We start from the raw sequence: 72089 nt of genomic DNA, 5'->3' as shown, positions 1-72089 counted from the left end.
AGGAGCCTTGTAGCTTAGGCACCGATTAAACTGTTTCACACTCAGACCCTCTGAGGAGGCCAAATCCAAACTAGTACAGGCTCACCAGGGTCCTGGTGGTAAAGATTAAGGGACAGGATTCTCAGGAGGAGTTGGTGAGCTGAGCTGTGTAAGAATTTCAGGGGGCCTCTCAGACTGTGCTCTGACAAAGTACAGGAGTCATTCTCAAGGTCAAGTGAATAGGCAGGTGCTCAGGAAGCAAAATGAAACTGGTCTCCCTTTGCTAACTTAGTCCTATGAACCTGATTCTTCTGTCTTCATTGACAGTCTGCAAGGCTGAAATACGAGAAGAGAACTGAGGCCTTAGAAAGTTTGTCTGTATTCTCTCTGTATGCTGCATGAAGCACTAAAATTCACCCTGAAACAAAGTATCAAGAGGAATGGAGGTAGTGTCCAGGGTACATCAGTCCTGTGTGTGAAGATGAACTCACCCCACCTGACACCAAGAGGTCAGAGAGTAATCACTCACTGTATACAGTAAGCTGTCCACATGCTATCATTTTTTGGCAGCGTTGTAGTAGGACCATTAAGGTGTAGGTTCCTGAGTCTTCCATGGTGACATTCTTTAACAACAAGGACCCATCATCCTCTACTCTCGCTTGTCCACCTGGAGGACCTCTTATAAGGCTTCCTGGCTTTACTGTAAGATGTGCAATATTACTATTGCTGTCAATGGTTTTTCCCCTGAACCACAGGAAGTATTCTGCATTCGGAGGCCTGTGGTGGATATGCAGAATCACATCTGTCCCCTCGAGAGCATTGTTCGACTCAACTGCCACTTGTGCTGTGGTGGGCTGGCTCCAGTAGTTGAGGAGTGAGACTAGGAAATAAAAAAAAATGCGTAATTATTACTATCTATGTTTTGGGATGGAAAGATGGGGCCCTAAATCCTGAGCAGGTCTCTTCATGTCTCAGCCTTGGTGTGCCTGTGAGTTTGTTTCTCTCAGGCCAAGGTCAGAGACAAGGCATCTTTACTTCAGAACCTCTGAAGCTTTTATTAGTTTGGTTTCAAATACATTTCTCCAGCTGTTTCTCTTGCTTACCCCTTCACTGTGCTCTGACCTCTCCTGATACTCATACGCATTTTTGAAAGGAATCTTAGCTGACCATCTTATCGAAAGATTCTCTGACTTCTTTTTTTTACCTATCCCTACTCTTTTTTTTTTTCATGGCTGTTGTGGATACCTGACATAACATCTACATCCTTCCTTGTCCCTCTCTCCTACATAGAACATGGGCTCCATGAGAACAGGGCTTGTGTCATCTTCTACCTCCAGTGACTGCAACAGCCTGGAAATACATGGGGTTGAGTGAATGCGTGATCCCAGTGGCCTGTACATCCTGGAATCCATTGGCCCATTGCAAAGGTTTGTGATAAAAACAATGTCTAACACTTTTTAAAATTATTCTGGTGCTTCCTGATAAATAAGCACCTCAGCATGACAAACAACAGCAAATGCACAGCAAATGAGGGCTTTCTGCCTCTCACCATTTCCAGATTATGAGATTCTCCCCTAGCTGAGACCCCTTCCTCACCTTACTCTGCTCTTTTCTCATTTAGCTTCAGGTTCATTCAGAAGACTCCCACTTTTCCCAGAGCACTGGTGTCTTCAGCAGATCCCAGACAGTCTCTGTGTCAGATCCTTAGTCAACCCCAAGGAATTGTGTCCTACTTACCAACTAGCACAAGCCCTTGCCAGTGGACAAGTCCTCTGTGGGTAGAGATTGAAAGAGACCACATGGTATATACTGTCTCTTCTGTGGCTGCCTCTTTGAGAGAAGCTTGAGGTTGTGAAAGGCTAACAGGAACCTCTGACCTGATTGGTGCAATGTGCTGTGTGTCCTACCTGTGTACTGAGCTTTATTCTGTGGTATGTTTACTATCTGTGTCATGTGGGCTGGGGGCGGGGTCTGTGCACATTACCCTCCCTCTCCCAGCCCTCATGTTTCCCACCCTTGTACCTTGTAACCAGTACTACACCATTGTATTTTTGTTCCCTGAGAACTTCTAAGGCCTCTCAATACCACACATACACAAACACAGACTCCCAAATTGTATTATGAAAAGCAAAAGCCTGGGGTGTCTGGCTTTCAGGCATTTCCCACAGCTCCCTGTGAGGTATACAATAGCCTCCCCCACATACCTCTTTCTTTCACATTTGACTTTTCCCTTCAGAACAGGATTTCTAGAGCTAACTCTGAAAAAGCTATCAAAATTATGTCACCCATTCTGTTCAGTAGATCCTCTTTGAAACTTTGTCAACATCTCTTATTCCAGGAGAAATTGTGATTGCTTGATATGAAGTTAGAACCACTTCTCTTGCTCTCCTGTACAAAGGAACCATCTTCATATCCTGTTATACTACAGATTCTGAGGTGCAGTGGGTCAATGACTCTGAATCTGACAAGCTGGATGGAGAGGTTGATCCAACTGACCTGTAGGGTACACATGCAATAGCAATGCTGTTAGGGTTACATGTGTCCCTGAGAGTATGATACACTAAGGCCAACACTGACCACTGCTGAGACTTGGTCTTGGGACTGTCAACACCACTCAAAGAGTTGCAGATGTCCTACAAACCTGGTTTATTTCTGTTTGTGACACAGAAACCCAACTGGACACTGGGTCCTCTCCATGTTCTCTAATGCTCTGAGGTGTTTTTTTCCTCCAAGCAAGAAGATCTCAGATATAACTCTGGGTATGAATATGTGTCACACTTGTTGGTAATCAAAGAGGGGACTATTCTTTTTTCTCAAATTGTCACAGTCTGGCTTTTGCTTCCCAGGACAAATATCCAAAACAAGTAGTCTCAGAAGTACCTGCAGTTTTGTGGTGTAAAGTGGGACATGTCCTGCATGTCGCAGGAAGAAAGGAATGTAGGGAAAGTCAGTGCCTATGGGCCTTCTATTTTCTAGGAGACAACTTCATGTTCACCACCCCTACCCATGTCTGTTTCTTGGATTTGTGCTTGTGCTGCCTGGCTGCTGGGAAAACCTGTGATTTCTACTTGGATGGCTTAGTTGTTATCACCTCCAGTTTCATGATTGATAGCATCGTTGAGGTACAGAACAGCACAGAAATCCATGAGGGAGGAGGTGCTCCAAGGCCCTGTCAAACTATAAAAAAGTTCAAACCTATAGATCAATTTAATGAGTTTATCTGAGCCAGACTGACATAATATGTGTGGGAGTAAGGTCTCAAATCCTGTGAAGACAGTTTTGTAGCTTATCTTATACATTTTAATCAAACAGGTTGGCAAACAAACTTGCATAAAACCTCTTAGAAAGTGAGAGAAAACATAGCATGGAAATCTCTAGAATTGATTAACTGTGCAAATGGAGATATATGTATATGTTTTGTATGTTGTGGGTACAGGCTAATTCATATTTATGGAACACAGACAAGGTGTGCAAGGGATCAAATAACATAAAGAGCCTGTGGTCTCACACACTTGTCCCAGACTCTGTGATTTTGAAGGGCCCAGAAAAAAAAATCCCTCGGATGTGACAAAATTATGCTATCCAAGAAGAAAAGAAAAAGAAAAAAAAGATTTCAGTTCTCACTGAAGGTAAAGACTGACCTTTGCTAAGGAAAATGTAGGTCTGCTATGTAGCAACCTGCCATCACCTGCCCAGTTAGAAAGTTCAGATCAGATTATAATGTGATGAATGGCAGGCCTACCATGTGGCCCCCTGAGATAGTGAGGGATGCTACATAGCCTCCTTTTGGTAATGGTCTCTAGAAGTAGCAGGTGGGACAGAGCAGTCAAGATAGAAGGGAAAAGAAATGCTTATTGAAACAGGGGATAAAAATCAGCCCCTTCCACCTTCTTAGCCAAAGGCAGGTTCCTGTGTCTCTTTCATGTGTGTCTCAATGTTCGTCCCCAGAGGACAGAGGCAGACTTGCAGCCAATGTCAGGTGATGCACAGGTTGTTGACGAGTGTAGGGTGAGCCCTGTGAAAAGGCAGGCATTGTCCCGAATATTATATACCCAGTGGCAGGAGAACTGCCCTTCCAGGGGGATACAATGTTTCAGATAGAGCTCTGTGCTTTCAAGTGTTCAAAGGAAGGGCCTGGTGAAGACTCTTCTGGGGCTTTTGAATGAGGGTGCTGGTCTAGAAGGCTCATCCCTAAAATGCCCTGTGGGTCCACCATTACTACTTTGGGATGTTGCATATAAGTAATGCCTGTGTCCCTCTCTGCCCACAAGGCCCAGGAGCTGGAAAATCTCCAGGTAAATACTCAACCAGGGGCCCTGTGCATTCTGTTAAGGGATTAAAGGCTCTTGTAGAAACCTCAGCCCCTCTGTGATGGAAGCAGCCACAAATTCTGGGTTTTCATCTTCCTTTCGTCACAGGAAGTTTCCCTTGTTCCCCAGAGCATCATGACCAGACAGATGGCTGCAGAAACCACACACAGGATTTCCCCAGACCATGAACTCTGTGAAAGAAAAGTCACTCCTTATTCTTCTTAGTTCCAGGATAAGACTGAAACTGAAGCTCAGTTGTAGTACATCTAGCCATTAATTAATGTTATTGAGTACCTAATTTATTAAGAAACATTCCTCTGATGGCTAGTGATGCTGAGTATTCTTTCATATCTTTCTGGGACCCTCTGTATGTCCTCCTTGGAGAAGTGGCTGTTCAGATCCTTTGCCCACTTTTAGCTGGGTCACTTGTCCTCCTGGAGTGTAGTCCTGTGAGCTCTTTTTATATTCTGGAGAAAAAACAATATCCGAGATGTCATTGGCGAATATGTTTTCCCATACAGTTGGTTCCGTTTTCATTTTGCTAATGTTTTCTATAGCCATGCAGAAGCTTTTTATATTGGTAAGATACAATTTGTTTATTCTTTCCTTTGTGTCCCATACTCGAGGGGACATATCAGTGAATACATTGCTGTGTGGAGTTTATGAGATTTTGCTGTTTTTTTTTTTCTCCTCTATGACTCTTACGGTATGATATATATTGAAGTCTCTTATCCATCTTCAGTTTACTCAAAAAACTGTGGTACATTAAATCAATAGAATACTATGCAGGAGAAAGAGAGATTCCCTTCACAAGTAGCAGATGGAATGCTAAGTGAAACAAGCCAGTGTGCGAAAGACAAATACCATATGATCTCACCTATAAGGGGAACCTAATCAACAAAACAAACGGGCAACCAAAATATCACCAGAGACTTTGAAATAAAGAACAAACTGACAGTAACCAGAGGGAAGGGAACAGAGAGGTAATGTAGGAGTGGGACTGGGGAAGAAGTGAAATGGTCTTCAAGGAACATAAATAAAGGACCCCTGGACAAAGCCAAAGGGGACAGGATTGAGGGTGGGAGGAGGGGGCAGGTGGAGTGAGGGAAAGTGGTGGTGGCAAAATGGAGACAACTGTATTTGAACAATAAAAAAATGATAAGTAATAAATAAAATATTACCAAACCAGTTAAAACATTGACATTGGTTTTTCAACCTAAGTTTATCAAATGTGGACTTGTTATTACAGAAAATTTTAAAGATACTTTTGAATTTGTTAATAAAAGTGTTTTATTCTATGGTGTTCCCAGCTTCCCTGTACTTGGGAACCTAATTACTGGGAAGTAACTGAACACATGTGTTATGATCATAACCACGACCCTTGAGGTAAAAGTAGAAACCCTGTGACCTGGATTCATGTGTCAGATTAGGGTTTATGCTATCAGTACTTAGTGTTTAATCTGATATTTTGTTGTATTTTTACATGTCCCTAATTTTACTTAGCATTTGCTGAAGTTCTTGCTGCCTGAAAGACTCTACTTCCATTTCAATTGTTGAGACACTGGCACCAGGAAGTCTCCCAGAGGGGGGCCAGGTCAGTTTCATTATCATTCAAATACCCTTACATTTAACTTAAATAAGATCCAAAACTGCCTGCAGCAGAAATACTCCAGAGAGGTCCTGATGTGACTACAACAACAATGGGTTTATGAGGGCCTCTGCAGTGATGGTGACTTTGTGCTAATGCTGTATTTTCCTAGTCAATAAGAAATATTCCGTATGGGTGCCCAGGAGGCATTTTGATTCTTCATTGCTTGTTCATTTGTAGATTCTATAACTGTGTGATGAACACGCACTGGAAAACTACCAGGCACTATCTGAGGCGCTGGGGACAGAGTTGTGGATGAAAGAAACATACTGGACATGATTGCTGATGCCCAACTATTTTCTTGAAAACTTATGTTTAAAAGGCACTTCAGGATGTCTTAAGATGTCTAATCCCAGACAAATTTTTGATATCAATTTCCTCCTTCAGGATTTTTCCTAAGCTCTGTATTTTCACAGCTCTTCTGTTTTCTTACAGCACACATGGAATGCTTCAGGCAATTATTTGATTCTAGATGATCAGAGCAAATCCAGAAACTGACACTTTTTTCGTGCTGGGCCAACCATACTCACTGGTCGCATACATAATGCACTTGTCTTCACACTGAACTCCCTCATTGTAACCCAGCAGCTTCACAAATCCTAGCTAATGTGAAAGCTAAATAATAGTAGTACTGTCCTGCCCACCTTCTAAATATTTTTTGAATTGGCTAATCATCACAATAAGAGAGACAGATTGGCAGAAAGGAATACAGTTTTTAATCTATGGTCATACAGAATTCACATAAACCTAAAACTTCCAATTTATGTGAGCCAACATTGGATATAGAACACATTTTGGGCAAATAGAAACAAGGGTTAATGATGTCTTTTATTATTTCATAAATCACAGTGATTGCTTTACAGGTAGTTGAGAAGATTAAATCCAACAAGGCAAGAGGATTTTTCTGGGCAACTGAGAATTATTGAGACACAGGGGGTTTCCAGCCAACAGGTGCCTTCCTGAAGACCTTTCATTTACGATGGCACCCTCACTTCACCACAGGTGCTCCAGTGGCTCCTCCTGCAACAGGCAGGAGAGACCCTCACTCATATTACTCAGCTTCATGCTGAGCCTCCAAAATCAACCCTCCTGTATGGCACCTTGAGCTCCCCTTGTAAGTAAAATGCTTAACACCCTAACATGCACCAGGCTTCACAATTTCTCATCTAATTCTGAGCACACTCCACTCTTCCATGACTTCCCTCTGTGTTCACCTCTGCTCACACACAGTCCACCTGTGGAAAGGTCCCCAAGGATCTCAGCCAAATCCAGCAGAGGTCACAGAGATCAGGAAAGGAATAGAAACAGAGAAGAATTTAATTTTCAATTTGCTAACTCTGCTAGCAATATTTGAGGACAGGCATGTGGAATTGGTAAAAAGAACAAAAAACAACCCACATAAAATGAATACTATGATGTCTTTCTTGAGATGCAGGTCAACGAAGGCTTGAGAGAGGCTCATTCAGTACATGCCTGTAGGTGGCTGACATCACAGAGACCTGCATGTTCAGTAGAGAAGTTGAGGTTAATGGCAGAATATCTTCTCAAATCTCTGTGATCTTGTTTCTTGAAGATATACGTGGAATGAGTGCACTGTTGATAGTAAGGGCACTGTGGAAACGTGCCCTTTCATGCTGGCAAGTCCTCCTGGATTCTGAGGAAAGGTTGCTTAGATGCAACCTGGGTCTCCAGAAGAACCTGAAAAGTCAGCTCATCTCCTGCTGTGAACCTCAAGTCAGAAGAGAGGGAGACAATTACAAACCTTTTTAAAAAATATTAACGAGATAAGGAAAATATTGGAAGATTTGAAAATATGTTAAGTTTGACACTTTTATTAAGATATCCTGATCAGCTGGGATAGGGAGGTTATTTTAAAGAGAAACTTGCATGGAACCAGTTAAAAATAAAAATAAGACTTTATTAAAGACAAGGCAAGAGGGCAGTGAAAGAGACCTCAACAGTCCTGATACAAAGCCTGGAAGGTTTTACCAGAGAAGGAAGCATGGGAATGTGTGTTTGCTAATTGACTATAGACAAAGAAAAGCAAAACTTTACATAAAATCTTAACAGGAGCTCCTTTTACATTTTGACTGCAAAGTTCTTGAAGTAAGGGAGGTTTCTGCTCTTAACTCAGAGACTGTCACACCAGGAAGATTAAAAATCAAATTACTGGGCCAGGTGTTGGATACAGATATTCTTTGATTCTTAACACTGGTAAGAAGATTCCAAAACCACTTAGGTATGTTTCAAAAGACTAGATAAAAAATTGTGAATAACCAAATTGCAATTACATTTGTAGTGCAAAGGTCTTAAACAAGACAGATTTCAGAGGCCTACAGTTAGAAAGAAACTGTGTTAAGAATCTAGACTCTGAGGGAACATTAGGGCCTCTAAGTCATAACACAAAGGCCTTCTTCACAGTGGAAAGACCCAAAACTGAATCTCTTTCACCCAATAGCCAGTTTGCATCTCCATCATTGCCTGATATTTATAAACAGGTGCCAGTTCCAAGCTATGCAGGCAGGGGGACAAAATAGCTGAGAGTCCTTCAACAGAGCCTGGATTGCATCTCCCAGAATGCTGAATTTTTACATATCTCTGCACTCACCTTTAATTAATTAATTATTATTATTTTGGGGGAGGTTCACACATCATTCAAACAAACAAGGTATTCTATATCTTATGACATGGCTACTGTAATTTGCATTATTCTGATCATTTAGTGAAATGAAGAGGAATTAGAATTCACCACATAGTTCAATCTGAAGTAAGTTTTTCCGTAAAACATTACATGGGAGTTTTAATAGCTTCTTGATGTTAGGAAGCTTCATCCTCACACCTCACCTGCAGTAACCCTACTTTTGGGTGATGCCCTGTTCTCTAAGAAATACCTATATAAACACCAGGTCCAAATTAGCTTCACAAAGACTGAGGTTACTTTTAGTTCTATGGGCTTAAGGCTGAAGAGGGACGTTTGAAACAAAGCTTTGTTAGTGTAAGAAATGGTTTCACTTATATTCTAGTAATAAAAGGAACAGAGTCATGCTAAACTTTTGCACATAAACCCACTGCCATGTAAATAAGAAGACTCAAGAAGACATTAGAATTTATGGACAGAAATCTAACACAGAGAAAGAGACCAGTGTTACTACCCACATAGGTGTCTTCTAGCTTATTCTTGATGTCCACAATGGTGTCCTGGGGCCCTCCACATGACCCCTGGTAAAGGACAGAACTTGATTTTCTCAAGCTGGTTCCATGCTTCCAAAGGCCATCACATGACAACTGCCCCTCCCCTGAGGGTCTAAGTGACTCCTGCACTGTAGAGATGGTGCATCTGAGACCAACTAAGGGTGGGATCTGCTGTAACATGTAAACTTAAGACAACAAAAATGAAAATGTCAGCTTTTATCATTGAGCATTTCTTGGCTCAATGCAAGTCTAAAAATTTTTCCACTTTTACAACTAATTTAGATTAAAAGTGCAAAATATTTATTCCCAGGTTAATAACAGGTGAGGAAAGAAGTATCATTTTTATTTAACACCAAGTATGAGGGGCTCACTTTCAAGAAACTCTTGGGTTGGTGGCATTACACTCATAATTCCCACATTCTTTCCCCTGACAAGGTCTCTATGAAGGTTCTGTAGGCACAGGACAGTTTCATGCTCTTAAAGAGCCTCAGGCTCTCACTGTTAAAAACCCTGAGTGGAGCTCACAACTGTGTAGCAGTCAGCAGCACAGTGTCCTTAGGCTCTGTGACAGCAGGATTGTAGGCTAGAATGTTGGCACCCTCATAGGCTTTGTGGAGAAACAGGGTGTGACAGAGAGTGGGCTTGGACCTGGGGCCACCATGCAACTTCTGACATCTCAGCCACTCACAGTCCACAGTTAAGTTTATGAAGGTCACCTAATGATGGTGCTTACATCTGCAGAAAAGTGAATGACTTTATCGAGGTGAAAACATGTAAAGAGTGGGTTGGACCTTACCTCTGACCACAGTATTTGCACATTATATGATATCGTAAACAGAAAGCCTTAAGGATCCTTCAACAGTAATCTAGATGAAATAAAAGATTTCAGCAAAGTAGCAGAACACAAAATTAACATTCTGAAATTGGTAATGACTCTATGAACAATAATAAACTATCAGTACAGACACTATAAAACACCCCATTTACTATTGTAACAACAGGTACAACACCAGGAAAAATCTAAGGTACCTAGAAAAAATGAACCAAGGAGGTAAAGACCTGTACTGTGAAAACTGAGGAACATTGAGAAAGAAAGGGACATTACATCAGGAAATATATGAATACCTGCAAGAATATACCATGTTCATGTAATGGGAGAATTAACATGATGTAAGTGTTCAGGCTACCTAGAGAAATCTGGTATAGGTTCAATGCAGTTCTTGTTAGAACAACAATGACATCTTTCACACCTGTAGACCATATGTTCTAAAAAGGTATATCGAACCAAAAGTGAAAGAACCCAAATGGCTTTAGAAAGCCTGCGGAAAAGAGAACAAAGTTGGACAAATTAAATACCTGAAATGAAACTATACTAAAAGGCCATTTTAATCAAAACAAAAATGCACTGTCATAGGAGAGGACAGACAAATTGATGGAACAGAAGACAGAGCCCAGAAATTAACCCACACCTATGTGAAAGACTAATATTTAATAAAGGAGACAAAAACATACAATGGAGTTAAGAAAAAACCTTTTAAAAAATGGAATAATATTGGGAAAACTGAACAGCTACATGCAACCAACTGCGTCCCCAATTTATACCACAGAAAATAAAGTCAAAATGGATAAAAAACTTTAATGCAAGTTGCAAAACCATAAAAATTCCAGAAGAAAACATAGGCAGTACAATGTCAGATATCTCTGTAGCAATGCTTTCTCTGATATGGCTCATAGGGCAAGGAAAAGAAAGAAAAAATCAACAGATGAAAGTACATCAAATAAAAACCCTCGTGCTAAGCAAAAAAAAAAAAAAATCAACAAAATGAAAAGAGAACCTACTGTATGAATAAACATAGTTGGTAGTGATATATTGCATAAGGGCTCAAATTTGAAACTACATAAAGAACTTATTCACCTCAACACCAGGAAGATAAACAATGAATTTAAAAATCGACAAAGTGCTGACAAGACACTTCTCCAAAGTGGACATACTGATGGCTGATAGACATATAAACGAAGGCTCAGTGTGAGTATGCAGATGCATGTGACTACTGTTGGAAACATCTGGGGTTTCCTACAAAAAAAATAAAAATAAAAATGAACTGTCTTTTTGACCACTTCAAAAAATAAAAATGAACTGTCTTTTGACCAGAAACCACACTTCTGAGAATACCTAATTTTTGGATACAAGTTTGAAAATTTGTAGAATAAACTCATGTTATTGTATGTGCAATGAGAGAGTCAGAAAAAAACAAATAGCATATGATCTCATTTATTTGTGAAAGCTAATGAACAAAATAGAAACAAAGGCACAAGTACAAGGAAAACACTGACAGCTGTCAGAAGGGAAGGGAGGAGGAACTGAAGAAAAGAAGGTGATAGCATTAACCTAAGAGTATGTATACATAACCCATACACCCAGACAACAGTGCAGTGATGGCCACAGGAAAGAGGTGGGGACTGTGTAGAGGAGGGACCAAAAGGAAAAAATGAAGGCACCAGTAATGGAGTTGACAATAAAACAAGTAAACAAATAAAATAAAAACAATATCATTTTCAGGTGAGGTGTTGCCAATGAGCAGCAATGATGTCTCCACTACTGTGTTCTAATTACAAATTGAGTAAAATATCTGAAAATTCCAGATTGTCCTGAAATGCTTAAGTGACAAAATCATATTGGAAATAAATAGTGTTTATGGAGACACAACATTATAAATGGACTTAACTGCAAAAATATTGCCTGCAAAAATGATCACAAGGAAAAATTACATTCATGTGTGTTTTACCCCAATACAAATAAAGATAAAAAAGAATGACTCTAATTTCAATGAACTTGACACAACTTAACAGAGAGTGGCAGATAGAGGATAAGTTGGCATTTGGTGTGGGATATGCATTACTGGGAGTTTGAGAAGACAAACTCTAATTTGCAATCCCTCAATTTAGTGTAATTGAAAAAAACTGAAGTAAGTAAAAAATAAAAAAGAACATCAATTCAGAAAATTTTCACTTTAAGTTTAAGAAGGTAGATTGTGGCCAAGACTGCACAGACAGGTGCTTCTGAATGCTGGCAATGAGCTGGTTTTTGATTTGGTGCTTAGTTGTTAGTTTGACTCTGTTTTGGTAATTCATGGGTATGCGGTATCAACTTTTTCATTCTTTATAAGTGAATGAGCTTAGAAATTGATGCTCTTGGTTTTGTTTCATAATCATTTTGGCTTTGAATATAATTGCTTTGTATTTAATGTAAACAACATTTTCACAAAAATATAATGACTCCCTTTCAATATATAAAAATTGCCCTTAAGAAAGCCATTTATTAAAATAATATTATGTTTTTTTCAAATAAGAATATAATAATGTTTATTTAAATTTTCCATACTCATTTTTTTCAAAATAATGACCTTGTGATTAAAGAGCATGAATTGACCACAGCATCTTATTAATTGTAAAGACATTGCCCTTTGAAAAATGTAACATGCTCTTAAAACTGTAATGGCCTTTCAAAATATCTAGATCATGTCTTGTAGACAGCCAAAGATCATGTCTTTAATAAATGTGCCCTTTTTAGAGGAAGTGTAAAAGTCTAGCAAAGATGTCAGAGTGGAAAAAGACTACTCCTGTAAACTAGGATGTGTCTCAAAGTCTCAATATTCAGTAAAAAGTAGAAACACTGATCCATGGGTCTCATCCCTGTAGCATTTGTAGGCAGGTACAGAGGACAACAGAGGTGCTCAGCGGGTTCTTGTGCCTTGTTATAGGACAAGTCCACTGTGAGCCCTTTATCTCTGAAACACAGAGGGAGAAGAATGCAGATTTCTCAGTGCCATTCCAGAGACTGAATAGAGTCATAACAACCCAGGAGGACAGACCTTTAAAAGCATACCAGTATTCCTTCTTCAGACAACTTCTCCCAGTAATGTGTGTCTTTAGTACCTTGTGAAAAAAAATAATTTCTTATTGTAATTGAATTTGTTTTCAGGTTATTCACTGTGTCAATCATGCAACATTTTAAGTTTGGTGTCTTTTGTTACGTCCCCAATGATATCAGGAAGGGTACCCTTCCTTACATGATTTCTAGAGTTTAACAGGACTGGAATCATTCACATTTTACAGGCACTAAAACTGAAGAGATTTTACTTATGTTACCATGTGTGAATATTAACAGGTGAGTCAAATGCTTTTTTAAATTATTAGCTCACAATCTGCCTAGAATTATAAAGGATTTAAGGATTTAGGTTGGTTGGTACAGGAAAGTTAGCAGTTAACAGCAACCACAGTAACTACAGTAATGAGAAGGTAAGTTTTCTCCATTATGGTGCAGTCAGGGTTTTGGAAATGAATCCAGTACCCTGACATTTTAAGATGTGATATGGTAGAGGCTAAAAGAAACCCTCAGTTAAGGTAAAGGTTGACCTTTGTTAAGACAGATACTGGCCTAGGACATGACTCTGCAGCATGACTTGCTTTTGGTAAAAAGTTTTAATTTCGAACCCTCCTATTTGGTTACCTTAGGTTTCTGAGTTGGACATGCCACCTTTCAGGCCTCCCTTGAGATTGTCAGGTTTAGTATGCATCCACTTTTGTGTCCACATTGCCCCTTTCTATAATAAATCAACCTAAAGGATGCATTGGTGAGCCATCTTATATTTGGAATATATTGTCTCACAGTGCTAGGAAGGAATATTTACAAAGTCTAAGCATCAGTGTTTGTCCTGCTGAACCATAAATTGTTAGTGATGCAGGAAGAACTTAACCTTGGATGGAAGTCAAAGCCAAATGTTCTCAAAAGTAAAAAATAAGTAAATGGGACAGAGTTGGTCCCACAGGCCTTGATTTGAAAAATACTCTGGATCACTTCTAACCTATAAACTATTATGATCTAAGTTTTCCTATCTCACATCTCTATTTTGCATTTTTCTTACATTTACAGATACTTTGAGGCCACACTATACACCAATGCAGTTTTAATCATCAGTCTGTGTAATGGGTTCTTATTCACTATGGCCCAACTGTTATTCATTATTAATCAGATTTCTGCTAGTGGTACACTTGAAATATGCAACCTTAAGACTTATTTGGGGACCATGCTGTAAGAACACAATGTTGTAAAGTACAATTACCATCTAAAAGTTCCACAGGTGAGGAGGGCACTAAGTGTTTTATCAATACATTTCCTCTTCTTCAGAAGCAGGTAGGAAGTGTCCTGTTTTGTACACACTTCACCTTTCCTTTAAATTATATAGTTAGTAGTCCTTGTTGAGTTTTGGGATAAGGACATTCACATAATTAGATTCTAGCATTTATTCATAAAATACCTTTCTCAACATTTTTCCCGGTAACCTTCTACAACCTCCCTTGATCATAGCTTGTCTCTTTTTACACATTCAGAAAGCACCAACTTATAAGGATAAACTACACTCTTTTAATCTCTCTTAAAACACACACATCCCTCTTCTTCCTTTTGCAGTTTCATTTCTTCAAAACTTCAAAAATTACCAGAAAGGGAACCTGACTCAGGGCAGGTTTGTGGAAGGGTGGACAGTAGTGCATGGATTCTTGACTCTGTGCAGGAAGAATTTCCTAAAGTAAGCCCAGGTGATTTTGAGCATCCATGTATTTAAGCTGGGGAGAGTGAACCAAGGGTGGGCCTAGAATAAAAAGGGTAGCAGAAGAGAGAGTAGGTGGGGCTGCTGTGGTTCTCTTACAACTTTAAGGAACAGATGTGACAGTTGGAGGGGTTGTTGTCTGCTTATTGCAGAATCACACAAAAGGGGCTCTGAGGAAAGTTTTAGGGGGTTTTCTGAAACAATTTAGCACAGCTCATTGTTCCCATGGTTGCAAGTCTTGTGGGGACCCCTCAGAAATTAGAAGAAAACAATTTTCCAAACAAAAAAGATTTCAGTATGTATAAGTAAGGAAGGCTGCATACTAGTTTCTTTGTCTTGAGGAGGTTCATTGCTTTCAAAAGGTAAAAGTTTTACATAAGTTCTGGCAGGATCTCAAAAAATATTCATCAGCTTTTTCAGGTGTGCCATTTCAGGGTCGTGGTCTCCACTTATTGGTTAGTATCAGACCAGAAGATATAAATTACAAGACAAAATACATGCAGAGGAAGGGCCACCCATATGTCAAGTGGACCTGAAGTCGGAATTGTGTTTAGACTCCATGTCATAATTGGACAAATAGAACATCTGCCACACACTTTATGAGCTATAACAAGTGATTTCCAGGACTATTATTTACTGCATTAAATTGCATTTTTAGTGAGATTTTATTTATTTTATTTTTAGACTGAGGGGAAGCGAGGGAGAAAGAGAGGGAGACAAACATTAATGTGTGATTTTTCTCTCCTACACCCCCTACTGTAGACCTGGCCTGCATCCCAGGCATGTGCCCTGACTAGGGAATCAAACTACTAACCTTTACGTTCACAGGCCCAAGCTCAGGCCACTGAGCCACACTAGCCAGAGCTAAAATCACAATTTCAAACAGCAAATGTGTTAGCTTATGTATATGTTAAAATATTCGTAATTGAGTCCACCACATAAATAAGATTGGTTTCTGTTTGACATCATGTATGTTTCTGTGATTCAAAGTTCCCCCACTCTTTTGTTTTCCTACCCCCTTTTCCTTTTCTGCGGTGGTCCACTAGAACTGTAAAAGACAGCCTTTAACTGATTTAACAGGAAGCAACAAGCATTCTCTGTGTGAACTAATTTGGCTATTTAACACTACCCACCTAGCTGCAACATTAACTGAATGAATTCCTTTTGCATTCATGGTAGCAGATTCAGAAGTCTCCAAATTCTCATAATTGCCAATTGTTTCAATATCTGTATAACATCTAATAATTCTGCAATCTATTTTCTGTCTTTAGTGCACTTCTCTGAAAAAGTTCAGAAGGATTACTGTTTCCACAACATCTATAGTTGTGAGCTGCACCAAAGGCATAGTTAGTATTAGTGCAAATATGGGAAATTTGATTTTTTGAATATTCACAAGCCCAAGTTAGAACAATTAATCCATATTGTTGGGAGTTTGTTACTCAGGTAAATAAAAACCTCATTTGTGTCCATCAAACAAGTTATTGACTATCAAATTTGGTAATATTACTGGTCATTTTTCATGGATTCATATGTAAACCACATTAAGTCAGCATCAGCAAGGAGTTTCCTTTGAACCATCCCTGGAAACAAAGAGATGGTCAGTGGGGAAAATACAGTCATGGATGTCTTTATTCTGCAAGGAAGGCAGCAAGCTTGCTGTGATAAGACTGTTACATCAAGTTTAAAAGAGTAGGTGCAGAAACTTACAGAAATGTTGAGTATGATGGGAATTCCATGGAGATTCAAAAGAATGAAAACAAAACCAAAAAAAATGGAGAGCCCATCAATCTCTTTTCTGTTTGTTTGCACAAGATGTCTACAACACAGATGATGTCATGCAGGGAGGGAGCCCTTTGGCTTCTGAGTCTCATTGCTGATGATAATATCATATTAGGTCTATGATAAACTATGTTTTCAGTTAGAACTTCCAAAATATTTTGATATAAAAAGTTAGAGAGTTTATACTTAAATGTATGTCATAATCTGAGCTTCATATAATTTTTTAAAGATTTTACATCTTACTATTTATTTGGGGGATGGTGGTAGGGCAGTTCCATGAACTAGATCAGGTCAATTTGGCTACATTAGGACAAATAAAAATTGGAAAGATTCTAAATACAGTTGTGACTATATCCACTGAAACCGAGCATTCTCTAAGTTTCTTTTGCTATTTTAAAAGAGGAAAAAATAACATCCTTTTGAGTCTTTCAAGATTCATTAGTATCCATCTTCAGATACAATATTGCCAATCTGTTTTCCTTGAAGTAAGGAAAATTGAAGCTTATCCTTTGAGACCTGATGTCTTTTTGTTGCTAGTTGTTGTAAATGTTAAATTGTGTCCTCTTGTAAGTCTATTAATGTCCTAGAGCATAAAAGTATATCATCCACATATTGGATTAAAGTGGAAACTTTAAGAAGTTGAACATTGTTTAAATCAGCTTTTATTATCTGGGAAAAATAGGTGAAGCTCTCTATATATGCCTGGGTTATTGTAGTGTAAGTAAATTATCAGTCTTCCCAGTCGCTAATTTTTTAGAAATACCAACTGTGCATTTTTTTCTGAAATGCTCAAAAAGGCACTAAATCTATTTATTACTGAAAAATATTTACAGTCCACAGAAATGGCTGATAATAAGGGGTTTGGATTTGGAATCCCAGAATATCTGGAAAGAACTATTGTATTTATAGCTCTGTGAGTATGGACAAATCTTGATTTTTTACTAGGTTTCTTTATTGGCAAGAGTAGAATTACAGAAGCTTCCATATAAATTATGTCTCCCTTTAACATAATTTTGCATAATGGGCTTAATTCCAGCTGTGCATCAGGTATTAAAGTAAAATGGAAAATGTTAGGCACAGGAAAAATATTATTAGCAGTTATTTTAAAGGGAGTGACTGATTGATCTGCAGGGTATTCATACAGGAATTGTACTCAAAGTTGTATTCACACATCCTGCAAGAAACATTCAATCTCAAGATGTGCTTTTTCTTCTTGTGAAAGTTCTTTTATAATTATTATATTCCTCATTTTTTCAGTATTAAAATAAAGTCTACACTTCCAGCAAAAGAATATGTGGGTGCCATGAGTTTAAACAAAATCTCTCCCTGTCAGGTAAACTGAGACTGATCAAACCAGTAAAAAAAAAAAAATGTTACTTGGTCATTCTGTTCCTTTGCTTCCAGGATCCACTAGGTACTAATTGGAGTAGGTCAGAATGACTGTGTTTTTATATTTTGACAATTAAGATAAATATTTCTGCAAACCCAAGAGGATCCTGAAGAAAATCTTTGAAATTTCTAGATAGATTTTTATATTCTTTTTGGTTTTGAGCATATGTTTGTAATCCTGGTTCTCTTCTGCCTAAAACTGGCTTTTTGTTTCCTGAAGGAAGTTGGTAGCATTCTGGATTATTTTTGTCTCAATTTCTATTTTCTTTTTCTTAAAGTTTATTTGAGAATTATAGTGGAGGAGATATAAAGGAGATAAAAAAAGGGAAAAAGAAGGAAGAAAGAGGACAATTATGGGCAAAAAAATAAAATAAAAAAACCTTCCAAGAGCACAGGAAATAGTGAAGGAACTGTAGAAGGAGGAGGAATGAGGTGCTGGCAGTTATTAGCTATAGAGAACTTCTTTAGTTCAGAGACAGTCCCTAAAAGTTTTTATTTTTTTTTGAAGAGAGTTTATCTGTTCTCCTCCTGAAAGCTTCCAATTTCCTATAAAAATATGTTTGCCATTTATTCAGTTAAATTTTAGAAATATGTTTTTAAATTTGGCATGAAAAACTTAATTAGATGCCAACAGAGGTCTTTTCTGGCCATCATAAATGGACATCTACTACATTAAACTGTTTACATTTCTTTAGAGATTTACTCTTTACTTTACTTGCAAGTAAAGTCTTTTTATTTATTGTCTATGCCAGTGTAGTAATGAGGGGACTGGGGCTGAGAGTATACACCCTTAATGTGAGAAATGTTTGATTTCTCACATCAATTTATTTTACATTTCTTTGGATATTTGCAGAGTGTGAGTAAATTTCCAGGGATTCTTAAAGCATGGTAGCTTTAAGAGGGCTGCTTATGGGCTGAACTCCAAGGAGCTGTCACCTCCTGAGTCTCATCAAAATGTCCTTCGTATCTCAGTTTTCTTCCCAGGAAGTAGGTAACTAACCTTTATGTGCACATCCTCATAGGATCATTTACTTAATTACTTTCAAGTTCTAATTCTCTATGAGGTCTTGCACATTTTGAGGGATTTCCTCAGACACATGTACAGAGATTTTTAGTCACCCAAGAACACCAGGGACTGGGCCTTCAGGGAGGAAGTGCCTTTTGTCTTCAGAGCCAAAAAGGTGTAGTCTCTCATTTACCCAACAAAATGTTTTGTTCAGACTCTCAAAGAGCAATTCTACTTGAAAGCCATAGTAAAAAAGCAGCCATCAGTGTTTTTTGTTTGTTTGTTTGTTTGTTTCATCTGAGTTTTCAACTCTCCTTGTTCACCTGGTTTCTTTCAACTCTTAACTTTTAGGTTCACATTGAGGACTTTCAAAAATGCTCCAATAAATTTAGAGCTTTTACTTTAAATCAGGGAGGTCCAGAATTCTGAGAAAAAACTCCCACAAACTCACTTGATACAATTCCGAGAATTAGTGAGCCAGAATGGGTCCCCAGCTGATGTCTAGCAAGGTGGTTCTAGGTGGGCTTCTCTGGAATCCTGCCACAATGTGCCACATAAATGTTAAAGTAAGAAATGTTTAAGTATGCAGAGAAATTTTAGCAGTTTACTTTAAAAAAAGAAGCAATATATCAACAAATCAATAAAGTGCTCCAGAGAATGGCAGTTTTGTACCTCATTTTATACATTAAAGTCAAAGGGAAAATCATAAGTGTTACATAAAATTATTGGTGATGGATTAGGGAGTCTGGAAAAAGCAAAAGAAATGGAACACCTGGGATTGGATAAAAATGAAAACAATAGACATAAGCTTTTTACATTATGGGTATAGTAGAGTTAGCCGTGAATCTGTAACAGGTTGCAGCCGAGAGGGGGACCCCAAATAGGGATTCGGAATGAGGCCCAGAACTCAAGGTGTCTAGTAAATATTAAGATGTCTTCACCACTTCCCCCACAGTTGTGAACTGGGAGAAGGGACAAATAGAGCAGGGTCATTCAGAGCTGTTTTGCATAGCAACTAACTTTTGCAGCTAACCTCTGGTGTGGTCATTTAACATATCTGACCTGGCTGGCATAGCTCAGTGGATTGAGCTCGGGCTGTGAACCAAAGTGTTGAAGGTTCAATTCCCAGTCAGGCCACATACCTGGGTTGCAGGCCATGGCCCCCAGCAACCACATTGATGTTTCTCTCTCTCTCCTTCTCCCTCCTTCTTTCTCCCTCCCTTCCATCTCTAAAAATAAATGGATAAAATCTTTAAAAAAAAAAACAAAATATATCTATAACCTTTAACTGGTTGCACAGATATGTTAAATAGCTTGGCCCTGCTCTGAGCCAGGGGAATGGAAGTAACTTCCCTACCAAGATGTAACTGGGGGGCAGGTCCCTGGAGTTACAGTGCCTGTGTGGGAGCTTGGAGATGATTGGCTCCATGACATGAGGCCATGCCTGCACAGACCCATGATGGCAGCCCAGTGAAGCTGGAAGGATATGGGAGTGTTGGCAAGTGTGGTCAATTGTGGAAGAAGACAGAAATGGAGCTGCAGAGTAGGATTGGTGTGGGGATTTGAACCCAGATGTGGCAGCCGTTGGAGGGAGAACCATGTGGTTTTGGCTGAATGGAGACTCCCGCAGCCACTGTGCAGAGAGGACCACGAGGCTGGGGCAGTGGAGGGGGAACCATGCAGTTTTGGCTGAGGGGAAACTCCCGCAACCCTGTGAGAGGGGACTGCGTGGCTTTGGCAGATTGGGTACTCCTGCGGCCCTGGGAGAGAGAACCACACTCTTTTGGTAGAGGGAGGACCTCCTCAGCCATTGCAGAGAGAACCACGTGGCTTTGCCAGAGTGGGAATTCCCACAGCTTTAGAAGGGGGAACCACCACCTGGCTTTAGCAGAGATCCTGGCAACACAGCTGATGGTACCAGGAACCGAGGAAGGTCTACCAGCCAAGACGGATTACTGGGAAGAACCGGGGGCTACCTGAGGCATGGACTTCTATTTCTTTTCCTGAGATACGGTACCCCAGACTGGGAAAGGGGGGAAGGAAGGACTGTGTGTTTGTGGGTGTTTTAAGGGACTTTGGGATTTTGATGAAGACATTAGGTCACTACTTTAAGTCTATATAGGATTAAATAAACATTTCCTTGGCATTGAGAGATGTCTTTCCTCTGGCAGAGGACATAACGAACCAGGGGGGTACCTTTTGGTAGTAGTATATTGCTCATCAGCCCCCCTTGGCCCCCTGTTGTTCTGTAACAAATCAATATTATAACAATAACAATGAAAAGGTTTTTGGTCTCTGCCCTGGTTGCAGACAACACAAAGTTCTGCCACTAGTAATGGGACTGTGTTGGTGGAGTTAATTTAAGAGCAGAAAGCAGATCTACCCATTTTGTGTTTAGCAGGCTACGTGCTTGTCTTATTGTCAATGTATCTCTTGCAACCTGTTTTCCTGACATGATCCACTTTTTACTCAAAAATGCCATATTGTTTTTCTTTTCCCTATTATTATTTTTTATAATTTTTATTTATATGTTTGTTTTTAGGAAGAATAAGGAATGGGGAAAGAGAGGGACAGAAATATTCGTGTGTGAGAGAAATATCAACCAGTCCCTCATGTGTGGACCCTCACAGGGGACCAAACTTGCAACACAGACGTGTGCTCTGACCTCTGATCAAACCAGGGACATATTTTGCTCTGTGTGACAATGCACAACCAACTAAGCCTCAGCAGTCAGGTTTCCCTTTTCAACTTGTTCAACAGGTTTCCTTGTTCAACTATGGATCTTGACAGCCACCTGTGGAGGCAAAAGATATTTTCTTTCCTCTCATCTTTTCAATTCTTCTAGTTATGCTAAAAATCAAGTTAGCAGAAACAGATTAACAGGAGACAATGTACAACGTCTATTATACTAATGAATATTCTGAAGTGAAAAAATAGAGTTCCAAGGAAGTACTGGGTAGTTTAGACTTACATGAACTATGAAGATAAAGAAGAAAAAGCGTTGTTGTTTGAGGCTTCAAGCCACACACACACACACACACACACACACACACACAGCCCAAAGCCATAACATGGAGATTCCATAGCAAATGAATAGTAAATAAATATTGTCTTGACATTTCAATGTGAATGTTCCTTCCTGAGCTGGACCTCCATCTACATAATTTCTAGGCAGTTGAGAGGGAAGTTCTAAGGGGCTTTTGCGATCCTTCTGTTTCCTAATAACAAGATCAGAATCAATACCCTAAAAGGCACATGTGGGATGGCAGCTATACCTCTCTTCACAGCAGAGCCCCTAGTATTATGCTGGTTTAACAAGCCTAATTGAAAACTCAACTTTAGTAACACTAGACATTCATAAAAGTCATTATACACCTAAATTTTTACAAAACAAATTAAAATATTGAAATTGTTTTGTCAATCTAAATGTATCAACTTTTGACTTCTTACTGCAGAAAGTGTAAAAGATATATTTGAACCTGCTAATAAAAATGTTCCATGCTTTAGTGTTCACACCTTCCCTCTCCTGGGGAATTTAATTCCTGGGAAGTAACCCAACATGTGTGTTATGATCTTATCCACAAGGGTTCAGGAAGAACTAGGAGTCTTGTGACTTTGGCTAATGTCTCAGACTAGTGTTTCTGCTATCAATACTTATTGTTTTTTTGCTTATTTTATTGTGTTTTTACATATCCTTGATTTTACTTAGTATTTGCTGAATTGGTTGCTGCCTGAAATACTCCAGCCCATTTCTATTCTTGAGAAATTGGGACCAAGAAGTCTCAAGGAGGGGTGCCCACTCAGCTTCAATATCATCCAATTACTTTTATGTTCAACTTGATTTAGTTGCAAAAATACATAAAACATGAATGCTTCAGAAGGTTCTGATGTGACTTACAACAAGAAATGGGTACACGAAGTCTTTCTGCAGTTGTGGTAACTTTGTGGTATTACAGTATTTTCTTAGTTAATAAGAAATATTGTGTATGGGTGTCCAGGAGACCTTTTGATTGTTCACTACTTGTTCATTTTTAGATCCTGTGAATGTACAATGAACTCATACTGTAAACCTACCAGGCACTGTCTGGGGCACCAGGCGCATGGCAGAGAATAAAAGACACAAATTGGAAATGATTGTTGATATCCAATTATTTACTTGACAACGAATGTTTAAAAGGCACTTCAGGATGCCCTAAGATTTTTAATCACAGCCAAATTATTTACTTCAAATGTGCTCTTGCAGAATTTTTCAGAATCTCTTTTTATTTTCACTATCCTCTCTTTTTCTTACACCCCACATTAAATTCTACAGAAAGTTCTTTGACTCAGTACTCTGAACAAATCCAGAAACTGACATATTTTTTGCATGCTCATCCAAACATTCACACCTGTCACCTGAGTGATTGCACTTGTCTACTTACCAAACTCCCTACTTACAACCCAGCAGCCTAACAAATCCTGGTTAATGCAGAGGCTAAAAAATAGTAACACTGTCCCTCCCACTTTCTACATTTTTATTGTTTGACTGGGCTAATCATCAAATTAAGAGAAAGATTAGAAGAAGGAAATCAAGATTTTAATATATGGTCACAGTGAATCCATGTACACATAAACATTACTATGACTATGAGGCAACAGTGGGTATATAAAACATTTTGGAAAAAAGATAAAAAGGATAATGGGTTCTTATACTTCAGAAGTTAGAATAAGTGTGGTTTTTATTAAAGATTTTATTGATTTCTTTTTAGAGAGGGGGTGGGAGGGAGAGACGGAGAGAAACATCAATGTGTGGTTGACTCTCATGTGGCCCCTACTGGGGACCTGGCCCACAACCCAGACATGTGCCCTGACTAGGAACTGAACTGGCATCCCTCCAGTTTTCAGCACATGCTGAATCCACTGAGCTACACCAGCCAGCGCAGAATGAGTGTTTTAAAGGTAATTGAGAAGACCAGATCCTGCATGGCAAGAGAATTTTTCTAGGCTACTCAAAATCAGTGAGACACTTGGGTACCTAGCCAACAGATGCCTTTTACAAGCCCTTTTATTTCCCATAAAAGGGAAATAAGGTAATCAAATTAGGTAATCAAATTAGGTAATCAAATTAGCTAATTTTTAGGTAATCAAATTAGCCTAAAGTGAATATCCTGATTTACCTCCTAAAGGACATTTTCTCTCTGAATCTCTTGGCAGGAATGTGGGGACGTTCATCAGTTTTTTTCTGATTGTTGTTTCCTAATACACAGCTTAAAATCAATATCCTAGAACCAAAATTTCAGGGTGACAAAATGTTGGTTTCCTTTAATAAACACACATTGATCACATCTCTCTTTTTCCTTTCAAACTTCCAGTGTCTCCCCAGTTCACTCAGATTAAAGCCAAGGTTCTGGTTGATGACTTCATTATTTCTGATTTCATCTACTCTCATCTTCTGATCTCTCTGCTCCAATGAGTTCACATCCTCTGTGCTGAGCCAACACATTTGCATTGGACAAAGAAAATCACCCCAAGTATGCCTTACATCATTCTAACATACTGTCATACATTATTGCTGTCACTATTCTTTGGATTATTGTGTGACTCCCCCTCTGGCATGCCAGGCCTCTGACAACTGAGAATTTTTCTGTTTTACTTATAGTGATTAGAAGACTGTCAGGGAGATGAGGAGCAGAGGTTCAGACATTTATGGTAAATTAGTAAAAACATTATGAATGTCATAAAGGTTAAAAGGGTAAAACCTGGAATATTATGACTTCACATCACTGTAATTCTGACCTAGATGAAGTCTAGTTAAAGCTTTTTTTAAAGAGAAGCCTCAAATAGACAATGAGCCCAGGAATACCTAGAGCTCATGAGTGGGAAGGTCTGGGAGGTGCAGGCAAAGGAGACGGCATGTGCAAAGACCAGGAGGTAGTCAAGTTGAGTGAGGAAAGTGAATTTTATTGACTCATTTTGGTGATGAAGTGAGCTAATATGCCTGAGGCACCCAAGGCACAGTCAGTACTAAAGAGTGGCCAGTGTTGCCATTATGGCATCCCTCTGGGTACCCATTGTGGGTCTGCCCACTTGAAATGAGAAATAATAAAAAAAAACAATAGACTCTCCTCCTGACCACTCAAGCAATTCATTACATTACAGCTGATTGGTTACAGCTGGCTCAATGTCTTAGTGACAGTCAATAAACCATATTATATAAAGTTTCCAACATAATGAGTGTTGGCCTGTATATACACTCCATATGAATCCATTTCATCCAGAAGTTTCACACATGCCTTATAATCTGTTCCTCTGCTCCCCATCCAACCCCCAGAATTTGAAGACAATAACTCCATTTTTTCTCAATAGATAAGTTTGCATTTCCTGAAATGTTGTATAAATAAAATCATGTAATATGTTCTCTTTCTTATATAGTTTATTTAATTCAGCATATTTATTTCATGAGGTTAAACTTACACCATAAATTTAATCATTTTAAATTGAACAATTCAGTGGCATTTACTGTAGTCACAATGTTGTGTAGGCATCACGTCTACCCAGTACTGATTTTAACAACATAAAACTGTGTACCTGTTGAGAGATTGCTCCCCATTACCCTATACCCTAACTCATGGTAAGTACCAACCTTAACTTTGTCATTGCCCTCTCTTCCTTTTGTGTCCAATGCACCCTCTGTCAGGACTCTGCCAGCTTGCACATCTAGTGCTCCCACTCTTCCCCAAGTCAGGAAACTAATCTGGGACTTTAAAACATTATCCTTCCTCCAACTCTGTGTATTACCACCATGTCATCCTACCCTGGGAGAACAGTACCCCCACTTCACCACATGACCTCCAGTTGCCCCTCTCTCAACAGGTAGGTCAGATCCTCACTCATATTATTCAGCTTCATTCTGAACCTCCAAAATAAACCCTCTTGCATGGCACTTTCAGGGCCCTGGGAAACCAGAGAATGCCTAACACCCTGTCACCCCCAGGCTTCACAGTTTCTCATCTGACTCTGGGAAGACCCAATTCCTCCATGACTTTACTTTGCTTTCACCTCTGCTAACACACAGTGCACTCTTACCAGGTCCCTAAGAATCTCAGCCAAATACACCAGAGGCCACAAGCAGCAGAACAAGAAATGAAACCAGAACACAGGTGTATTTCCCATTTCCCGGGTTCTGGATATAGGCTCTTTAGGGACAGGCATGTGGAATTTGTAAAAAGAACAAAGAAAACAAGGAATGAGGACAGTGATCTCTGCTTTGAACTGAAGGTCAAACTGGGCTTCAAAAGGTTCCTTCAGTGCAGGCCTGGTGTGGTTGACATAACAGAGACCTGCATGTTTACTAGAGTGTTTGAGTTTTATGAATGGATATCTTTTGTAATCTCTGTGATCTTGTTACTTGATGATGCAGTGACAGTCTCTGTGGAATGAGTATGCTGTTGATGCTAAGGACACTGTGGAAATGTGCCCTTTCATGTTGGTATGGCTTCCAGAATTCTGAGAAGAGGCTGCTTTGAGGCAATCTGGGTCTCCAGAAGAATCTGGGAAGTAAGGTTATCTTCTGCTGTGAACATCAAGTCATGAGAGAGGCAAGACTATTGCAAAATTTTATTTAAAAAAATAGTGAGATAAGGAAAAATTGGGAAGCATAAAACCACATTAAAGATGGACACTTTGAGTAACATGACATGATTAGCTAGTTACAGGGAGGTTATGTTAAATGAAACATGCATAAAATGAGTTTTAAAATAAAAGTAAGCCTGTATTAAAGACCATGTGTCAGGGCAGTGAGACAAAACTCAACACCCCTGATTTAAAGTCTGGAGCTATTTTAAGAACAGAAGGAACCATGGGCATCTGTGTTTGCTAATTGACTTTACACAAAGGAAAAGCAAACCTTTTCATAAAGTCCTGAGAGCAGGCCCTCTTATGTTTTGACTGTAAAGGTGCCCAACAAAAGTAGGCTTCTATTCTTCCTGAGACTTAGGACACAGGAGCACCAGAACGATTAAAATTCAAAGAAATGGGTCCAGGTATTTGAGACAGATATTCTTTGGTTCTTAACACTGGCAAGAAGTTTTCAAAAACACTTGTGAATGTTTCAAAAGACCAGATAAAGGATCATCAATCACCAAAATGAAATTATATTCTTAAAGGGATGATCTAAACTATGGAACATTTACCCAATGGAATATTATGCAGCAGAAAGGAGGAGCTCCTACCCTTCAAGACAGCATGGATGGAATTGGAAATCATAATGCTGAGTAAAACAAGCCAAGTAGTGAAAGACAAATACCATATGATTTCACCTGTAAGTGGAATCTAATGAACAAAACAAACAAGCAAGCAACATACAACCAGAGACGTTGAAATAAAGAGCAACCTGACAGTAAACAGAGAGGAGGGAGAGAGGGATAATAGGTGATAATATGGGGGGTATGGTGGGGGGAGCATCAAGGAACATGTATGAAGGACACGTGGACAAAGCCAAAGGGGAAGGATTTGAGGGTGGAAGGTGGAGATAGGTGAAGCATGAGAAGCATGGTGGGAGAAACTGGAGACAGCTGTACTTGAACAACAATGAAAAAAGAACAGTATAAAAAAGAAAGTTAATATTTCTCAAAACATTATTTTAATGGCTTTTTTAACATTTCATCATAGTTTTACCATTATATTACTAGATTTCACAGTATCTTAAAGGGTAAATTAATATCACAAAACATAACTTATAATTTATATTATAAGAATTCTAACCATAATTACAAATGAACTGTTGTTTAAAAAAAATGAGTTTCAGAGTCTTTCCTCTTCTTCAATATCTTGGAATAGTTGGAGAAGGAGAGGGGTACCTCTTCTTTAAATGTTTTGTGGAATTCTCCTGTGAAAACGTCCACCCCAGGGATTTTGTGTGCTGGGAGTTTTTTGATTACTGCTTCAATTTCACCAGCTCTTATCAGTCTGTTCAAGCTTTCTGCTTCTTGATTCAGTTTTGGAAGACTATATTCTTCTAGAAATCTTTCCACTTCACTCAAATAGTCTAGCATTCTTAATCTCCTTTCACAGTTCCTGCATCTAATATCTCAAAGCCCTGCCCTGTCCTTACCTCAGAGAGTTTTAAGTGAGCTGTGAAAGTAGTATCAAACCCCTCAGAGTGCTGAGCATAAACATATATATCATAGCAGAAAGCAAAACACAGCCACTGCTTCTTCCAATATCCACACTCTAGCAACACAAATTATGGTTTTCAGGATTAGTATTGCTAAACTGTCCATACTGTATACAACTAGAGATTGAATATAACACATTGTAATCCTAATGGCATTTTCAAAAGTAAGACAAAATATTGTTCTTAATTCATATGATATTTCAACAGACCCTGTGGAGTCAAAAGAAACTTTCTTGAAAGTACACTTTATTGATTATACTATTACAGTTGTCCTATCTTTTCCTCTCCTTTGTTGCCCTCCACTCTGCACCCCCTTCATACAGCATTTCCCTCCCTTACTTCATTGCCATGGGTCAAACAGGTAAGTTCTTTGGCTTCTCCATTCCACATACTATACTTAACCTTCCCTGTTCATTTTCCACCTACTATTTAAGCTTCTTATTCCCTGTACCTTTACCCCATTATCTCCCCTCACCCTACCCCCTGATAACCTTCCATGTGATCTCCATTCCTGTGATTCTGTTCCTGTTTTAGATGTTTCCTTAGTTTTCTTTTGTTTTATAGGTTCAGTTATTGATAATTGTGAGTTTGTTGACATTTTGCTGTTCATAGTTTTCATCCTCTTCATTTTCTTAGATAAGCCCCTTTAACATCTGATATAGAAAGGGCTTGGTGATGAGGAACTCCTTGGATTTGACCTAATCTGTGCAGTACTTTATCTGCTCTTTCATTCTAAATGATGCTTTGCTGGATAGAGTAATCTTGGATGTAGGCCCTTCTCTTTCATGACTTCAATTACTTATTTCCAGCTTCTTCTGGCCTTCAATGTTTCTTTTGAGAAATCACATTATAGTCTTATGGGAACATCTTTGTAGGTAACTGTCTCATTTTCTCTTGCTGTTTTTAAGATACTCACCTTATATATCTTTAATCTTGGGTAATGTGATTATGATGTGCCTTCGTGTGTGCTTCCTTAGGCCCACCTTCTTCAGGATTCTCTGAGCTTCCTGGACTTCCTGAAAGTCTATTCCCTTTGTCAGATTAGTGAAATTCTCCTTCATTATGTTTTCAAATAAGTTTTCAATTTATTGCTCTTCCTCTTCTTTTTCTGGCAACCCTATGATTGGGATGTTGGGATTTATGAAGTTGTTCCCTAGGTCCCTAAGCCTCTCCTCATTTTTTTTGAATTATTTTTTCATTCTGTTCTGATTGAATGTTCATTTCTTCCTTCCACTCCAAATCATTGATTTGAGTCCTGGTTTCCTTCCCTTCATGTTCGATTCCCTGTATATTTTTCCTTGTTTCACTTTTTATAGCTTTCACTTTTTCCTCTATTTTGCAACCATACTCAACCATTTAGTTTAGCATCCTGATTACCAGTGTTTTGAACTCTGCATCTGAATCTGTTGGATATTTCTTTGTTGCTGAGTTCTTTTCCTGGAGCTTTGATCCATTTTTTTCATGTGGGCCACATTTCTTTGTCTTGGTGTACTTGTCATGTTTTAAGGGACAGAACTTTAGGTATTTCCAGGATGGGGCAACCCATGTGAACCAGTTGTGGTTCAGTATGGAAGAATATTTCTTTTTTAACTCCTTGGTTGTCAACCTTCCATACAGTTCAATTTTATGGCAGTTCTAGTTGTTTTATTTATTTTTTAAATTTGTTTTGCAATTCTTTTGATTGTGGAAGGAAGCAAAGTGTATTTACTATATGTCTCTCTGGGCCAACAAAGGTAATTCTTTTCCCTCTCATGGCCAAGTATCATTCCATTATGTAGATACCTATATTTGCTTTATCCATTCACCTATTGATGGATACTCCTTATCATGACAATTGTAAATATTGTGCAATAAACATAGTGATGTTTATGTTCTTTTTAATTAGAGTTTTGGTTTCCTTCAGATATATTCCCAGATGTGGGATTCTGGGCCAAAAGGCAGATCCATATTTAATTTTTGTGCTATATTCACAATGCTTTGGCTCTGTGGCTGCACTAGTCTCCATTCCCAGAAACAATGCAGAAGAGCTCTCCTTCACCTGAAGCACTCATTGACTTATGGATAATAGCCATTCTCCCAGATGTGGTATGGGCTGTCACTGGGTTTTAATGTTCATTTCTCTGATGATTAGTGATGTTGAGAATATTTTCATTTGTCTATTGGCCATCAGTATGTCCTTCTTTGGAGAAGGCTCTATTCAAGCCCTTTAGTCATTTTTTAATTGGTTTGTTTATTTCATTCTTGGTGTTGAGTTTTGTATGTACTTTGTAATTTTTGAGTATTAACCCCTTATCACATGCATTGGCAAATGTGTTCACCCATTTGTGACTGGTCTTTTTATTTTGACAATTTCTGTTGCTGTGCAAAAACATTTGAGTTTGATGTAGTCCCATTTGTTTATTTTTTCTTGTTTCCTAGCCTAGGGAGATATATCCAAAAACATTTGTACAATCAAGATCCAAGATTTTGCTTCCTATGTTTTCTTCTAGGACTTTTAGGTTTGCATGTCTTACATTCAAGTCCGTGATCCATCTGGAATTTATTCTTGTGTGTGATGTAAGAATCTGGTCTAGTTGCATTTTTTCTTCATGGATCTGCCAATGTCCCAACACCATTTATTGCATAAACTATCCTTAGCCCATTGCATGTGGTTGCTTCCTTTGTTGAATATTAATTGACTAAAATGGTGTGGCTTTATTTCTGGTCTCTCTACTCTGTTCCATTTGTTTCTGTGTCAGTTTTTATGCCTCTACCAGGCTGTTTTGAGTACTATGACATTGCAGTATAGTGCAGTATTAGGAAGTGTGATTCCTCCACCTTTGTTCCACTTTCTCAGAATTGCTGTTGCCATTTGGGCCCTTTTGTGGTTCCAAATAAATTCTTGAAACATTCATTCTAGTTCTTTGAAAAACACCATTGGTGTCCTGATCGGAGAGCATTGAATATATAGGTTGCTTTGAGTAGTACAGACATTGTTTTTAAACTTTAAAACTGAGTTTTATTATAGATCATAATGTACTTAGTGATCTAGGCTATTCCATAGGGAATAAGAATCCATATTTATATAATAGCAAAGTGTACAATGACTTTGTAAATTCAACTACATGTATCAATTTGTCTGCTAACAATACACTAAAAACAACATTGAAACACTCCTTTCTTGTTAATATGTGCTTTTCCAGATTAAAAAAAAAAAAACAGTACTGAAATAAAACATTAGTTGTACACTTTGGAGGCTTTCTGCATTTATGAATTGAGTGGCCAATTTCAGCAGCTTGTCATGAAACAAGACATCCTTCCATACCAACAAAGTTAGCATTGACTTCTTATAATTAAAATATATTTTTTCTTGGTATGTATACTGTTTATTGCTATTTAAGCATAGTTGTCTCCAGTTTCCCCATTTCAGTGATGTTAAGTCTTTTTATCCATTAACATGATATGTGTTTCCATTAATTTATTTCATCTTTAATTTCTTTTTTCAGTATCTTATAATTTTTCATGCATACCTTTCACATTCTTGGTTAGGTTTATTCCTAGGTATTATTTTTCTTTTTGAAACAAATTTGGAATTTCTTTTTATTTTTGTGAGTGTTTTTTTTTCTTAATTTTCCTTTCTGTTACTTTGTTATTGTCATATTAAAATGCAACTGATTTTCTGGATATTAATTTTGTATCTTGCTAATATGCTGAAATCATTTATCTGTTCTAATAGTATCTTGGTGGAATTTTTGGTGTTCTCAGTGTACAGTATCATGCCATCTGCAAATAGAGACGGTTTTGCCTCTTCCTTTCCAATGTTGACATCTTTGATTTCTTCTTTGTGTCTTACTAGCTAGGAGTTCCCGTACTATGTTGAATAAGAGGTGAAACTAGACATCTCTATCTTATTCCTTATCTTAAGGGGAATGCTTGTAATTTTGGCACATTGAGTATGATGCTGGCAGTGGGTTTATCGTATATGGCCTTTATTATGTTGGGGTATGTTCCTACTATTCTGACCTTGCTGAGAATTTGATCATACATCCATGCTGGATTTTATCAAAAGTTTTTTCTGCTTCTACTGATAAGATCAGGTGGCTTTTATCCTTCATTTTGTTTAGGTGGAGAATTCCATTTATTGATTTGCATACATTGTACCACACTGGAATTCCTGGAATAAATCCAATGTGATCATAGTGTATGATCTTTTTCATGAATTACTGTATTTGGTTCGCTAATAGTTTGTTGAGGTTATATCATCTATGTTTAATGGAGATATTAGCCTATAATTTTCTTTCCTTGTAGTTTCATTACTTGGTTTTGGAATTATGATAATCCTGGCCTCGTAAAATTAGTTTGGTAGCCTTCCAACCTTCAGAAAGTTTTGAAATAGTTTAAGAAGGAGTGGTCTTAGTTCCTCACAGAATGTTTGGTAGAACTTTCCTGTGAAGCCATCTGATCCAGGGTTTCTGTTTCTTGGGAGTTTTTTGACTACCGCTTCAGTTTCCTTAGGTGTAAACTGTCTATGTAGATTCCCTGATTTTTCCTTATTTATTTGTGGAGCATTTTATACCTCTAGGAATTTTTCCATTTTGCCCATATTGTCCAGGTTGTTTGCCTATGATTGTTCATAATATTTTCTTACAGCCCTTTTTATTTCTTAGGTGTGATTTGTCATTTCTACTGTTTCTTTTCTGATTTTATTTGGAAGTTTTCTCTTTTTATCTTGAGTAGTCTAGTTCAAGGCTCATCAGTCATGTTTATCTTTTCCAAGAACCAACTCTTGCATTCATTTGTTTTTGTATCAATGTTTTAGACTCTATTGCAGTTATTTCTGCTGTCTTTATTACTTCATCCTTCCACTCAATTTGACCTTTGTTTCTTTTTATTTCTCAAGTAACTTTAAGTATGAAATTAGATTGTTTATGTAAGCTTCTTTTTCTTTTCCTTTTTTTCTTTACTCTTTTTATGGACAATAGCCCTGTAATGTAATGAATGTCCTTGTTAGGATCACTTTCCCAGTGTCCCACTGATTTTGGGTTTTTGGTTCGTATTTTCATTTGTTTCAAGGTATCTTTTGATTTCTTCATTGATTTCATCATTGACCCGTTCATTGTTTACTAGCATGTTATTTACTTTCCATATGTTTGGATGTTTTTCAGTATTCTTTGATTGATTTTTGATTTCATAGCCTTGTGGTCAGAGAAGATGCTTTATATGATTTAAGCCTTCTTAAATTTATTGAACCTTGCTTTGTGTCCCAACATGTGGTCTATCTTAGAAAATGTTCCATGTGCACTTGAAACTTATGTATAATGTGCTGCTTTGGAGTGAAATTCTCTGAATATATCAATTAAATACTTCTGATCTACTTTGTCTTTTAAGGCCACTGTCTCCTTGATTATCTGCTTGGAAGGTCTGTTCACTGAGGTCAGTGGGGTGTCAAAATCCACAACTATGACAGTATTTCTGTTGAAATCTCCTTTAATGTCCACCAAGATTTGCTTCACATATTTAGGTGCTCCTATGTTGTGTGCATAAAAGTTTACTAGGATTGTATCCTCTTGTTTCATTGTCCCCTTTATCATTATGTAGTGTCCTTCTTTGTCTCTTACTACAACCTTGGATTTAAAGCCTGTTGTGTTGGTTATACGTACAGTTATGCCAGCTTTTTTTTTTCTTTTCCACTTCCATTAAATATATTTTTCCAACTCTGTATTTTTAATTTGTGTGTATCTTTTGATCTTATGTGAGTCTCTTGGAGTGAGCATGTATATGGGTCTTGTTTTCTGATCCATTCAGTTATGTCTTGTGTTTTGGTTGGAGCATTTAAGCCATTCACATTCAAGGAGATTATTGATAGATACGTGTGTAGTGTCATTTCATTGTTAGACTGTTTTTGTCTGGTTTTGTTTTCTTTCTCTTTTTCTTCTCTCTCTTAAAGCAAGTCCTTTAACATTTGGTTGCAGTACTGTTCGTTGTTAATAAAGTCCTTTAGTTTTTCTTGTCAGGGAAGTTCCTTATTTGTCCTTCAGTTTTAAAGGATGATCTTACTGGGTAAAGTAGTCTTGGTGGTGGTTCCTCGCTTTTCATCACCTTGAACATTTCATGCCATTCCTTTCTGGCCTGAAATGTTTTTGTTGAGTAATCTGATGCCAGTGTAATTGGTACTCCCTCGTAGGTAACTCCCTACTTTTCTCTATTGGCTTTTAGGTTTCCCTTCTGTCTTTAAGCTTTGCCATTTTAATTATGATGTATCTTGGTGTAGGCCTCTTTGGGTCCAACTTATTTGGGATTCTCTGAGCTTCCTTGGGGTGAATTTTTCTTTGTGTGAATTTTTCTTTCACTGTATTAAATTTTCAGTCATTATTACTTCAAATAGTTCTTGGTATCTTAGTCACTCTCTTCTCCTTCTAGTATTCCCATGAGGTTGATAATGATGTTATGTGTTGTTCAAAATGTTTCTTAAGCTCTCCTCATTTCTGAAAATTATTTTTTTTCTCTTTACTGCCCTGCATGGGTGTATTTTCTATCTTGTCTTGCAAAACACTAATGCTATTCTCTGCTTCATGTAACCTAATGTTCATTCCTTCCAGTGTAGTATTTATCTCAGACATTGCATGCCTTATTTCTTCTTTTTCAGAAGATTTTATTTATTTATTTGTAGAGAGAAGGGAAGAAGGAGAGATACTTCAATGTGTAGTTGCTTTTCACACTCCCGCTACTGAGGACCCAGGCATGTGACCTGACTGGGAATCAAGCCAGCAAACCTTTGGTTGGCAGGCCCTCAATCAATCCACTGAGCTATATCAACAAGGGCTGCATTCTTTATCCATGACTGGTCTTTTTTTAAGATATCTATATCTTGTTTTCATGCTGATGAGTATCGATATAATCATTATTCTAAACTCTCTTTTGGATAAACTGCTTGCCTACATTTTTCTAATTCTTCTTGAGAATTCTTTTATTCTGTCATTTGAGCTGTTTCTTTGTTTTCCCATTTTGGCTGCTTCTATGTGTTTTCTGCCTTTGATTTTGAACTAATCAGTCCATAAAGGGATTGGTTTGTTAATCCAGTCCAGCTGTGATTGCAGTCAGGTTTAACCAACAAAGGATAGTGCAGAGTAATTCCTGTGGCAGGGCTACTGTTTCCCCTCTGGCTGATGCCACATGGACAAAATTGCTTTGCCTGAGAAAGATGGCTTCTACTATATGGGGAATGACACAGCATACGGACTCTGGTAGCCATTACTTCAGTTCTTCGGAGAGGCACCAACCCCAGACTCTCCTCATAGGTCCTAGTCCACTCTGCCAGAGCCCAGGTCAAGTGGAGGGAAATTAACTTTTGTTTGTTGCCCTTTAAGTGGCTCCCTGCTTCTCCAGCTATCCATCCCTGGCAGAGAGAAACTTTGTTGTGTTTCACAGCTGAACGTGGTCTAGGTTTCTTTCCACCACTGGTGCTTTAGGCTGGGATCCACGCTTGGGGTTAGACTCCACACTTCTCAGGGGGAACTCCATGGCCACTGAAATAGCCCTCCAGAACTTCATTGGCACTTCTGGGAGCCCACACAGCCTGCTTGCATCTCCTCTGCAATCTCTTCCAGTTATTGTGTTCTGAAGTGTTTTCTTCTGTGTTTCTATGGTTATAAGGGTTCTCAGCAGCTAGTGTTCAGTTGGTGCTGAGCTGTGTTTTGAAAATCCTATTTTGTGGTCTACAATTGCCTGTGTTGATATTTTTTTTACATAAAGAAACAGCCTCAAGAAATAATTAAAAAAAATATTTCATGACTGTAAAACATACATAATGTAAATTTACTATTTTAAAGATTTTAAAGCACCATTTCATGGTATTAAATAAATTCACATTACTGTGTAGCCATCATTATACTTCATCATTTTGCCATTCCTATCAACAGTGCATAGGCATGGTGACCTGCCCTCAGTATCACCCACACTTGTCATATTATGGTTCTTGCTAATGGCTATTTTAGTGGTAGGAGATCGAATCTTGTTGTATTTTTAATTTTTTTTTCTCCTGGAATATAATTAACTTTCAATATTCTATTAGTTTCAGGAGGAGAACATAGTGACTCATATTTATATAAGTAAGAATGTAACCACCTTGACAGGTCAAGTTAGCCTCTTTCACCCTGGAAGTTATCACAATATTATTGAATAACTTCTCAATGCTGTTTGGTACATTCCACAGATATAAGTGGAAGTTTATTTTATAAGGGGAAGTTTACCCTTTTTAACCCCTTTCACCTATTTTTACCATCATTCCATTGACACATTTTTGAAATCTAACATTTTTTTTGTATCTATAAGTCTGTTTTTATTGTTTTGTTTATTTACCTTCTTTTTTTTTCTACATACATTAACATTATACAGTATTTGTCCATGTCCACAGGTGTGCTGATGGATAGAGATGACTGGGAGAGCAAGGGTGGCATCAGCAACACCAAGATTTTAGACCTGACCATAGAAAAGATGGAGATGACCTTGGCTGAAAAAGGAGAGTCTGAGATGATCAGGTTAAGAGTTTGGGAAAATAAAGATCTTGTTTGTATATGTGTTACATTAAAGGTACCCTAATATGACTAAAATAGATACCCCAAAATGGCTTAACTCATTTTCTATCAAACTCATTGGAAAAGAGAAAAAAACCTGAGATGCTGAGCACAACACTTCCCAAAATGTCTAAAACAAATTCACTGTGAGTTCTGTAAGATGGAAATGGTTTCATGAGATGTGTGTTGTGTCTCTCCCAGCACTCAGTGTTATGGAGATGGTGGTTCCTTGACTCTTGGTACAGAGGCTGCAGAGGAGTTGTGGTCAGAGACCAGTGCAGTATGTCCATTTCTCAGGAAATAGCAGTTGATTTTTAGTGAGGTACATATTTGGCCCTATTTTGAAGATTTTTCTGGAAGCTCCAACTTCAAACTGCTTCCAAACACATTAGAAAAATACTAAGTTAAATAAATACTACTCTTCTTTCTTTCTTGTTGTTCAATTACAGTTGTCTCATTTTTTCCCCCATGTCCCTCCCCTCAACCAGCTCAGCCTGACCATCCTCTTTCAGTCCTCCTCCTCATTGCCTTTGTCCTTGGTTCCTTTATGCATGTTCCTTGATGACCTTTCTGTGGGGGAGCTGTGTCCACAGAGCCCCCCTTACCCCCATCCACCATGGATGAGATTAAGTCTACCAAGACATGATCTGCTTGGGGATGAAAAGTGGCTGATCTCTCACAGGAGAAGGACCAAGAGCCTTTTAGTTATGGGCTTTTATTGGGTTCATTTACACAAGAATTCAGGTAGAGCTCATTAATCATTGCCAAGTAGTAAGAATCAAATAATGGATAACAAAGAACTCTGAGGGCATATTTTGAGCCAGAGTCAGATATCTACAGAGCTATAAAACTTTGAGGAACAAACTTAGTTCTTCCTTGGACCCTTATCATTTCATTGAGAGCATTGTAAACAAGGCAGTTTTCACAGGATTTTACATATTCTTTCTTAGGCCTGATCACCCAGGGAACTAGCCCTTTCTAGCACAGGGCTGCACCACCCTGTGTCATTGTTTCAGGCTTAGGTGGAGTAAGGGAAGTAAGGCAGCCAAGAGATTGGGAGATTTCTCACAGATGTTGAGAACCCAGGCTATCTCAAAGACGAGGGGTGAGGGTCCATCACTCCCTTTTGCCGTAGCCCCCAAAGTCCCTCCTTGGGGGCCTTCCATGTGACAGTGTCTGTCTTAGGTTGTTCTCCCCTTGGGGAATCTTACCCGTCATTGGCTAACCAACCAAACATTGGGGGCCAGTAATGGATGAAATAAAAGAAGCAGAAGTGGCATTCCTGCCAGGGAAATAAGCTTTTGTCTCTTTGGTGGCTTAAGATCCAAGGTTATTCCCTCAGCCTTAGCCTTGGCAGGGGTTACAGCTTCCGAAACCAGGCAGGGAAGTTCCAAACACCCTCCCCCTTCTTTCACCTATTACCCACCCCCCCCCCCCGCTTCTGGTCACTCTCAGTTTGTTCTTTATTTCCATGTCTCTGGTTCCATTTTTCTCACTTATGTGTTTGTTTTTTTTTATTAGGTTCCAATTACAAGTGAAATCATATGGTATTTGTCTTTTAACACCTGCTTTATTTCACTTACCATAATGCTCACCAGTACCATCCATGCTTTTGTGAAGGGTAGGAGTTCAATGTTTCTTTCTGTTGTGTAGTATTCCATTGTGTAAATAACTAATACTGTTCTAAAAAAAGGCCGACTATTTATAAACTGGTCATGATACTGGTTCATAAACTGAAGATTATAATTTTTAAATTCTATTCTTCTGATATTAACAACAAAAAAAAAACCTCCACAAAAACATATCAGTGTCCTTCTAAAGTCATTTGACCAAAAGGCCAAAATGTGTGGTTTTGCAGATGAATCTGAATCACAGTGTTATACCTTTAGGGGGGCATTTTTAATGTGATCACTTGAAACACCTATGAGATTTTGACTCCCACAGTGACTGGAACATAAAATTATTATTCTATTGGATATCCACTCTGTGAGCAAAGCCTGTTCCCAAACCCTCTCCTTTTGGATGAAATTTCTTATATTTGTGACAACACTAGACTTTACCATGATAAGTCCTGTGTCCCTGTCTGTGGTGTTCAATGTGATCACAGGAAGTTTGTGGCTTCCCTGATTAGGTAACTCTAAAGATGTGGACCCAGACATAAACAGCTGCCCCAGATGGAACCACAGTCATCTCTCAATAATATTCTTGAGGTTCCTTAATATTTTTTTTAAACTTTTAGGCATTATGTAATTTAAGGTCTTCTCTCCTGGAAGATGAGGACTCAGATGCTTTTCCTTTTTATCACCAAGACACACACACACTTGCACATCACACACACATTCTTCCCACACTGTCTCTTAACATTTTTCTAAAGACAAATACTTAATTCAGAAACTTTTCTGTCTGTTTAATGACACTTATATTTCAGCAAAGTAACTGATTTTTTTAAAAATTTAATCTCTAAACTATGTCAGTGATGTAGAACCATCCTTCTGTGAGCTACAGATGTGGGAGAAGTGTGGTCCAGCTCAAGAGACACCTGTAATGACAAAAATAAAGTGGAAAAGCAAAAAGGTCCTCCACATCCCTTCACAGTCCCTCCAGGTTTCCTTGAGTTGTTATCACCCTCTGAAGGTCACTTTCCAAATTACATTCCATGATAGACTCAAACCATCTTTTTTTCAAACCAGAGTTACTCCTTGAAGCAGAACCAGAAAAAATAAGTACCTAATGAAAAGGCAGGGCTCTTTGTCCAATATCTTTAAGAATTCTATGCTGGCAGAGATTAAACCTACTACAAGCTCTTGTAAGTGACTTCACTGACTGCAAGACTATGAAGCTGGACTTTTGCAGCACTAGAAATGGATGTATTCAATTACCAAGACAATTCTATCCCAAAACTGTCACATAAAGCCTACAGACCTACAATTAATGTTATCCTGAAGGGTAAAAACTAGATGCCTTCTCACTAAAGATATCCAAAACCAGGTTAATAAATTCTTTAAACATGTTCTCTCAAAGATAAAAATGGATTCTTGCGAATGTTGATGTTGTATAGAAAATGACATCAGTGATGATGGTGACACTAGTGACAGGATCATCACTAGTGATCAGAAGATGAAGCAAAACTTGAGCTGTAGGGATATTCACATCTGTGACCACTCATGGATCTGCAACATCAATGAGACTTTCATGGCTCCAACAGTCTGGGACATGTTGCACTTACCCTCCAGAATATCCAACAAGTGGCTGTGCTTGACCACTCCAGCAGTGTGACATGTCACATGGCTCTTATGTGTAGAATCACAGGCAGTCCACTCTGGCTGGAAGAAAAAGGATCCACTCACTTTAAGTTTATCCTGGCTCTCAATCCCACCCCTCATATGGACACTCCATCAGCCACCACCTTGTTTGTCTCCAGGTTCCTAATCAGACTTTGTCCTTGACACACAAACTTTCTGGGACATGGTTAGCTTGTTGACTCAACTCAGTGATGTCTTGAGGTACAGGGGTGAAATTCAAGTTTTCACAGCCTCCCAGGACATGGAATAACTGCCTTCCTCAGAGCTTGCTGTGAAAGCCACCAGGACACATCTCTACTGGACCAGAAAAAGAGACTGAACACTTCTGCCTTCCAATTTGGTTTTCACCCTAAAAGCTGCCCTGTGATCCCCACCTTCTTTAGTCGACTTCCCACTCCTTTTGTAGTCTGACTACCCTGCACTCCAACCACCTTCCAGAACCAGATCCTGAAACTCCCTTTGCACATATTCAAGGTGTTGCCTTCCTACAACATTTTATTGTCCTCCACACTCCTAGCACTCCACAGAATGCTCATTTTCACTTCCCACTTGTCCCATGTCTCCTACCAACCTGTACATTGATGCTTCATTTTGTCTGATTGTCATGGAACTAATGTGAGAATCCAAGACATTACCCTTTCTCCCAACATTGTGTTGCAACCTGCATGCCCATCCAAACTTGGGAAAATAGCACCCCTACTTCAAGGCACCGTCTCCATGCATCAGACCCTCACTCACTTTTTAGCCTTATCTTAAGGCTTTCTGAAGTCCCTGTTGGTGGCACCCTGAAGTTGTCTTGCACTTATACTGTCTCACACCCTCAACATGCCAGGGTTTGCAATTCTCATCCTGACTATAAGCAGAACCCATGCTCTAGCAGCTCTGCTCTATGAATACCTCTGCTTAACAACAATCCACCTTTGGTTGTATCTTCGATGATTTTAGCCAAGTAACCCAGATGCCACAAGAAGCAGGAAAAAACAAAGGCAGAGAGGAAATTGATTCCCTATTACCAAGTTCTCATTGCAACACTCTAAGCACAGGCATGTGGAGTGTGTGAAAACAACAAAGAATCAAAACACTGATCTCTGGTCTGAGCTCCCCATCATGGAGTTTCCAAAATAGGGTCTTTTAATTGTTGATCTTTCATGGCTGTCATGACAGGGATTGGCTTATATACCAGAGTTGTTTAGTTCAATGACAGAATATCTCACATTCTTGAGCATTTGTTGATTAATGGCAATTCTTCTAAAAATTGTCTACCTTATCAACAAATTTATTTTAGAAGTTCAGACATTTTAGTTAAAGTTTATTAACATGGAGAAGGGAGGTCAGTCATACTTCCCATTCAGCCTGAGGGGCACACATTAAAAAAAAATGTAGACGCATGACTACTAAAGATAAACACAATATGAAGGTTTCTAAATATCCTAGTAGGATACATGTGCTCCAAAAGGTGAAAATAAATGTCTCCTCTTGTCAGTTATCTAAGATAATGATATCAGTAGTGATAATGACTCTAGTGATAAAGTCACATGTAGTGATAGCAATTTCAGCAAAGCATAAGCTATGGTGACATCCACATCTGTGACCATTCAGGGATCTGAAACTTCTGTGAGCCTTGTATGGGTCCAATACTCTCAGCCATGTTGGTCATATCTTCCAGACTAAAGAACAAGTAGCTATACTTGTATTTTTATCTCATCAATGATACAAGATTAAAAAGTAATGCATGAAGTATCTGGTGAGACCTACTTAGACAGTTACATTCAGATTTCTAGGATTTGTAACAAGGATGTGCCTTTTACAAAAACAAAACCTCTTTTCAGACTGGTTTCTATGCCTCAGGAAAGATGGAGAGCGTGAATGGGGGTGGTAATGTGACCAGGTAGCTAGAACTATTCATCATGATCTGGGTCCTATCACACTCACTAACATAATATCATCAAGTGGGCAGAGCAGCATGCATCACAGGTAAAAATAATATATCCTGGATTACACAAGGAAGGAAGCCCAGATCATTGGCATCAACTACTGCAGCACTGTGACCTATTACATAGCTCTTACCTGAGGAATCAGAGAAAGCTCACTTTGACTAGTGAACAAAAGAAAAAAGATGCCATTCACTCCAAATTCATGACAGCCCTCAATCTCACCTCTTACACACACTCTTTTAGCCACTCACTTGTGTGTTCCCAGGATTCTACTCAGCTTTACTCACAGACACGCAAATCCCCTAAGAACTGGGTAACTTGTTGATTCAGCCAACACATATCTTGTGATGCAGTAATTAAACTGGACTTTTTACAGCACTCCCAGGCTCTGTGAAATCTGTTTCTCCAGACCAACTTTTGAGAGCCAGATTCACACATCCCTCCTGTATCAGACTAAGGACTGAATATCTCTGACCATTCATTTGGCTTTCTACCCCCAAGACTGGCCTTTGTTTGTGACTTCCAGGGGCTTCACCTCTACCCTTTCTCTATTCTGACTCATCTTCACTCAAAATTTCTTCCTGACAGAAATATCTACACTACCTCACCTCACCTTCTCAATTCATGGTGTTTCCAAACTTACAACCTTTCATCACTTTGAAGACTACTACTCCACTCCCACAGGATTCTCATCTATTTTTCTCCCTCTCCTTTATCCGAAGTCTTCTGTCCCATGAATCCTGCTACCCTGTACATCCAGTGTTTCCCCTTGTCCCATTGTCAGGGCACTTATCTGAGTACTTAAAAACTGTCTCACTCCTCACACCATCCAAGTCTACAAGATTGGCACCTCCACTTTCCTGAACTAGCTCCAGTTGCTCCTCCATCAACAGGTACTCTGCTCCTCATTCATGTTTTTCAACCACAAATTTACCCTTCAAAGAGCTCTTCTGCATAGCACACTTTCATCCCGTTGAACCTGTACAGTGCCTGGAAACCCTAAACCCTTCAGACTTTACATTTTCTAATCCTCACTCTGAAAACCCCATCCACATATGGTTCTTATTTTTATATACCTCTGCTTACCCACAATTCACTTCTTGCTGCACATCCAAGAATTTCCATCAAATACCCCATAGGCAATGAGAAACAGGAAAGTAAACCGAAAGAAAGGAGATATTTATTTCCCATTTTCCAGGTTCTGGTTGTGAACTATCTCAGGATAGACATGTAATTTGTGAAACCAACAATAAAAACAACAAATAGAATGAGGACACTGATGTCTGTCCTAAACTCCAGATGAGAGAGAGCAATCAAAACAGGGGCACCCACTTGGGGCAAGAGTGTAGCTGACAAGATAGGAACATGCATGTTTATTAGATTTGTTGAATTTCATGACAGAATAATATTTAAAATCCCTGTGATCTTGTTCTTTGAAGGTGCACTGAACATAGTCGTCAAATGAGAACGCTGTCGATGGTTAGTCTGCTGTGGACGTGTGCCTTTTACAGCCTCTGCTTCTCAGATTCTGGCATCAAGGCTTCTTGGAGGAAATATTAGGCCCCAGAAGAATGTATTCAGTCATGCTATCTCCTGATGAGGATGCCAAGACAAAGGTGAACGAAGAAAATGGAAATCATTTTTTGAAAGATTGTAACCAAAAAAAAAAATAATTGGAAGATTTAAAAATATGGGAAGGATTGACAGTGAGCAAGATGACAGAATTAGCTAATTTCAGGTAGGTGTTGCCCAAGTTTAACAGGACTAAAATCAATTTAAAAATGGAAGAAAAAAGTTTATTCAAGCCCATTCAATATGGCAGTGAGAATGAGTTCAAAATTTCTGAAACAGAAGCATGGAAGGAATTTAAGAAGAGAAGGAAACACTGGCATCTGTGTTTGTTAATTGGCACTACACAAAAGACAAATAAAATTTCTCATGAAACCCTGACATGAGGCCATTTTACATCTTGGTTGTAAAGTTTCCCATACAAGTTAGGCTTCTATCTTTTTTCAGAGACTGGGGCACAGGGACAACAGCAGAACTCATTTCAGAAGAATGAACCTAGTCCTTCTAGACAGATAGACTGGCAAGAAGCATTAGAGGATACCTGTGTGTCTTTCAGAAGGGCACAACAAGAATCTTCAATTACAAATTGCATGTACATTTCCAAAGAAATTGCTCCAAAAAATGATGTCAGTAGTCAGAAAGAACATGTGAAATGATAAGTGAGTCTGAGAGAATACTCAACCATTTAGGTCCTAACAAAATGGCTGTTCATGCAGTGTAGAAGAACACAACTAAATCTCTTTCAGCCCAGACCGAGTTTGCATTTCCATCAATTCCTGCAATGTATGAAGAGTGGCAAATTCACAGTCATTAATAAACAGGCTCAAAAACATGTGAGAGGCCAGTTCTGATCTTCCAGAAAGCTGTATTTCTTAAGGTTTTCATAGAAACATGAACACTTTTTTCTGTAGTGACTTTCTCTTAGATCAAATGTCATCTCCAAGAAAGAATTTTTGACCCTACAACATGGCTGGTGACACTGGATTTTCCCTGATTTGTTACTTAACTACCCAAGAACTGACATTCATCTTATAGTATACTCTGCCAAAATTTATTTTCATGCAAACTTAGATGGGAGTTTTAACAGCCTGCTGAAGTGTGAGGGTAGGAAAAACTACCCTCACACTTCAACGGCAGTCTCGCTAGGTTTTGGTAATTTCCTCTTCCTAAGAGGTACCAAAATACCAATCAGGTCAATGTTAGTGTTTTAGAGGATGAGGTTGTTTCTAATTATGTGGCCATTTGTACTTAAATAGGACACTGGAGTCAAAGCCTTGGTTGTACTAAGAAAGTTTGCAATTATATCTTATTAACAAAGAGGAGAGACTCATGGTGAACTCATGCAAATAATTCTGATGCTCTGAAAACAGAAATCCTCAAAAAGACTAGAAAATGTGAAGAGGAATCAGATATTGAAACAAAGATCAGTGTCTCTACCCACATGATTGTTCTTTAGCCCATTTCCAGTTTTTAAAACTGTATCCAGGTGCCCTCCACACATCCACAAGTAGGAGGGTCTGAGCTCAGATTCCTGTGAGCTTATTATCATGTGCTCCTACCATTCATCTCAAGACCACTGCTTGTCCTTGGAGGAACACAGTGTCATATCCATGGTGAAGATCATCTTAGAGCAACCAGAGGTAGGATCTGGTGTGGAATGTGACTTTAGGTCACCAATAATGGCAATGTCAGCTCATATTTTTGAGTATTTATTGACTCAGTGAAAGTCTTCTAAGGACTTCCCACCTCAACAAAAAATTTATTAAAATTGCATAAAACAAATTCTGACATTAATAACACAGAGAAGGGAGGTGTGTCACTCATATATTACACGCAATTTGAAGAAACTGATGTGTGGAAATGTCACACTGGTAGTTCTCAGCATTATTTATTTGACAGGGTCTCTGATAAAGATTATCTTGTGCCAGTATAATAGGGTAACTTAGCCAGTGTTTCAGTAATATTAAAATTTTGGCTTTGGCAGAACCAGAGAGGTGGGCATGACTCTAAACCAAGATTTGATGTAGCCAGAGGGACTTTCTGAGCCTGTGAGAGCAGCTTAGAGGCAGCTTCTGCATCATGGGGCCAGGAGTGCCTGGATTAACTATGGCAGCTGAGAAAGGTGGAAAGTATGAGAGTGGCCACAGGTGTAGCCAGTTATGGAAGAAGTTGGCAATGAGGTTATGGAGGAGGATCCAGGCTAGGATTTAAACGAAAAGGTGGTCTGCCATGTACCATGGGGGCAATGAGGAACCTGGCAGGACGAGAGAAGGAAAAAAGGGGTGAAAAAGACTCTTAACAGTGGGCTATGAAGCAGTCAACATGGTTTTGGATTAAGAACTGGAGATCTCAGTGACATAGATGATATTGTTGGAAACTGAGGAGGCCTTCCCAGCCAAGCACAGTTAGGGGGAGGAACCAGGAGAAGTGAGCTTCCAACTTCAGTTTTCTTTTTTTTTTTTCTTCTGAATGGCATGTTCTGAGACTGGCCTGGCTAGACAAAGGGGAGAAGGGAGAACAGTGTGTTTGTGGATCTATCTTTGTTTCCTGAAGGGAATGAGATTTAATAGCAGAATTCTGCCATTGTTCTAAACCTGTATGTCTTTTAATTAAATAATTATTTTCTTTTTACCATGCTATGGGATTGAGAGGCCCAGTCTTGAATACAGTAGTGGGAAGAACATAGAGTTATTGAAGACCCTGTGGGAAGGCATTTCTCTAACACCAGGACAGATTAATTCTCTCTCTGAGCGGCAGACTCATACCACTGAATAATCATTGTGTGGAGATAATGTTTGTGTCGCAGGTCATGACCATGACATTCTTGCATTCTGTGACTGTAGTGTTGCTACCTAGGAGGATGGTTATTTCCATGGACTTTATAGAGAAACATATGATGTGACATTTTGAGAGTGGGCTTGGGACCAGAGGCCATGCTGATTCCTCATAGATCTCAGCCACTCATAGTATATAGTTGGGTCTGTAAAGTCCACCAGGGCATGGTCCTGACCTGTGCAGAATGACCATTGTCATCATTGAGATGACAATGTATAAAATGTGGACAGAACCTTGTCTCTGATGGCAGATTACTCCAGGGTGACCCCTGACTTGTTCTTGTGAACATCTCATTAGTATCAGCACGGGATTCCACTTCCTGGCCCATGTGTCATCCTCTAGCCACATTATCACATGACATATTTTTCTCATAAGTTTTTATTGATTCTTTCATAGAAGTTTCTTATGTGACAGGACATAGCTAAGAAGTAGCTATTCGTAGGTAGGAGCTGACCAGCAGCCATTCCCAGACAGCATCTGTTCGCACCCAGATAAGTAGTGATATCAAGGTCATACACTAACCCCCATGATAACCTCTTGTGCTCTGTAGCTTCTGCAAATTTTCCCCTGTGCTTTGTTCCTTTGTTTCACATATAAGGTAGCTAGATCTAACTTCTGCATTTGGCTTCTGTAACCTCGCTTTGCCACGTAGGTAGGAAGCCCTGGGCTATTTAAAACCTGGGAAGATAAAGTTTGGGGCTCAGAATGTGGGATTCCCCTCTGAGCCTGCACATGTAATAAAGGATTGTGCTCCACAATATCTCCCGAGTGTGAGTTATTTTCTGGACCATTTTGGTTCCCTGACCGGGAAGCGACTCACACAAGCAGGCATTTTGCCTCCAGTGAAGACGACCAGGGCCTCGGTGGAGGAGCCCTCCCACAGGAGAAGGAGCACGTGCCCCGGTTGTTTCGGGTTTCCCGGGGTGGAGGCTCCAGTGCTGCATCCCTGACATCTCTAAGACCCGGGAAGAAGAGGAGAGATGAACCACGAACTGTTGGAGTCACCAAATGGAATCGGTAACTGCCCCGGGGACTAGATCGAAGACCAGAGAGAGGCTGATCCCCTCTCAACCAGAAAATTCAGGAATCTGAGCCAAGGCTCAGACCATCGGACTCCTACTTGGGGGAGGAAAAGTTGTAAATTCTGTGTGACTGTGTGTGAATGTATCTGTGACTCCATGAGCCAGCTAGGCTTATGGAGTCTGATTGGTACAGGCCAGGTGGACGTGCAAAAGATGCCCTTTTCCTTTGTTTGTCTGTGCTGATCAGGAGAATTTGTCGTGGGGGGAAGGTTCTGCCACAGTACTATATTGCATGTATGTTGAAGATCAGACAGAAAGCTATGTAGGTGTGATGCCATGGACGAGCCACATGAGTGCTCCACTATGGTGGGTGGAGCATGCATGGTTGTTGTCATCTTGGATGATGGGTCACATGAGAGCCCCTCCATAATGGAACTGGGCAAGGTGCCAGGCTAAGGGTGCTCTTCAGATTATAGGCTGTATGCTGCTGCTGTGTAGGCACCACATCAGTCTGGTTCTTTGTGTAACTGGTTCTGATAAGAATGGCTCTGGTTCTGAAGGACATGAACTGAGGTCCAAGGGTGAACATCTGACCTATAGGGTGTTTGCAGGCTCTGAGCTTCAGAAAACTGCTGGATGTCCCTGCAAATCTAGCGAATTTCATTGGAAGGTACCTGAAGTGCCAGGGACTTTCGGCTGCCACATGCTGAGTTTAAGTATAGTTCTTCCCAGAGTGGGAAAGGAACCAAGATTAAGAGAATGATGGTTAAATCTGAATGAGTAAAATTATGTATAAAGAATGTAAAGTTTTAAACCTGGAGTAAAGGAAACCTCAACTATTTGTTTTCTGGTTTTGTGGGAAAAGAGCAACTTTCTGACATTGCTGTTGTTTTTGATCAGAAACCCTCTGTACTTAAAGACCTGTTTAAGGTCACCTGTAAGACCTAAGAAAGGTCACCTGTAACCAGTTGGGGAGAATACCTTTGCCACTGGGGACCCAGGAAGGGTCATTTGGGGCTGATGAGTGCTTCCCCCAGAGGCAAAAAAGCATATCTCTGCCAGAAGATCGGGCCTGAAGGAGCATGTCTCTGCGAGGCACCTATGGATGCATTTGTGCAAGAGAATGCCCCTACCTGTGTATTGTTCTAGAACTCTGTGTTTTGGATTTTGCTCTAAAAAGGAAATTGAGGATTCCAGGGAAGGTTGCAACTTCACGCTCTGTAGAGAAGTAAATAAAAAATATAATATATATAAATGAAGAAAGTCTCTGGGAAACTGAAAAAATAAATGGAAAAGTAAAAGTTTTAGGAAGGAATTATGAGGTGTTAGTTAGTAATAGAGGGTATAAGGCATAGGGATGCAATCTTGGTGGGTATCAGAAGCTGTATTAAAGAAAGAATAAAGGGTTTGTGAATGTCGCACAAAGTCTATGGAAGTAAAAGTTTTTAAAATCCTGGTAAATATCAGAAGGGAAAAGATTTTCCTTCACACTTTGCATTTTCCTCCCTACATGATCCCTCCAGAATTTGGCATTCTGAAGGAGTGAGTGATAACAAAAGGTTTCTTTGCATAAAAACAATAAGACCAGTAGTTAATAGTGGTTTTGTTAACCAAAACTTTGACTGGATTGTCAAATCTGAAAGAGGCATGCATGGGTTCTGGTCGTCACCAGAAAGCCCTGAGGAAATGAGATTGACTTGTGAAGGTAGTGTAAGCCCACGAGAGAAGCCTGGTATTTTGGTTGGTTGTGCAGTTCATGGCAGTCTTTCCCAGGAAGGAAGGAAGGTTGCTTTCCTGAAAGGTGGCCAAAAAGAAACCTGTGGGCATAATGGGAGCCTCAAGGATCTGAGTGAAACAACTGGTACAGGCAAAGCCAGATGGCGGATGTGTGGCTCTAATTCTGTGCCCTGAGGGGTGGACTGAGAAGTCAATCTAAAGGTTCCCTGTGTGAGTTCCAGCAAAGTAGACTTAAAGATCATAAGTGATCCAGGCTGCTCTTGGTGTGTTTATGCAAACGAACAGTCAAAATTAAAAATGGGACTCAAAGTAGTCCTTTTAATAACAGTGAGGGTGATCTTAAGGAGAAAAACGATGGTTCAAGGAAAATCAAAATACTCAGTATTGGACACCAGAATGATGCAGCTGTCTTGAAAGTGTCTTTTTGTTTGAAAGTTCAAACTGGTTTTGTAATATCATCAAAGATGTACAATTTACAGGCATGGAGGACCTGTCAAATTGCCATTGCTAAATGTCATTGCAGGAAGGACCTTGCAACTGAACATCTTCCCAAAAGACAGTCTCATAGGCACAGAGATTGGTTTGGGGACTATTGTGTGAATTAAGCTGTGTGTTCTGTTTTCATAGGATGTATGAAAATGACTTCATTACCTGAGTGATTGGTTGCAATACACACCTCACTTAAGGAGCCCATTCTTCATCATCATCCCCTGAAACTCAACAGTTTGCCTGAACTGAGTGGTTGGGCTGGTGAGCGGTCCGGGTGATCTGTGGGCTTCACTTTAGAACTGATTTTCCCTTTTCTGCCTTGATGGCTTAGACAGGAAGGGTTCAGCTATCTGGAAGGATCGAAATCCTAATATATTCCCCTCAGCCTGAGTAAAGTATAATGGGCCACAAGAGTTTTGAATAGGTGTAGCATGCCGTATACACCTTCCTCCAGATAAGCCATTCTTTACCGAAGCCCCTGCCTTTATCATTTAATGGTTATGATTTAATCGTGCCTTCCAACTCTTTCCAAATCTGTCATCTCCAGTATATGACCAGGATGCTAATGGTTCAGTAATGCCAGCCTTTGGACACCAAGCCTGTGACTTTCTGGTGTCAGCCAACTGACCCGGATTCTGTAAGGTCCTTCCCCTTACAGGAAGGACCCTCTGTGCTGCACCCCACCCCTTCAGGGCACCCCAAATGCATGGGTAGGTGGAAGAACATCCATTTCCAGCCAGAAGCAGTTATAAGAAGATGAGACCTTCATCCATTGTCCTTTAAAGAATTTAAAGTGGGTGTATATCTGAAATGAGAGATTATCACAGGGTGCAGCATAGAGAGGGGGCCCAAATTGGCATTTAAAATGGGGTCAAGAACTCCAGGCATCCAGAAGATTTTAAGATGTCTTCACCCCTTCCCCCACAGGTGTGAGCTGGGAGAGGGACACACAGAGCAAGAGCATGCAGAGCTGTTTTGTACAGCAACAGCTTTACAGCTAATCCATGGCATAGTCATTTCACATACCCATAGCCTTTGGTTGATCACTTAGATATGCTGAATAGCTGTGGCCATGCTCTGTGCCAGGGAGATAAAGAAAGACTCCCCTCCCCACAAGATGTGACTGGGAGGCAGGTCCTCTGAGTTACAGAGCCTGTGTGGGAACTTGGACAGGATTGGCTCTTAATGGGGCCACACCTGCCCAGACCCATGATGGCAGCTGTGCGGGAGCAGATATCAGTCAGTCCAGGATCTGCAGGCTGTCAATGAAGCAGCCATCACCCTCCACCAGTCGTCCCGAACCTGTAAAACCTCATGAGCCAGCTTCCCCCAACAGCAACGTGGTTTACCTGCCTTGATCTGAAGGATGCCTTTTTCTGCATTCCTGTGGCACCTTCCAGCCAACTCATTTTTGCCTTTGAATGGAAAGATCCGCACACAGCAGTCAAGACTCAGTTGACCTGGACTAAACTGCCCCAGGGGTTTAAGAACTCCCCAACCTTATTTGGGGAAGCCCTAGCAGGAGACTTGAAGCCCCTCCCTAAGGGGGCCAGACCTGACAATTCTGTAGTACATGGACGACCTCCTCCTGCTGGCCCATCCCAGTAACAGTGTTGGGAGGGAATGCACATGCTGCTGAAGCACCTGGCTGAATTAAGGAAAGAACACCAGAAGTACATCCCGAACACACTCCTACTCTTCACATCGAGTTGCAGAGGGCATGCTCTGTTTATCTGAAGTGCCCCCACAGCCATCCATGCAGTCCTCCGTCATAGCCCTTCATGGTGCTCCACCAGGTTCCCACTGGCCTGCAAGCTTCCATGGGGCTCCTGCAGTGTTGCCAGGCACAGAGCTCAGCAACCAGGCTTGTCGGAAGTAATAATATGATCAGAGGCACGCACAGAAAATCTCGGAGTTGTCAACACCCTCCAGACCCTCGTCAGATTTCTGAGAAAAATGCTCATTCTCCTGAGGAAAAGCCACCCTGCACCCTGCTGCTGTGGAACTTGGCCCTATTACCAGCCTTCGAATTGTCCAGACATTAAGCCCCTAGAATGGGAAGAAAATGAAGAGAAAGCCTTCCAAGATATCAAGGGATACCTCAGTGATGTTCCTGCCCTTGGATTTTCAGAGCCAGGATGGCCTTTTGATCTGTATACCCACAAGAGAGACAAGGTATGCTTTGTGTCCTGACCCAGCCTGTCGGACTATGGCGACACCCGGTGCCTTACCTGTCTAAGCAGTTGGACCATGTCGCCACCGGCTGGCCATCTTGTCTAAGGGCAGCCGCTGCTGCTGTGACCCTCTTGCAAGAGGCAGACAAGTTAACTCTAGGCCAACAAGTCAGTCTTCATGTACCACACACAGTGAACAGCCTCCTTGCCAGGCAGGAGCATAAGTGGCTGTCAAACCCCAGACTGACTCAGTACCAGGGCATCCTCCAAGGAAACCCAATGGTGCATGTTAAGACGGTAAACTGAGTCAATTCTGCCACCTACTTACAAGCAGAACATGGAGAGCTGGACCATGACTGTCTAGAAGTAACCAAAGAGGTCCACGCCAGCTGGCCAGACCTCCAGGACTAGCCTCTGGCCCGACCTGATGTCACCCACTACATGGGTGAAAGCAGCTATATGGTTGAGGGCAGGAGAGTCGCCAGGTATGCAGACCAGGAAACTGGACTGCTCTGGACAGACTTGCTGCCGCTAGCATTGCCTAGGTTGCAGGAATCACCCCTTGGATCCACTACAACTGGGCCAAAACAGCAGCAGATCCTGAGGACCCGAGGACTAGGCCTGCACCTAGAATACCCACACTGAGGATCCGAAGGACACCAGCCAGTAAACAAGACACCAAGGAATGGACCATTGTTCTGCAGGGTACCTGAGTTTAACTGGAACCTTCACAGGAGCATTCAGAATTAAACTAGTGACTGTGACCCCTGCAGAATAGAATCCCAAGGAGCGGATCACCCTAGGAATAGTTTATCTCTGTTTGGTCTCTGCATTTGGGTTTATTGTATGCTTTGCTTGACAAATGTGGCCCCTGTCTCAGCCTCAGCCTACAAATTGAATACCCCTGGGCATAGGATTATGCTCACTAGTAAAGTAGTCTCTTACTATCTCCCAGGGTCAGCTTTCAGCTCCTCCACTGGCATGGCATGGGGTTGCGTTCACCCACAGAAATCCCTCTGCACTTGGGGAGGGAAGTTATACCAGACTAGAGTGATATCCAGCACCATAAGATACCAGACCCGGAAGTGTCAGGTATATGGGACCCTGCATCCTCCAGACCTTGGTCCAACACCTGGGGCCACAGTGACTCATAGGGAAGCCGCCAAAGTGTTAGCCCTCCAGCAGTACCAACACCAATATCAGCACTTGCAACCCTCCCAAAGACCTCAGCCATATAGCCAGGTATATGGTGATGCTAAAGTGATAAAAACACCTTATAGCATCAAAGAGGGGAATAGGACAGGACATAGCTGAGCAGTAGCTATTCGTAGGTAGGAACTGACCAGCAGCCTTTCCCAGACAGCAGCTGTTCCCAGATAAGCAGTTATCTCAAGGTCCTACACTAACCCTCATGATAAGCTCCTGTGCTCTATGGCTTCTGGAAATTTCCTCCTGCTCTTTGTTCCTTTGTTTCCCATATAAGGTAGCTAGACCTAAGTTCTGCATTTGGCTTCTGAAACCTTGCTTCACTAGGTAGATAGGAAGCCCGGGGCTATTTAAAGCCCAGGAAGATAAAGTCTGGGGCTCAGAATTTGGGATTCTTCTCTGATCCCATGCACGTAATAAAGGATTCTGCTCCGCAATCTTTTCTGCATGTGAGTTATTTTATGCAACATGTAGACTTAAAAAATGTGCAAGTCAGACTCCTCATGTAAACTTCCATAAATGTCAAAGAGGGTAGGCTTATCACCTCTGTAAGTGTCCAGGGCAATGAAACATCACTGTAATTGAGAAGACATTTACCTCTCATTAAAGAATATATGAGGAAAGAAAGATGAACCAACACAATATTCATTATCTTGGATTTTAAGAAGTTTCATCTAAATAATTTCTCAATCCTATCAAACTTGACTTTCTTAGTCTATGAACTGAACTTCACCATCAAGTAAAATCTCTAGAGACAAGTGGTTATGGTTTTGATAAAAGAAAAGGACTGTAGACATAGAAGGAAACCACTCTATATGTTAAATGTTGTGCTTGAAAGTCTACAGGTAGCACGATACTGTAAGGAGATACACCAAAAATGTTACTAAGGCCATGAACTATATAAAAAATGCTTCTCTCCCCACTTATTCAACAATGTACTGGAAGTTTGGCTGAAACAATTAGCCAGAAAGATAAAATAAATGTATCAAAATAAAAAAAATGAAAAATAAAATTATCTATTTTAACAGACAACATAAGGTTACTGGAGAAAACATTAAAGATTTCATCCCCCAACCCCAAGACATGTTAAAACTAATAAATTCAGTGCAGTTGCTGGAGAAAAACAGCCTCATTTAATTTCTTTGCATCAACAATAAATATCTCAAAACTGAATTAAGAGAACAGTTCCATTTACAATACCATTAGGAAGACTAGAATTCTTTGGAATAAGCTTAACCAAGGAGATGGAAGATGGATACACTTGAAACTACCAAAGATCTCTCAAGGAATGTGGTACTATGCAGCAAAAATAAGGAGTCTCTACTCTTCATGACGTCATAGGTGGAACTGGAGAGTATTGTGGTAAGTGAAATGAGCTGGGCTGTGAAAGACAAATACCATATGATTTCACCTATAAGTAGAAGCTAATCAACAAAACAAACAAGCGAACAATATATAACCAGAGATGCTGAAAAAAAGAGCAAAATGACAATAACTAGAGGGCAGGGGAGAGGGAGATAATGGGGGGAAAATACAAAAGGTCATCAAGTAACATGTATGAAGGGCACATGGACAAAGACAAAGAGGTATAGAATTGACGGTGGAAGTGGAGATACGTGTGGACTGTGTGGAATGGGAGCTAGAAAATGGAGACCACTGTACTTGAACAATAATAAAAGCAAGATGTAATATGATGTTTAAACCCAATCATGTCATTAATTAAAATAACTTTAAACAAACTGAGTCTCCAATTAAAAGAAAAAAGTAAAAGTAAAACTCTCATTAAAATCTTCACAGAAGGACCTCTTATATCCTGGTTTTACAGGTCTTCACCCAAGTTACGCTTGTACATCCCACAGAAATTGAGACACAGGGACACAGGGATGATTGAATTTTATGAGATGGGCACAGGCCCTTTTGATGGAAAGTCTCTGAATCATAACACTAGCAAGATAATTTTAAGGAGACTCGTGTGTGTTCCAAGCGGCAACAAAAAAAAATCTGTAATTAAAAATTGAAATTACATTCCTAAAGAGAATTCTCTAAAATATGGAGGTCAGAGGCCTACAGTTAGGAAGAACCTGTCTGAAGATCATCGACTGTGAAGAAATCTTAAGGCCTCTGGATCATAACCAAAGTGCTGTTTGCACTGTGGAGGGAAACACAGCTACATCTCTTGCAGACAAGACATAATTTGCCTCTGCATCAGTTCCTGCAGTTTATAAAGTGGTGCAAAATAACTGGTGACGCGATCACCGACCGGCAGTGACCACGAAACACTGCGGATGGCACATCAACACACGAGAAAAACATACACAGTGACAACTGGGTCCTTTGGGAAAGTAGGAACTAAATGGCCACTTTGTCTGGTGGGGAGTGCAACGTTCCCCCACCAGAGAGGTTTTTTATTGGTTTCATCTGCATAAGAATTCAGGTAGAGCTCATTACTCATTTTTAGGAAGTAAAGATCAAATAATAGATAATGAGGAAGTCTGAGGGCCTATTTTGAGTCAGGGTCAAAAAACTGTAAAAGTTTGAGGAACAAACTTACTTCTTCCTTGGACCCTTATCCTTCAACTGAGAGCATTCTAAACAAAGCAGGTTTCACAGGATTTTACATATTGTTTCTTAAAACTGATCACCCAGGGAACCTGCCCTTTCCAGCACAGGGCAGGACCACCTTGTCATTGTTTCAGGCCTAGGTGGAGCAAGGGAAGTAAAACAGCCAAGATATTAGGAGATTTTCTCACAGACAACGGGGACTCAGGCTACGTCAAAACCTAGGGGCAAGGGTCCATCACCCCTTTTTGCTGCAGTCCCCAAAATCCTCCCTTGGGGGCCTACCACATGATCGTGCCTGCCTTAAGTTGTTCCCCCCTTGGGGAATCTTACCCGTCATTGGCTAACTGACCAAGCATTGGGCGCCAGGAACGGTGAAGTAAAAGGAGCAGAAGCAGTGCTCCAGTTACAGAGATAAGCTTTTGTCTCCTTGCTGGCTTATGGTCTAAGGTCATTCCCTCATTCCCTTAGCCTTGGTGGGGATTATAGCTTCTGATACCAAGCAGGGCAGTTCTCAACAAACTGGAACTCCCTGAATAGAGCCAGAACTTGATCTCCCAGAAGGCTGTGCTTCTGGAGATTTCCATTCAGAACTTGTATTTATCTCTGCAGTCACTTCCCCATTCATCAAAATTAATCACTAAGGGAGAAGTGTGTTCCTCACCCTACAACATGGCTGGTGTCACCTGATTTAGCCTGATTAGTTAGTTACCAAAGTGCAGAGGAACTGACATGCACCCCATAGTTTGCTCTGATGAGGGATTTCCATGAAAAAATATGATGGGAGTTTTAACAGCCCCTTGCAGTGAGGAAGCTTTACCCAAACACTTCACCTCCAGTTTCACTTTCTCTGGGTGATGTCTGTTCTGCAAGAGGTACCAAAAATCTGAAGATGTCAAGCTTAGCTTTATAAAGTATGAGGTCATTTCCAATTCTATTGGCATCAGTCTGAAATAGCACATTTGAACAAAGCCTTGGTTTTATTACCAAAGGTTTGAAATATAACTCATTAACAAACAGAAGTGTACTGAACTCATGCAAATAATTTTATTGCCATAGAAGAAATAATACTCCAGGTGTTACAGAACAAACAAGGGGGGCCTGGGATGATATACTATTATTGAAAAAAAGCCCCCAGGTCCATCATGTCCACCGCCAGAGGAAAGACGTCTCTCAATGCCAGAGATTTGTGAAAAGGAAAGGAAATGTTTATTTAATGCTATACAAACTTAAAGTAGTGACCTAATGTCTTTATCAAAAATCCTCAAGTCCCTTAAAACACCACAAACAGACACAGTACTTCCTTCCTTCCCCCTTTGCCCAGTCCAGAGTACCATATCTCAGGAAAGGAAATAGAAGTCCATGGCTCAGGCAGGCCTCTGGTTATTCCCATCTAGTACTCCATCTCGACTGGGAGACCTCCCTGGGTTCCCAGCACTCTCAGCCGAGTCTCCGGGATCTCTGCTAAAACCAGGTGGTGGTTCCCCCTCTAAAGCTGTGGGGGTCCCCACTCTGGCAAAAGTACGTGGTCCTCTCTCCCAGAGCCACAGGAGTCTCCACTTTGCCAAAGCCGTGTGGTTCTCTCTCTCAGAGCTGGAGGAGTCTCCATTCTGTCAAGGCCGCATGGTTCTCCAATGGCTGTGATCCTCTCTGCACTTCCACAGCTGCATGGTTTTCCCCCTCAATGGCTGTGGCAGTCTCTACTCTGCTAAAGCTGCGTGGTTCTTCCTTCAATGGCTGCAAGGGGCGGGGTCACCACTCTGCCAAAGCCGAATGGTGGTTCTCTGCTAAAGCCGCATGGTGAGTCTCTCTCTCAGGGCTTTGGGAGTCTCCACTCGGTCAAGGCTGAGTGGTTCTCTCCCTTAGGGCCACGGGAGTCTTCACTCTGCAGCCCCATTTCCGACTCCTCCCACACTCGGCTTCACATGCCAGAACTCATACCCTTCCAGCTTTACTGGACTGCCATCTTGAGTCTGGGCAGGTGTGGCCCCAAGTCCTAGAGCCAATCATCTCCAAGCTCTCAGGCAGGCGCTGTAACTCGGGGGACCTGCCCCCCAGTTATGTCTTGGTGGGGAACTTACTTCCATTCCCTTGGCTCTGAGCATGGCCACAGCTATTTAACATATCTAAGTGACCAGCCAAAGGCTATAGATATGTTAAATGACCACACCAGAGGTTAGTTGCAAGACTGTTGCTATGAGAAACAGCTTTCAAAGGCCCTGCTCCACATGTCCCTTCCCCCAGCCCACACCTGGGGCGTGGGTGCAGACATCTTAAAATCTCCTGGACACCTTAAGTTCTGGACCCCATTTCAAATGCCTATTTGGGGTCCCCCCTCTTGGCTGCACCATGTAACAAAGAGACTTTAGAAATCCTTTGAGAGACATCAAAGAGAAACATAAAAATCAGTGTTGATACTCACATTGTTGTCCTCTTGTCAATTTCCATTGTCTACAACAGGTGCCTTCCACATGTGTTCCCAGACAGGACAAAGAGCTCAGATTCTCTAAGCTCTTTATCTTCTCTTATTTGTTATCACAGGACTACTGCTCATCCTCTAAGGGACATAGTGTCTCAATGACCCATCCACTGTTGACATGGTACACATGAAACCAAACCAAGTTGGGGGTTGGTCTGGAATATGACCTTAAGTCAACAATAATGACAATGTTGGCTCACATTTTTCTAGTGTTTATTGACTCAATGCAAATCTTTAAAAACTATTCACCCTCATAGCAAATCAATTATGATATTGCAAACAAACTACATTATTTATAGTTTAACAACATAGATGGGGTAAAGAGAGTTACCCAAATTTCACATCCAGCTTAAGTGGAACACTTTTACCCAAACTCCTGGGGTTGGAGGTGTTACACTGGTAATCACCTGCATCTTTTCTAAGGACAGGGTCTATGGTGAGGTTTCTGTGGTCCAGAGACAGCTGCATTCTGTCCATGAGTGACAGACTTATTCCTTTGAGTAACCAATGGACGACATCACTCTTTGTGTTACAGGTGAAGAACACAGCATCCTTATTCTCTGTGACTGTGGTTTTGCTAACTTAGAAGGTGGGCACACTCACAACCTCTGTGGAGAAACAGAGAAAGTGACTCATTGAGAATGGGCTTCAGACATGCAGCCACATAGCTTGCTAAGAGATCTCAGCCACTCATATTGCATAGTAACTTATTTAAAGGTCATTATAGGGCAATCTAGGCATTTGGAGGACAATTATCTAAGTTCAGGTGACAATATTAAGGAAAGAGCTGCAACTCCTCTGTGTCCCCATAAAACATCAGGCAAAATATAGCCAGAGACACTGAAATAAAGAGCAAACTGACAGTAACCAGAGGGGAAGGAGGAGGGGAATAACAAGGAAAAAAATGAGGAAAGGGTCATCAAGGAACATGTATAAAGGACCCATGGACCAAAAAAAAAAAAAAAAAGCAGAGAAGGAACATGGGTTGGCTGTGTGGGTGGGTGGGGTGCAGAAAATGGTAGCAGGAAAATAGAGACAGAAGTACACGAACAAAAAGAAAAAAAAAATCATTAATTTTAAAAAGAGAAAAGGCCAGTATTTCAATAGAGAATATACAGTCTTTATGGTGAATGGTGTTGAACCGCAATAGCCACATGAAAATTAATGATGTGGATCCCTGTCTACATCATTGATGTTCACAAGCAAAAAAATAAACAATTTGGATATTCTCAAAATAAAAATGTTTCTTCATCAAAAAGATATAACACATTGAAAGGTGACCCTTGAAATTGGAAAAGATATTTTGAAAATCATATAAAAATAAAAAGTTAATATCTAGAATACAGAAAAAACATCTACACTTAACAACAACCACAAAGCCAAATAATCTGATTTAAAAATGGGATGAAATGCTTGAATAGACATTTCTCCAAAGAAAATATACAATGGGCACATAGTTACAGAGGAAGATGTTCAACACCACTATTATGTACAAAAATGAAAATCAAAACTCTCAAGGTTGAATTTGTTGTTTGTGATCCTGGTTGTGGTTACCTCTGCTCTGCAAGAAAGAGAAAAAAAATTACCTTGTGTGTTACCTTTGATATCTCCAAACGCTTCTTCAAGCACAGTTGGTACCTCTCACATCTTAGTCAACTTGAGTGTTAGAACTAACAAGGCTGTTCAGCATATCACAGGAACATGTTTGGGAATCAGAGCACTCAGAGGATGCATGTCCTCCAGCTATATGTCTGGGGGAAACTGCAGACTTCCTCAGGTGGCAGTTCAATACCAGTGATGGTTAAAGAAAGACATAAGACAGGGATTCAGAAAGACCATTACAATTCTCCTGGTTCTTCACTGACCACCTGACTACCTGCCTGACCAGTAGCCATTACTTCCTGCTGAGCAGACATCTATTTCCCAGCTGATGTGTGTTTCTATGAAGCACTATAACCCAGGACATCCTAGACACTGGGTGGGATTTGAGAAGAAATAACACATAGAGACCAGAAAAAGCAAGCCAGTGATAAGTGGTCTACTCAAGCCCTGGGCTAAGAGGTAGGTCAGGTCTTTCCAGGTAAATGTGACTGAAATGAGCCAGTGAGCCCATGTGATAAAGCAGGGTCCAAGAAATAATTTAGCAAGGAGGAAAAATGACAGACAGAAGCTGATAAAGGAAACAGAATCATGTGCTCTACCCTTGACTGTGAAATCCATTCTCTCTCCTTAAGGCAGGTAAAAACTTGTGCAAATGCAAAATCAGGGTTAAGAGCAAGTGGGCAGCATGAACTTGCTGAAATTCTGGCACTTGTGGGCACTTTGTGTTGAGTGGCTATGAGACAGGAATTGGAAAAACACTTAAAATTCTTCTGTATGTGAAAATTATTACCCCAGCCCCTAAGGCAAACAGCAAGTCCTATTTTACTACAGAAAAGAAAAGGATCTGAGATGATGGTTAGTTCCTGGGACCAAGAAAGACTGTTCCCTGTGGTGAGGGTTCCAAGGACTCTACATCCAGGTTCAAGGATCTGAAGACATTTTGGAACATTCATTCATTCATTCATTCATTCATTCATTCAACCACCATTTATTTCTTCCTAATTCATCAAAGCCAACTGAATGCTTGTTAAATATTCATCCTGAGCTGGTTTCAGGGGTAGAGTGGAGAAAAAGAATGAAAAGTCCTTTCCTTCACACCTGCTGGGAGAGACTCCACCAGAACAGCAAACAAATAAGTCATGTCAAGTCCAGTGCAGGGAGGTGTGGATAGGCCACCTGAGGGGGTTGCCTGGGTAATGTACTCAGTGAGTCTCAGTGTTACTGAAGATAATGTTTTTCTAGAGTAAAAATAGATTGACTCCATTTTTTTTCTTCACAGACCAAAATGTATTGCTATGACAGATTATATCTAAGAGTAAAGGATTGGAACCACTTTGTTGGTTGAGGAATCTGAAGACTCCTTCATAAGGCCCCAGAGTTAGAGAAAGTAAATCTGTGGCTACAAACAGAACTCTACTGGCCCTGACCACCTGTTCAGGGTCTGTGTGACTCCCCTTTAGTGACTGTATCCCCCTTTTTCTCAGTTTCTTCTCAATGAATATTTGGCTGCCAGTGTGTCAGTGTAATGACTGTAAAATATTTAGAGGATCTGACCTAACCTTGAAATAGAAGAACTGGTCAAAAGTGGTATGACTTATTTACTGACTACATGAGAGAACCCCTGGGTGATCCAAGGTCAATGAGGAGCTTCCAGGAGAATCTTTTTTTCTAAGTTTCTTTTAATGGATGCTGACCTTCTTCTGAACTTTCCCGAGACCCCCAAGATAGGCAGCTATCTACAAGGACATTGTCTCACTCTGCTCTTTACAAAAAACTCAGGTGATGATAGACAAAACTCCATTTCTGACAAGATACTCATCTTGGTCAGGAGCCCTGACTGGTTGGTGAGTGCCTCAGGATCCTTGTGACTTGGGAACCCATTAAACTGTTAGAGACTCAGTTCTTCTCATGTGGCCAAACCCAACCTAGCACCTGCCCACCAGGGTTCTTGGAGTAAAGATTTCTGGGAAAGGGTTCTCGGAAGGGGTTTCTGAGCTGAGATGTTTAAGAATTTCAGGGGCCTCTCAGACTGTGCCCTAATGTAGTACAACAGAGTCATTCAATCTGAAGCTTAAGTGAATAGACAGCTGATCAGGAAGCTAAAATGAGTTTGATCTCCCTGTGCTGACTTACCCCCATCAAACTGATCCTTCTGTCTTCATTGACTGTCTGCAAGGCTGAAATCTGAGAAGGATGAGGCCTTAGACAGTTTGTCTGCATTCTCTGCATATCCTGCCTTAAGTGCTAAAATCCACCCTCAATCAAAATGACAAGGGGAATGGAGCTAGTGTCCAGGGTGTATCAGTCCCGTGTGTGAAGTTGAATTCACCCCACCTGACACCCAGAGGTCAGAGAGCAATCACTCATGGTATACAGTAAGCTGTCCACATGCTATCATTTTTTTTTGGCAGCATTGAAGTTGGACCACTACAGTGTAGATTTCTGAGTCTTTCATGGTGACATTCTTTAATAACAAGGATCCATCATCCTCTACTCACACTTGTCCACCTAGAAGACCTCTTATATGGCTTCTTGGCTTTAGTGAAAGATATGCAATATTATTATAGATGTCAATGTTTCTTCTCCTGTACCACAGGAACTATTCTGCATTGAGAGTCTTATGGTGGATATGTAGAGTAACATCCGTCCCCTCGAGAGCATTGCTCTTCTCAACTGTCATTTAGGCTGTGGTGGGCTGGCTTCAGAAGTTTAAGAGTGAGACTAGGAGATAATAAAAAACAGCATCATTATTGTATCTACGTTTTGGAATGGAAAGATGAGTCTCTGAATCCTGAGCAGGTCTGCTTATGTCTCATCCTTGGTCTGCACATAACTTTGTTTATCTCAGGTCCAGGCCCAAGACAAGGTCCCCTTTACTTCAGCACCTCAGAAGCTTTTATTATTTTGGTTTCAAATACTCTTCTCCAGCTGTTTGTCTTGCTCACCCCTTCACTGTGTTCACATGCCACCTGATTCTCAAGGGCACTTTTGAAGACCACCTTTGCTGATCAACATATCTAAAGATTCTGTGCCTTCACTTTCTGACCTGCCCCTACTCTCTTTTTTTCATGGCTGTTGTGGGTACCTGACATCACATCTAGGTCCTTCCTTGTCCTTCTCTCCTACATAGAACATGGACTCCATGAGAACCGGGCTTGTCTCATCTTCTACCTCCAGTGACTGCAACAGCCTGGAAATACATGGGGTTGAGTGAATGCATGATTCCAGTGTCCTGTACATCCTGGGATCTATTGGCCCATTGCAAAGGTTGGTGATAAAGACAATGTCTAACACTCCTTGTTAATTTTTTTTTTGGTGCTTCCTGATAAATCAGTGTATCAGCATGACACATAAAAGGAAATGCACAGCAAATACAGGTACTCTGCCTCTCACCATTTCCAGCTTGTGAGACTTTCCTCTAGCTGAGCCCCCTTCCTCATCCTACTCTGTTCCTTTGTCCTTTAGCTTCAGGTTCAATCAGAAGCCTTCCCTCTTTTCTCAATACACTGGTGTCTTCAGAGATCCCAGCCAGTTTCTGTGTCATATCCTTAGTCAACCCCAGGGAATTGTATCCTACTTATCACCCAGCAGGAGCCCTTGCCAGTGGACAAATCCTCTGTGGGTAGACATTGAAGAGGACCCCATGGTGTATGTTGTCTCTTCTGTGGCTGCCTCTTTGAGAAAAGTTTTAGGTTGTGTAAAGCTCACAGGCAACTCTGTCCAGAATCATGCAATCTCTTGTGTGCCCTACCTGTGTGCTGAGCTTTATTCTGGGCCATGTTTAGTATTCTTGTCATGTGGGCTGGGGTGGGGGGTCTGTGCACATTACCCTCCCTGTCCCTGTCCTCATTTTGGCCACCCTTATACCTTCTAACCAGTACTTCTCCCCTATATTTTCATTCCCTGAGAACTTCTAAGGTCTCCCAATACCACACACACACAAACACCCAATCCCATGTCGTCATATGAATAGTACAAGGCTGGTGTATCTGGGTTTCAGGCATTTCCCACAGCTCCCTGTCAGGTTTAGAGTAGGCTTCCCCTCAGCCCTCTTTTTCACATTTGACTTTTCCCTTCAGAACAGGAGTTCTAGAGCTACTCAGAAAAAGCTGCCAAAATGATGTTAATCCTCCTATGCATCATATCCCCTGTGAAAGTTTTTGAACATCTCTATTTCGAGGTGAAATCTTAAAAATGCAGCTTCAGCAGCTGTCCAGGTAATGTGGGGGCCCATTCAAATTGTGATGGCTTTATATAGAGGTAGAACTAATTCTCCTGCTCTCCTATGCACAGGGGAAGTCTCAAGATCCTATTATACTGCAGATTCTGAGGAGCAGTTAGTCAGAAACTCTGCACCTGAAAAGCTGTCAGGAGAGGTTGATCCATCTAGCTGGTAGGGTACACCTGCAATAGAAATTCTGATGGGGGCACATGTGTCCCTGAGAGGATGACACTCTAAGGGCAACAATGACCAATTCTGACATTTGGTCTTGGGACTGTCAGCACCACTCGGAGAGCCACAGGTGTCTTAAAAACTTGGATTATTTCTGTTTGTGACACAGAAACCAAGCCTGGCCTGGGTCCTCTCCGTGTTTTCTGATGCTCAGAGGTTTGGGTCCCTCGTAGTAGGAAGGTCACATACATGACCCCGGGTGGGAGCTTGTGTCAAACGGGGTGATAATTTCAAAGTGGACCCTTCTTTTATCTCAAGTTGTCACCAGACTGGCTTTGGCTTCCCAGGACAAACACACAAACCCAGGAGTCTCAGTAGGACATGCAGTTTTTGGGTGTGAGGTGAGATGTGCCCTGCATGCCCCAAGAAGAAAGGACTGTGAGAAAATTTCAGTGCCTACAGGCCTGTTTTCTAGGGGACCGCTTCATGTAGACCACCCATCCCCAGGTCTGTTTGTTGGACCTGTCCTTGTGCTGCCTGGCTGTTGGGAGAACATCTAATTTCTACTTGGGTTGCTTTCTTATGGTCACATTCCCTTCCATGAATGATGCCATTCATGAGGTACAGAGCAGCACAGAATCCCATAAGTGAGGAGGTGCTCCAAGGCCCTGTCAAAATAAAAACAGTTCAGACTTATATAGATCATTTTAATAAGTTTATCTGAGCCAAACTGACATCATATGCTTGGGAGTGAGGTCTCAAATCTTCTGAAGGCAGTTTTGTAGCTTATTTTATACATTTTAATCTAAGTAGATGGTTAACAAGGTTGCATAAGACCTATTAGAGGTGAGAGAAAACATAGCAGATAAATCTCTAGAATTGGGTAAAAGGCAAAGTGGATAAATACATAGTTTTTTATGTTGGTGGGTACAGGATAATTCACATTTATAGGACACAGAGAAGGTGTGCAGCAGACCAGATAACATAAAGAGTGTGTGTTCTCACAAAATTGTCCCAGATGCTGTGCTTTTGAATGGCCCAGCAAAGAAAATCCGTCTGATATGTCAAAATTATGCTACCCAAGAGGGAAAAAAAAAAAAGATGTCATGGCTCACTGAAGGTAAAGCCTGACTTGGTTAAGGGAAATGAAGGTCTGGCATGTGGCAACCTGCCATCACCTGCCCAGCTAGAAAGTTACCAGAGGAGAGGGACCCGAGAGGTAATGTGGGAGCAGGAGGTGGGGACAAGGGAAATGGTCTTCAAGGAACATAAATAAAGGACCCTTGGACAAAACCAAAGGGGATAAGATTGAGGGTGGAAGGAGTGGGTAGGTAGAGTGGGGGAAAGTGGTGGTGGCAAAATGGAGACACCTGAATTTGAACAACAATAAAAATGATAAAAATAAATAAAATATTACCTAACCAGTTAAAACATTGACATTGTTTTGTCACCCTAAGTGTATCAACTTTTGAATTCTTATTACAGAAAATGTAAAAGATACATTTGAATCTGCTAATAAAAATGTTTCATTCTATGGTGTTCACAGCTTCCCTCTCCTGGGGAACTTAATTCCTGGGAAGTAACTGAGCACATGTATTATGATCTCATTCACCACCATTGAGGTAAACCTAGAAGCCTTGTGACCCTGATTCAGGTGTCAGATTAGTGCTTATGCTATCAGTACTCACTGTTTAATCTGATAGTTTGTTGTATTTTTACATGTCCCTAATTTTACTTAGCATTTGCTGAGGTTGTTGCTGCCTGAAAGACTCTACTTCCATTTCAATTGTTGAGACACTGTGACCAGGAAGCCTCCCTGAGGGGGGCCAGGTCAGTTTCATTATCATTCAAATACTCCTACATTTAACTTAATTAAGTTCCAAAATTGCCAGCAGCAGGAATGCTCCAAAGAGGTCCTGATGTGACTACAATAACAATTGGTTGATAAGGGCCTCTGCAGTCCTGGCAACTTCGTGGTATTGCTGTATTTTCCTAGTCAATAAGAAATATTCTGTATGGGAGTCCAGGAGGCATTTTGATTCGTCATTGCTTGTTCATTTGTAGATTCCATAACTGTGTGATCAATGCACACTGCAAACCTACCAGACACTATCTGAGGCACTGGGGAAGCAGTAGGAGATGAAAGGGACAAACTGGACATGATTGCTAATGCCCGAGTATTTTCTTGACAACTCATGTTTAAAAGGCCTTCAGGATGTCTTAAGATGTCTAATCCCTGCCAAATTTTTGATATCAATGTCCTCCTGCAGAATTTTTCCCAATCTCTTTGTATTTTCACAACTCTTCACGTTCTCTTACAACATACATTAAATTCTTCAGTCAATTATTTGATTCTAGATGATCAGACCAAATCCAGAAACTGACACACTTTTCATGCTGGTCCAACCATACTCACTATAACCTGAATGATGCACTTGTCTTCACACTAAACTCCCTGTTTGCAACCCAGCAGCCTCACAAATTGTTGCTAATGTGAAAGCTAAATGATAGTACTACTGATAGGCGTTTAAGACTTGGGAAAAGTTAGCTTAAGGTAAATAGTCATAAATCTAGCAAGTAATGTGTATGCTAAGTTTTTGTTTCAGTAACTGCAGATAAGACCCATCCTGGCACCTGGGATTTGGCAGTTGACCTCCTGGGTCATTGACAGGGGATTACTTCATCTGGAGACCTTGGTACCAGGAAGAAGCAAGCAACTGCCCTTTCCTCTTGGAGGCAACTGTTGAATTTCAAAGGCTTTTGCTGACACCTTGTTTGCCCTCCCCCAACCCCCTTATAAAAGATCTGGCTGGGAAAGAAAGAATAGGATGGTTTGTTAGGGTATGAACCCGCCATCTTCTCAGATCGCCGGTCATCTGAATAAAGTGCCTATAAAAGATTCAATCACTGTCATTGCTTATTGGATTTGGTAGTGACAGGCAGCCCGACCCCTGGTGTCTTTTCTGGTTACATTACTATCCTTCCCACCTTCTAAATATTTTTTTTTCGACATGGCTAAACATCAAAATAAGAGAGACAGCTTTGCAGAAAGGAATAAAATTTTTAATCTATGGTCATAGAGGATTCACATAAACCTAAAAATTCCAACGTATGTGAGGCAACATTGGGTATAGGAAACATTTTGGACAAAGAGAAAAAAGGGGTAACTGTGTCTTTTGTTATTTCATAAGTCACTATGAGTACTTACAGGTAGTTCATAAGAGTTCATCCTACAAGGCAAGAGCATTTTTTCTGGGCAACAGAGAACTAGTGAGAGACACAGGGGTTATCTAGCCAACAGGTGCCTTCCTGAAGCCCTTTTATTTACCATTGTACCCTCACTTCACCACAGGTGCTCCGGTGGCTGTTCCTGAAACATGTAGGCTGGACCCTCACTCATATTACTCAGCTTCATTCTGAGTCTCCAAAATAAACCGTGCTGCATGGCATCTTCAGGACCCCTTATAAGCTTCAAATGCCTAACATCCTAATGATAGGCGACTCAAGACTTGGAAATTTTTAGCTTAAGGTTAAAAGTTTTAAATCTAGCAAGTAATGTGTATGAGAAGCTTTTGTGTCAGAAACTACAGATGAGGACCATCCTGGCTCCCCAGAAAAGCAGCCAACCTCCTAGTGTTACAGGGTGCAGCCAAGAGGGGGGACCCCAAATGGGCATTTGAAATGGGGTCCAGAAGTTAAGGTGTCCAGGAGATTTTAAGGTGTCTCCACCCACTCCCATGGCATGGGTTGGGGGAAGGGACAAATGGAGCAGGGCCATTGAGAGCTGTTTTGCACAGCAACAGCCTTGCAGCTACCCTCTGGTGTGGTCATTTAACATATCTATAGCCTTTGGCTGGTTGCATGGATATGTTAAATAGCTGTGATAATCTCTGAACCAGGGGAATGGAAGTAACTTCCCCACCAAGAGGTGACTGGGAGCAGATCCCCCCAAGCTACAGCGCCTGCGTGGGAGCTGGGAGAAGATTGGCTCCAGTACATGGGGCCACGCCTGCCCAGACTCAAGATGGCAGCCCAGTAAAGCTGGAAGGATACAGTTCTGGCATGTGAAGCCGAGTGTGGGAGGAGTCGGAAATGAGGCTGCAGAGGAAGATTGGCCATGGGGATTTAAAACCCAGACTTGGCGGCCATTGAGGGAGAACCGTGCTGCTTTAGGAGAGAGAACCACGCGGCTTTAGCAGAGTGGAAACTCCTGTATCCCAGAGAGGGAGAACCACGTGGCCTTGACAGAGTGGAGACTTCCATGGCCCTGGGAGAGAGGACCAAGTGCCTGTGCCAGAGTGGGGACCCCCGCTGCTTTAGAAGGGGAACGACCACCTGGTTTTAGCAGAGATCCCAGCGACTCAGCAGAGGGTGCCGGGAACCCAGGGAGGTCTCCCAGTCGAGATGGAGGACTAACTAAGAACCAGAGGACTGCCTGAGCCATGGACTTCTATTTCCTTTCCTGAGATACGGTACTCTGGACTGGGCAAAAGGGGAAGGAAGGAAGTACTGTGTGTGTTTGTGGGTGTTTTTAGGGACTTTGGGATTTTTGATAAAGACATTAGGTCACTGCTTTAAGTTTGAATAGCATTAAATAAACATTTCCTTTCCTTTTCACGAATCTCTGGCATTGAGAGACATCTTTCCTCTGGCGGCGGACATAACGGACCTGGGGCCTTCTTTCAATAATAGTATATCGTCCCAGGCCCCCCTTGTTGTGTTCTGTAACACTAGGGCACTGGGTAGAGATTACCACCTGGGGACATGTTTGAGGCATCCAGGACTTTTGGGTGACCACTGCCCCCCCCTTGGGTAACAGCTAAACTGCCTGAGAACAGGAATGCTGCAGCTTTGCTTGTCAGGATGGGCGGGGTAGGACAAGTGGGAATCTAGTTACAATTAGCATTTTGGAGTACAAATATGGCCACCATTTGGACTACAAGTAATATGGTGACTGAACTCCAACCCAGAAGAGGTGACTGACATCAGACCAGGAACCGACAATGCTAAGTTGCTTCTTCGTTCACCAAGAACCAATCCTTGGCTCCTGCGCAAAGTCAAGGCATATAAAACTCCCACCCTTTCCCTTCTCCCACAGGGTCTTTTCTTAGCCCCTGGGAGCACAAACTTCCAAAATAAAGCTCATCTACCTATTTCCATGGCTAGTTGGCTGTTTATTTCCTTGGTGGGGTCTAAGAAAACCTTACATTGCTCACCCAGTCCTCCCTGAATTTCATAGCCCTCACCGCACCTTGCTTGTTCTCCCCCACACCGTTATAAAAATCTGGCCAGGGAAGAGAAGGCAGGATCGTTTGTTAGTGTACGAACCCACCATCTTTTTGGACCACCAGCCATCCATCTGAATAAACCCCATAAAAGGTTCAATTGCTGTTATTGTGTATTGGATTTGGTAGTGAGAGGCAGCCCGAATGCCAGGGTCTTTTCCAGTTACACTAACACATAGCAGTCTTCACAATTACTTTCTGACTCAGAGCAGACCCCATTCCTCCATGACTTCACTTGGTGTTCACCTCTGCTCACACCAGTCCACTAGTGGACAGTTCCCCAGGGATCTCAACCAAATACATCAGGGGCCACAGGGATCAGGGAAGGAAGAGAAACCGAGAAGAGATTTATTTTTTTTAATATTTTATTTATTTTTTTAGAGAGAGAAGGGGGGAGAGAGAGAGAGAGAGAGAAACATCAATGTACGGTTGCTGGGGGTTATGGCCTGCAACCTAGGAATGTACCCTGGCTGGGAATCGAACCTGGGACACTGAGAAGAGATTTATTTTCAATTTCCTAACTGTGCTGGCAGTATTTGAGGACAGGAATGTGGACTTTGAAAAAAGAACAAGAAAACTCCACAAAGAATGAAGACCATGATGTCTGCCCTGAACTGCATATTGAAGAGGGCTTGAGAGGCTCATTCAGTACATGCCTGCGGGTGGCTGACATAAGAGAGACCTGCATGTTCACTAGAGTAAAGGTTAATGGCATAATATCTTTTCAAGTCTCTGTGACCTCGTTTCTTGAAGACATACGTGGAATGAGTGCACTGTTGATACTAAGGGCGCTGTGGAAATGCCCTTTCATGCTGGCAAGTCATCATGGATTCGGAGGCAAGGTTGCTTAGTTGCAACCTGGGTCTCCAGAAGAGCCTGAGAAGTCAGCTCATATCCTGCTGTGAACATCAAGTCAGAAGAGAGGGAGACACTTGCAAACCTTTTTTTTAAAAAAAAATTAACAAGTTAAGGGAAACATTGGAAGATTTGAAAGTATGTTAAGGGTTGGCACTCTGAGTAAAATGTCATGATCAGCTAGTACAGAAAGGTTATGTTAAAGAGAAACTTGCATGGAGCCAAGTAAAAATAAAGGCAAGACTTTATTAAAGATGACACAATTGGGCAGTGAGAGAGAACTCAACACCCCTGATACAAAGCCTGGAAGGTTTTATAACAGAAGAAACCATGGGAAGTTGCGTTTGCTAATTGACTTTAGACAAAGAAAAGCAAAACTTGACATAAAACCTTAACAGGAGGTTCTTTTATGTTTTTCCTGCAAAGTTCCACAACTAAGGTAGGTTTATGCTCTTCCTCAGAGACTGGCACACCAGGAAGATTAAAAATCAAAGTAATGGGCCTGGTCTTGGAGACAGATATTCTTTGGTTCTTAACACTGGTAAGAAGATTCCCAAACCCCCTAGGTATGATTCAAAAGACCTGATAAAAAATTGTGAATAACCAAATTGCAATTACATTTGTAGCGAAATGGTCTAAAAAAAAAAGACAGATTTCACAGGCCTACAATCAGAAAGAACCTGTGTTAAGATTGTGGAATGTGAGGGTACATTAGGGTCTCTAAGTCACAACACAAATGTATTCTTCACAGTGGAGGGACCCACAACTAAAGCTCTTGCAGCCAAGAGCCAGTTTGCATCTCCATAATCGCATGATATTTATAAAGAGGTATCAGTTCCTAGCAGTGCAGGCACAGGGGCAAAATAGCTAAGGGTCCTTCAACAGAGCCAGGACTGCATCTCCCAGAATGCTGTACTTTATATATCTCTGCACTCATCTTCTATTGTTTTTTTTTTCTGTTTGTTTTTTTCACACATCATTCAAACAAATAGGGGCATTCTATATCCTATGACATGGCTGTTGTAATTTGCATGATCCCAATCATTTACTGAAGTGAAGAAGGACTGATATTCACCACTTAGTTTTCTCTGAAACACGTTGTTCTATGAAACATAACATGGTAGTTTTAACAGCCACTTGATGTTAGGAAGCTTCACCTTCACACCTCACCTGCAGTAACCCTACTTTCGGGTGATGCCCTGTTCTCCAAGAAATACCAATATAAACAGCAGTTCAAAATTAGAGAGGTTATTTCAATAAGAGTGAGGTTATTTTTACCTGTGGGCATGAGTCTTAAGTAAGACATTTGAACCAAAGCTTTGCTAGTATAAAAATGGTTCCACTTATATTCTATTAATAAAAAAGACAGAGACATTTTAATTTATGCAAATGAACCTACTGCTATGTAAATAAGAATATTCAAGAAGACATTGGAATTTATGGACAGGAGTCTAACACAGAGAAAGAGATCAATGTTACTACTGACATACGTGTCTTTTAGCTCATTCTTGCTGTCCACAGTGGTGTCCAGGGGCCCTCCACATGACCCCTGGAAGGAGACAGAAGTTGAATTTCTGCAAGGTTGTCTCATGCTCCCACTGGTAATCACATGACAACTGCCCCTCCACTGAGGGACTCAGTGACCACTGCACTGTAGAGATGGTGCATCTGAGACCAACAAAAGGTGGGATCTACTGTAAAATGTAACCTTAAGTCAACAAAAATGAAAATTTCAGCTTTTATTATTGAGTATTTCTTGACTTAATGCAAGTCTTCTAACAATTCTCCACTTTCACGACTAATTAATTTTAAAAGTGCAAAATATTTATTCAGAAGTTAATAACAGGTGAGGAAAGAAGTATCATTTATATTTGACACCAAGTTTGAGGGGCTCACCTTAAAAGAAACTCTGGGGTTGGTGGCATCACACTCATAATTCTCACATCCTTTCTCCTGACAAGGTCTATGTGAAGGTTCTGTAGGCACAGGACAGCATCATCGTCTTAATGAGCCACAGTCTCTCACTGTTG

Source organism: Phyllostomus hastatus, unplaced genomic scaffold (genome assembly GCF_019186645.2).
Source record: "Phyllostomus hastatus isolate PE091 unplaced genomic scaffold, TTU_PhHast_1.1 phas_contig_236, whole genome shotgun sequence".
NCBI lineage: Eukaryota > Metazoa > Chordata > Mammalia > Chiroptera > Phyllostomidae > Phyllostomus > Phyllostomus hastatus.
Note: the sequence above shows the minus strand (reverse complement) of the source record.